Source organism: Pholcus phalangioides, unplaced genomic scaffold, assembly GCF_987345545.1.
Source record: "Pholcus phalangioides strain wild (caught in Gottingen) unplaced genomic scaffold, Ppha-v1.0 ptg000022l_1, whole genome shotgun sequence".
NCBI lineage: Eukaryota > Metazoa > Arthropoda > Arachnida > Araneae > Pholcidae > Pholcus > Pholcus phalangioides.
The window spans coordinates 15746813-15818901 of NW_028301615.1; the positions used below are offsets into that span (position 1 = coordinate 15746813).

At 36.5% G+C, this 72089-nt stretch overlaps 1 protein-coding gene across 1 annotated transcript; it reads right to left on the reverse strand.

The window, feature by feature from the left end:
- Window positions 1–15100: 15100 nt before the first annotated feature.
- Window positions 15101–58132, reverse strand: LOC149069524 (glycogen debranching enzyme-like). The gene is made up of 28 exons (XM_089249254.1): window positions 57934–58132; window positions 53444–53586; window positions 48558–48771; window positions 46185–46524; window positions 45110–45328; window positions 44411–44519; window positions 42307–42436; window positions 40079–40285; window positions 39392–39716; window positions 38134–38257; window positions 36582–36745; window positions 35463–35564; window positions 34459–34608; window positions 32633–32783; window positions 31988–32216; window positions 31273–31535; window positions 30152–30285; window positions 29889–30022; window positions 27000–27178; window positions 26722–26824; window positions 25806–26031; window positions 25251–25362; window positions 22095–22230; window positions 21678–21790; window positions 20491–20708; window positions 19870–19967; window positions 18246–18333; window positions 15101–16137 (listed from the first exon to the last, which is right to left on the reverse strand). The coding sequence occupies exons 2-28, from the start codon at window positions 53565–53567 to the stop codon at window positions 15865–15867; spliced, it is 4665 nt and encodes a 1554-aa protein (XP_089105380.1). The 5' UTR covers window positions 53568–53586; window positions 57934–58132; the 3' UTR covers window positions 15101–15864.
- Window positions 58133–72089: the final 13957 nt, after the last annotated feature.

Here is a 72089-nt window from a genome sequence, read left to right on the forward strand (position 1 = left end):
GGTCACAGAGATAATCCGCTGTGCAAACAATTAGGGACACCCTGTATTACGAATGATACCACTATGGAAAAAAAAACCTATTCATGGTGAAACATAGATAAATTTTTTCTGTTCTTTTCTATATGTGAGAACATGTGTATTGCGTTTGACACAAAAAAAATGTATTATTGCTATTTCAGGTTATGAAACCGACGCATTTTTTTATTAGATCTTAAATTTAACTCATTTTTGATTTCATAGCCCAAACGCTTCCAGAAAATAAATGAATTTTTTTGTGTAATTCACTCACGTCCCAGATTTCAAATTCAATTTTCACTTGAAACATACATTTTACGAGCTACGGTCAAACGACCAGTCGATGTGAAAAACGCGCATGAGTAAACATTACACGCGTTTGTCATTCATTAACGCTAAGAACCAGAATAATGTTTGAAAAGTACTCTTGTATAGAAAAATGTATACCGAGAAACTTATACTTTATTTTATTCTATTCTCAAACTCACACACTGAGAATTTCTCAGTCCAGTGATACGTGTCCGCTATTAAACTCCATTCGAGGACCTCCCATCGCGTGACCTGGAACAGAAATGGCGAACATTATAGGAGCTTGAGTGATTTCTTCGGTTCGTGGTCCACCCAAAGAGAAAACAAAAAAAAAAAAAAAAGAGAAAGGAACGACCAGTTTCTGTTGGACATTTTCGTAAATAGGGCTAATTAAGTAAGGCCATTATTTTCAATTACTGTCCTCGGTATCTTGCGTGAAAGCTATTAGTGCCAATTACGCTTTTACGATTCACCACAGCTTTACTGCTTTCTTTGTATCTGATTTTTTTTTTTTTTTTCCTTCCCTTATTTCTGTTATCTTCCCTACTTATCGAAAATACTGTCCATTTCCCGTCGCGACTTATGTTCATTCGGTTATTGTTGATCACCGGATTTAAACCGCCCTGTAAAAAAAAGGAACAGAGACAAACACGTGGAACCGTGATTTCTGAACATTTTTCCCCCCTTCAACCTCCGTTAAAAGGGGGAATAAGAAATAAGAATCACTTTTTAAATCAACCGCGGTTTTTGCTTCCCGATCGACGATTTTTCGCTGGTTTTAGAAATAACTGGCTACTTTGCTCACCTTCAGTATAATTTTCGGAGAGAAATGGCGATTTTTCTCGTATTTTGGGATCACAATTTTCAATAATAATAATAATAATAACGTGATCCTCACGCATTCCCAAGGGATCAGCACGATCCGTCCAGGGAATTTGTTAGTGTTAGTAAACATCCATGCCCGAACCCAGACCTGCACAGTGAGAAGCTAGTTCCCTAACCACTCGACTGCCAGGCGGCTTTTGAGCACAAGAATCATCGGTGACCAACGTCTGAGTAGAATCAGTTTATTTATAACCACCCTGTATTTGTTACGGTCAATGCCCGACACCTCATCGTAATTTAAATCTTGTGTGGTATTCATTTTCGTCTTATTCCTATTATATGGGAAGTTCAAAATAGGGTTTAGATTCTGTTCCCTCCAATTCGGAAAATATTTTCAACGAAAAAATTTCATTTCTCTAAAATAGTCGATGAATGTTTCCGATAATTTTGATACGCGTGATTCCTGTGAAAACTCAGGTGAGCATTTTTATTCCTTTTTTTTCTACGGGCTATTCCTAAAGTAAGTACTTCCACTAATGCTACAGCTAATGGAACTCTTTTTAGGAACTTTCCCCATCAACCTCATAAAGTGAATAGAATGACCAACGAAACGAGAGTTTATGGGACAAGATACGAAAAGTCACACAGTAAAAAGCCATAATAACGTGCAAATGTTCACACCATTTCTGCGTTGTATGAACCTCTCTTTACTGTACGCCATATACAAATACTGAGTATATCTATGTCTTGGAGCAAGGATTTCCAACGCATTGCCCGCGGGCCACATGCGGACCGCGAAACGTTTTGCAGTGTCGCTCCGACGGCTCAAACGCGAGCCAATCTCCCCGTTAAAAAGTATCGCCAAGAAGAGCAACAGGCCGACAACAGTACAATTATTCAATCATTACGCTTTACTCATAGTTCGAAAAATTGATGGCAGATTGCAGCACTACACATAACAAGCATTAAACAGAAACAAACTTCGCGTTAGGTTCACAACACGTACGTACACATTCCGGCATGCACCAATTCGTTAAACATTCCGGTAGAGGAAAGGGGCCATTCAAGCAATACGTCAGCAGATTTTTAGCCATTTCTTACCCCCCCCCCACCGCCCCCGTCAGCAAAAGTCAGCAAGACACTGACCCCCCTTCCTCCCGTCAGCAAAATTTCATCAGCAGCTTAGAATATTTCATATCTTCAAAAGGGGTGGTTGATGACGTAAGCAACCTTCAAACACCCCTTTCCCCCCGTCATCAAAAGTCAGCAAATCTGAAGCCCCCCCCCCCCTCCTTGATGCTAACGTAATACTTGAATGACCCCAAAGTGTACGAGATGCATATACTATTAGTAGTAGCAGTAGCCCACTATTGCTACTACGGCTCACACAGTTCAGAACTTACAGAAATGTTGAAAACATTTATTCTCCAGAATTGGTAGAAGAAATAATTTCACGATTACTTTTCGAAGAAAAATTCATAATTATACAGGGTGTTCTGTAAATGGTCCGACAAACTGAGAGGGTTTTTAGTAGGCATCAAGAGGAACAAAAACTGCAATGGAACATGGTGTCACAAACCACGTCCACAGGGTGAAAATCGCGAAAAACGCATGCAGCGAGGCATGTGGTTCATGCATGATGTTGCCCCCTGCACATTTTTCCCGCGAGGTGCGTAATCACCACGATGTTACATACCCAATGAGGTGGATTGGACGCGAGGGACCCGTTGATTGTCCATCACGTTCGCCGGATCTCAATCCATATGACTTTTTCCTATGGGGGTCACCTGAAATCACTCGTTTATGCAACGCCTGTGAACGTATCGGAAGATCTCATAACGTGGACTGTCGTCGCTGACATCAAAAAGCATACCTGGTATCTTCGAGTTCGTCCCGGAATCGTTTTTACGTCGTTGTAGACTGTGCAATGACGTCAACTTCCAACAACTCTTGTAATAATTAATCAAATAAATATTTTTGTAGTTATCATATCGTACTTTTTTATGTTCCAGCGTGACGTCGAAACCCGCATGCGTTTTTCGCGATTTTCACCCTCTCAACGTGGTTTGCGACACCATGTTCCATTGCAATTTTTGTTCCTCTTGGTGTCCCTTTGAGTTTGTCTCGGTCCATTAACAGAACACCCTGTATAGTTACTTTCAGAAAACATTTCATAATTACAGTAAAACCTCGATATAACGATATTCTGCGGACCAAGGAGAAATATCATTGAAGAGGGATTATATCGAGACGGAACATTGTAACACACACACATCACGTGCCATGAAATGTATTCTGCTTTTGGCACCTTTTCCAAATCAGCGTTGTCAGTATCACCAAAAGCATTTTAGTGGGATCGCAAATTATGTCTCCTAAGCATTTATTTTTTTCCTGTTCATAAATAGTTTATCCCGTTGTGCCCACCTCTGATTGAATTGCCCTTACATAAGGAGTCTGACCACCACTGTCTGACACTGCTGTACTGAACTATGCTATGTTTGAACAGAGGATTAATTTTCACATGATTATATAGACTGAACGCACTATATTTTTAGCTCGTGGTTTAAGTTTATTAATTACTGGTTTAAGTTCGGCATTAATTGAAGGAGTGCTATAAATTAGATTTCCGTTGCTAATTGGTGCGAAGTACCGTCTTTTTCGTAATGGTTTCTCTAAGTACCAGAAACGTTGATCAGTCGATGGCGAGATGGTTGCTTAAAAATAACCATTTGAGTCATTTGAAATAATCCCTTTCTATTTAGCTATCGATGTGATTAATGGAATTATTGCGGATGTGTCTGGTCTTGGCTCTAGCCAATGATTACGATTTTTTTTTTTTTTTTCGAGTGCAAGGTGGGCCCCACACCACGCGTGATCAAGTATTTCAGGGGAATCGTAAGTGAATACACCAAACGTTTGCTTCGCTTTTAATGTCTCATCCACGCACAAACTACACTGCTCAAAACAAGTGAAGAAAACCGTGCGAGACAGCCACGTATTGGCATACAATGGATAGTACACGCGTATCAATGCGCAATACAGAAAAAAGACGTAAAAAAATTTGGAATTAAGCTTTAATTCTTTGAAAATATGGAAAAAACATGAAAAGATGATTTAGGGCAACAATTTGGTTACATGTAAACGATAAAAAAAAGTACTGTTTAGACATGATACATGAGTTTTAATAGGGCGTGTGGTCTCCTCGAACAGCTAAGACTGCTGCGCACCTGTTTGCCATGGATGCGATGAGGTTATCGATCAGACTTTGGGGAATACTGTTCCACTCCTCAAGAAGTGCAATCTGTAAGTCTCGGACAGTAACAGGCGGCCTTGGTCGCGCAGCAATGCGTCATCGATTGGATTCAGGTCAGGAGAGCACCCTGGCCATTCCATACGCTGTATTGTTTCAGCTTCAAGCATGTTCTCCACCAGACGAGCTCTATGCGGTCGGGCATTATCATCCTGAAAAACAAAGGAATCTCCAATGGCTCCAGCGTAAGGGATGACATGAGGTCGCAGTATCTCGTCTGCATACCTTCGGGCCGTCAAAGTGCCATTCCGAATGATATGTAGGTCCGTACGTCCGCCTATGCTGATTCCACCTCATACCATCCAACCAGCTCGTCTGTATTGTGACCTTTCACGAACGAATGCGGGGTTATTTCGAGTGCCCCTGTCCCTCCATACCAGAACACGTCGAATGTCACACTCCAGACTGAATCGGGACTCGTCTGTAAACAGCACTTGGCTCCAATCATGTTGCTCCCAATCTCGATGTTCAGCAGCCCATCTTCTTCGGGCCGCACGGTGGCGTGGGGTCAACGGAATGCAGACCATTGGCCTACGTGCATAGAACCCTCCCTCATGAAGCCGATTACGTACTGTTTGGCTGGACACCCTTCGTCCTGTTGCCAAGAGCAACCGTCTTTGCAGCTGCGTAGCATTCTTTGTTCTGTTTCGACGGGCTGTTAACCGTATATGCCGGTCATCAGTTGCTGTAGTGGTGCGTGGCCGACCTTGCCCTGGTCGACGTCTAACATTTCCTGTTTCTTGGAATCGATTCCACAGCCTTGCAACAAACAACACTTCTGGCGACTCCAACAGCGTCCGCGACACTACGTTGTGTTTGCCCGGATTCCAGTCTGCCTATAACACGCCATGCCATGGATTCCGGTAAATCACGTTGTTGAGACATCCTCAAGTCACCTTGTCTCAAAAAAAAAAATACTGCGCAATCGAATTTCACAGTTACGGCAGTAAAACAGACGTTTCTGCAACATCCCGATTTCTGCCCTTATCTCCTTTTTCTGGTTTTTGACGTCATGAACTTTGATTTGCATATGAAGTTTTCTTCTTCCGTTTCCTGCTAGGCTTTAAATTATGGATGATTCGTTTTATGTTACTTATCGGTATACATCTTTGCGTAATTTTGTTAAAACCATGTGCTCCCCTAATTGTTTTGAGCAGTGTAGTTTCGGTCACAACTTTCCATGAGTATTAATTTCTTTGCTTGTCCCGTAAATCGTCGCAGCTTGTTTTCTCGTCCACATCATACACGAGCATAAACGATACAGAGGTGAAAGACGGGATGGCGATCCGAATTCACGAAAAATTGTATTATTAGCATAGGAGGCAAGGCAAAAGTTGACAAAATCCCTCTCGATTACTATGCACATCCTCTGTGAGCCCCATACCTCCTCGTTCGAAGAGCATGTATCCGCTTATGTACGAGAGATCAGCAAATCACTCGAGAACAACGCAAGCTGAGGGGACACAAAATAGTTTAGCTGACGAAACCCCTCCCCATTAATGAGACAGGTTGGGGGTCTGTAGAGGTGTAGGACAACTTATCAATATTTGGAAGGGGGATGTTAGTTCAAGTTTCCCACAAAGTATGGAAATGTTTTCTCGTTTTCGGCATTCTCAATAAAGATGCCATTAAGAATACTTCATATTTTTATAAAGGATGGTTGATGACGTAAACATCATTCAAACCTCCCTTGTCATCAAAAGTCAGTAAATCCGAACTGACGTAATAATTAAATGGCCCCTAGTAACCGTACTTATTACATTTATCGGCACGTAACATCTATACAACTCGCGTCTTTCAGTCGATTTTGATTTGATGGGCGATACGTAAACATCAAAAATCCATCGTGATTCATTCGAATCGAATCTCTGTTCAAGAATCCCTCGAGGTGACCCTGCATTTCAGTTCTTGGTAAACATCTAATTCCTTCAACAACAACAAATATTTAATATAATATAAATAGTTAAATATTCTATGGCTTGATATTGCTTCTCTTTTTGTTTACTCGTTTCCAATCCAGACACATCTTCTATTAGACCTATTACCGGGACGCGAGCGTTCCTTTCATCTCCATTCCGAATGCCTGATAGAGTAAGTTACTCTGCTCGTCCTTGGAGGGTAATAATCGTAAGAAAAAAAAATGCGAGTGCATTTGCACATTGCATTTAATGTCACTCCGATATCTGCGAAAATGTTTTTCTGTAATTTTTGTATTAGTTCTGTTAGAAGAACATGCCATACTCCTTAAATATATTTCATGTTTCTCATAATATTTCGATTTTGTGGTTGCCTGTGTGTGTACAAGTATGTTTCTTCAGATAATTTACTGGACGGGATTTGTGCCTTGTATGTGCTTGTTGGGATGTACGGGAAATTCACCGCCAACACACACAATTAATCGCCACGCAATTTGCTGATAGGAAAATTCACCGCCAAGCAATTCACTGATAGTAAAATTCACCACTAGGAAAAGTTTTCACTGGAAAAATTCACCGACAACTGTTCGTCACCAGTGAGTAAGGGACCGAGTAAATGAGCATGTGGGTAAATACCTAAGCGTGTGAGTGACCAAATGAATTGGTGAATGAGCTAGCGAACAAGCTAATGAGTGAGTAACTTTATGAGTGACTGGGTGAATGAGTAGCCACATGGATGAACAAGTGGATAACCTCATGAATACCCGAGTGAGAGGATGAGTAACGATATGAGTGATCTACCAAGTAAGCGACCGTATGAGTGATCAAGTGAATGGCAAACACCGGTCAGCTGGAGTTGGTTTTCTGCGCTTCCCAACTTTCAGTTGCGAATGCGAGCCGATCTCCCCATCAAAATATCACGCCACAGACAGAAACAGACCTAAAACGGTAAAAAATACTGAGTCATTACGCTCACTCATAGGTGGCAGCAGTGAAATTTCAAACACGACACTAGATACGCACTCAGACTGTTAGGTACTCACACACATAAACTTCCGGCACAACTCAATCGGTAATAAATTACCCATGTCGATAGACCGGAATTGTGCTCGGTTTCAAAGAAAGAAAGGTCAAGTGAATGAGTGAGTCAGCGATTAAGCAAACGTAGGAGTGAATTGGTGAGTAGCCGAGAGAGTGAGCTATTGAGCGAGTGTCCGTATGAGTGTGACACTCTTTTTTCTTTTTTTTTAAATAATAATTTTCAATGTTACGGAAGATCGATACTTTGAAGTTGGCTTCTTTGCGTAATGAACGTTATTGAAGTGAAAAAGGTTTTACAAGCGTGATCAAATTATAATTTTTTTAACATGGTGCCAAAAAGTGCTAATACAGATACTGATGTGCTAATACCTCGAGAGAGAGAGAGAACTCGTTTATTTTAAGCTCATACCTCATCTACAAAAAGTCTTTGGTTTGTTATTCAGATGCAGCGAAAGTTGCAAACATTTCCACGAGCGCTCGAATAAAATGTTCGGTAAATACGAGCAAAGTATTTGGAGTGAATTGTGGGTTAAAAGACTTGTGCTCCCGTTAATATATGATGATACGATGTTGTATATTGTACCAGCAACACCATCTATAGCAGAAGACCTCCACGAGAAGCTCGTGACGTCACTGAAGAATGTCATCTCACCTATAGCCATTGGATACAGCAAGCCGACACATGCGCTATCTTTACCCTTTTTTGTAATATGTAAAATAGCTATAGGTGAGATAACCTTCAGTGATGTCACGAGCTTCACGCAGGGGCCCTACTGCTATAGGTGATGTCGGTAAAGTGTTGGTACGTGTACATCTATACGGATACTGACCAAGGAATGCTGACGGCTATGGCCCGGACTGCACAAAACCGTTTTTCCCCGATATAAGCTTGCCATATTAAAATGACTACTGTATGCAGAGTGCATAGGTAACAGCTCGTACGGTATTTTACTGGCGAAAACTATTTCCAATTACAAAAAATATCCAAATAACGTGTTGACCTCAGATAAGACATTCACATTGCGAGGGGTTTGTTTTGTATATAGTTATCGAAATACAAAATAAATTAACTTTTTATATACGGACACCCTATGCTCAAAAACCCAATTAGAAAGTTGATGCTCCGTCTCTTCTGATGCCAACAAAAGAAATTCTTCGTTTTTAAGCTGAAATGGTTTACCCGTATTTTAAATGCTGTTTTTTTACCAACTTACCCCTCATTTTTTAATTCAAATATCTCTACGAATATTGAGCTTAGAAACGAGGAATTTGTTTTTTTTTTTTCTTTTTTTGTTGGTCTCACACACAAGGGGAGATAGGGCAAAAACTTCCTAATTGTGTTTTTGAGCACAGGGTGCCCGTATAAAAAGTTATTTCCTTTATATTTCCCTCTGGTGTCGCAGGGAATTTTTCTCTAATAGGGTTGTTAATAAATGGAATAGCTTACCCCCGGAGGTAGTAAATTGTAACACAATTGACACGTTTAAAAAGAAATACGATAAACATGTTGGGGTAAATCGAGAAGCTATCCATTCTTAGAATAAGACAACCATAAGTATTCTTTATGGGCGTTGTATAATATTTTATCATGTGTATATATTGTTTGTAATTTGTGTTAATTGCATTTTTAATTGGGTTGCTGTATTTTTGAAATATGTGACAGCCATGTTTTTATGGGCATCTTTTTGTCAACCGCCTCGTTGGGCATTTTGTCTGTTGTGACGTTGTATTTGTATATTTCAATAACTATTATGCCTCTCGCAATGTGAATAACTTATCTGAGGTCTAGACGTAATTTGATACTTTTTCTAATTGGAAATATGCCTCTAGGATCAACGGTTCGCCAGTGAAATGCCGTATGTATTGTTACTTAGGCACACTGTATGTTACACTTGAACACAGCAACTATTTCCATTTGATTCTGGATCTTCATGATTCTTGTAAATCTCCAATAATTTTTATAGATTTTGTTTAACTACCACTACTTAAATTGTACATGTAAGTCGTACACATTTCCCTGATGAATTTCTAACGAATTGGTACATGTGGAATGTGTGGTTTTTATTGTATGTATGGCCTTAACGTATTTATGTTGTCATACTTATTCTTGTGTCGCGTTACACTACTATTACTACTTACCAACTCCGGTCGTATCTTCATATAGCAATTTTGCTATCGAACGAGTTGAACTGGAAATGAAGGCGCCAACTATTGGCGGTCGCCTCAGGCTCGTAAGGGAAAAGAATTTGTTGTTTGTAATCTCCCCTAGGATCGAACCTGCTGACCTGACGGCAACCTTCATGGTAGTGTACAATCATTTTACCCCTGCGCCACTCGATCACTTGTCGTGCTGCACTAGTGCTGTCATCTGGCTTACATATTTTGTAGTGAAATAGAGCAGATACCAGCGTGTTTTGAAGGAGGTCTACCTGTTCTCTCAGGAGAGATTTTTTTCAAATGGCAGACCAGCTCGCGCATTCTCAACTCAAAATTGGAAAACCGCAGAAAACTAACTTCAGCCGACCACCAAAGGTGCTCTAACTGGATCTGAACCCGAATCCTCACAATGAGAGTCCAGCGCGAAATCCACATAACCACAAAGCGGTGAATTCATTTGACTGAATTTGTATGAACTACCAAGAAATAATAGCATTCATTAGATTTCATTGGTCTCCCCATCACAAGATCATTTGAACATTCATCTTTTTTACGTGTTTTCTTTTTCATAGATAGATGGCAGCAGCAAGTGTGCTCATAAAATAATCTCATGTAGAAGAAAAAAGGTTCCCGATCGATGGCACAACCATAAAGAATCATAGATTACCATGAGCAAAATGCATTGATTTGTGCAAGAGCTTAAATTTTGTGTGGAATTAAATTTTAAATCACTTTATCACAGACACGAAAAAAGGGTTGCCAGACGTCCCGCATTTCAAATAAATGTCAGTGTCCCGATAAACTTTTTCCATGAAACAAACAAACATTAAAATTATTTTCAAAACTCATTAAAATTTAATGTACGCAACATTCGAAATCATTGGTGATAGTGATACATAGTGATTGGTGGTCCGCTGATCCGAGACCAAGGAATAAATGATCGGACCACCGAGAAAAAAAATTGTAGTGGTCCGCGAGAGCAGTAGTTGAAAATCCTTTGCTATCTAAAAATTTGAAAACTTCATTAATAAATCACAAAACCGAAAATGGAACCCATGCTACTATGTATTATTTAGAAAACAAACGAAAAAGTATAAACTAGAGCCCTTTCTAAGCCACAGATGGCAGCGAATTGATGATTCAGGATATTTTTTTACCATTTGTGTTAGCCGTTCGAAATTGAATGTCTACAAAAACTATCGAATCACTTGTTGAATTTGCAGCCACAGGTCTGATGGAAGGTTCAATATAACATTGCTGATACAAGCTACCATCCATGAAAAGAAATTACCTTAAAATCTTCATTTTTGGTAAAGACGTGCCAATGTTTAAGCTCGATGTTAGTAACACTTATACATCGGATGTTTATGGACCATTTTGTACCGGTCAAACATTGGCATGTTTTTTACCAAAAATGAAAAAGATTTTAAGGACAATTTTCATCATCAATCTCACTTTTTTACAGTAATATTTTCCAATCTGTGAATAGATGGAAGAAAATTTTCCAGGCTGCCTTTTTTTCACCCTTTGTAAGCCTCTGTTATCTCCTTGAGGGCAGGACCACGACCTCCTATATAACATATAGGAGGTCGTGGCAAGGACTTGCCATAAAATCCTCGCATTACGCAGATAAGGTTCCAATGTTTGAACGTTAAATTAATAATCGGGAACTCATCAAAATTAAACGACGGAAGGCCATTCCCCCCCCCCCACTCCATAATTTAGTTAACTCAAATTGAAACCGTACATATTCAATAGTGACTAACGAAACATCTTAAACCCTAAAGTGTGAAGGGGGTGGGGAACCTCAAAAATGCGCGCTTTCTTTTCACGAGAAAGATTTCCAGAAGACTTGAAGGCCCACAAGAGAATTACCAGCCACGAAAACCGAGAAAGGAGGACGCAACTTAGTGTGTGATAACGTCACTTCCCGATTTCTACATTAGATGGTGCCACAAAACTGACCGGAAAAAATCGAAAAAGAATTTTTGACTTAAGTGGACGGGGAGTAAGATGATGACAGTCAAATAGTAGCTATATACAATGGAATTAAAACATATCTCGACGCCTTTGACAGTGCTAGACGTAAGTTGGAGAGGAAGTAAAAAACAATGACCCATCTTCGCTTATAACAAACTGTTCCTACCATTGGCGGAGATGCGTGGGGGGCCCAGCGTCGAAGGTGGAGTCGACTGATCTAATGTATATATGAGCTGACATCATCATCATGCGCGGGCCCCCCCCCCCCCAGACTTCCAAGTCAATCTCCGCCTATGGTTCCCACCGTCTTGTCTGTTTTATTATTTTGCCTGAAAAACTATGAAGTTTTCTCTCTTTCTTTACCCTCAGGTTTTTTTCATTCCAGGAGAATTACTTTCCCCCCCCCCCTTTTTTGCCAGAGGAAATTTATAATTCACCACAGGAATCAGCATTGTGTGTAGTTTGCATCCTATTTTCTTTATTTCTGAATGGAAGGCGGTAACACCCCATCCCTTCAGTAAGTGGTATCGGTTATTGGTGATCAAACAATGGTAATTTTAAAATGAATGTCGAGGTTTTCTTCCAGAGCTGTTTTTTTTAGACTACGTTTTATTTTTTTGCAAAAGAGTGCATAAAAAATAGTCTAAAAACACAGCTGTGGAAGAAAACCTCGACATTCATTTTAAAATTACCAAGCACCGTAGAGAAATTGACTGTTTTTATTGAAATTAAACATGTGTAAAGATAATGAAATGATACGCAGATAAGGAAATGATTAAAAATTCAAAGACGTAGGACCCATCAATTGCTACCAATTTCGCATTGAATGTTCAAATCAGTAATTGGTGAACCCCCATCCTGGCGGTGATGCATGCTTAAATACGTCAATGTAAGGAGTGATAGATTCCCAATTTCATCTTGCGGTACATTCTGCCAGGCATTCAATTGTTCAATCAATCAATCAATCAATGGTTTAGTTTTAGCAGGGTTTTTGGCTACAGCAAGGCCCTCTCCCTGCGGCTGGTAGAGATTTTCTACCATCAATTGTTGCTCCAGATCTGCGACATTTTGGGGTGCCCCGAATCTGGCGGCCTACCATGTCGCATACATGTTCGATTGGCGAAAGGTCCGATGACCTTGATCGCCAAGGAAGAGTATCAACAGCCAGGGCCGCAACTAGGGGGGAAGCAGGCGGGCCTCGGGCGCAAGACCCAAGGGGGCGCCAATTTCATTCTGAAACCTCACCAACATTACAAGGGGACGTCAAAATGCGCGCTTGCCCCGGGTGACCAAGCATCAAGTTGTGGCCCTGTCAACAGCAAGGAGGTAGTCCAGAGATATGCGTATGGGCCCCAGGATGACGTGCCATGAAGGATAATGCAGCTGACCGCAGAATGTCATCAACATATCGTTGAGCTGTTAAAGCTGTATGCAGGATGACCTGCTATAGTAAGAGATAGCAACCCACACCAGGGGTAATGGCTGTATGCCTCTCAAAAACAAAGGCTGATTGAGACCGCTGGCAACGGCCCCTCCACACACGGGTCCGATGGTCCTGTGTGGTCCACGGTTTCCAAGACTGAAGCGGGATTCATTGCTGAACACTATGCGATGCCAGTCTGCTGGCAGCCATGATGATCGGCTGCGACACCATTCTAGACGACTGTGTCAATGTTGTGGAGTTAAAGGCAGACATCTTAAAGGCCGTTGTGAGCGTAACCCCCGCCTCAGCCAAACGCCGTGAGATGGTGGAAGGTACCACGGGTGGTATAGAAGTCTGTAGCACGTTGGATAGCGGAAAATGATGCTATTGGGGCAGTTCAGGCCTGTCGCACAATCATCCGGTCTTGCCTCGCATTCGTGCACCTTGGCCTTCCAGAGCCCTCATTTTGCTGACGAGTTCCTCGCAGCAACCATTGCTGCCAGCACCTACGCACAACCGTGTCCGTACGGTGCAGGTGGCGGCCTATTACTCGGTATGACCAGCAAGCTTCATGCATCCCGACTATGCGACCACGTTCGAAGTCGCCCATTTGGTTATAAGGTCTTCGACAACGTCGTAATGGCATCATTTGGTTGTGTCTTCAGGGAACTGCAACGCCGACAACGAGAAAGCATGAACAGTCTGCGATTACCTGTTTTATACAATGCTAGTTGCGCAGTAGAAACGCTCGTTATGACCGAAGTTAACATTCATTGGCCTTGAAATTTTAATCACTTGCATACTTGGCATAAAGAAATTTGCATGCGAAATTTCGAGATGATTGGGTGATTTTTTAGGGGTGCTTCGTTTTTCTTTTTTGCAAAAGAGTATTATACTGGAGCAAGCAGGCTTGGTTAGAATAGCATATCCCTGCTCGAAGGCAACTTGGGTTATTGTATTCAGGGGAATTTAGATGGCAGTTGGTCATAGCGTTTAAACATATGGGGGGAAACCGCACTCATTTCAATGAAGAGATATGATTCAGAATGCAAATTTTTCCCCCCAGATAGAAAGAAAACACGACAAATTTTCTAAAACGTAAAATGCTTAGCATCCTTCTAAGAGAGGGTGTCTCATAACCCTATCCTACATACTTGTAAAACCAAGGCTATAAGTTATTAGAATCTTTCTTAACCTCAAGATAAAAGATTTTCAATTTTGCAATAAATTCTTATGCCTTTTTGCATGAGAAGGGGTGCCCCCAACATAAAATATGTGTGCAGGTGATCATATATATATGCATTGACATCATTGTGTCACCCCCCCCCCCCCACCTTGATGCATGCAGTAGAGCTTCCATAACTTTTTTTTGTTATTCTGAATACAGTCAGACCTGTTATCACAAACTCTCTCAATACTAATTTAATATTTTTCATGTTGGACATAACCTAATTGCTATTTTGTTAGTTGGTACGAAATATTCAGTGTTTTTGTCCTTTGTCTCAATAGGAGTTTGGCTAATATAAATTTCTGACTGCACATTTCAGGACACCAAAGTTTGACCATTTCAGAAATTTAAATGTGTTCATACATCTGAGATAAACAGCTTGTCCAAGAAATCCTACTGCCAAAAACGGGGGGGGGGGGTGACAGTACAGATCAAGGCAAATAGGACATAATTCTTGCAGTGATCACAACAATTCAAGTATTTATGTATTTTGGAAAGCACATGCATTACCCCCATTTCAGAAGTTGGAAAATATATGACAATTTTGCTCACATCTTGAGGAGCGACAAGAATTTTTTCTGCTTCCTAGTCACAGGCTGTTACAAAGGGAAAAAATATTTTATTTTTTGAAATAGTAATAGTGTATGAGAGGGGAATATTTGTTGGCATCCAGAAGTTTAAATATTTCATGTTCTAAACATAAGTCATTTGTATAATTCTGGGTTCTATTACAAAAATTGTTCATCTTGTGCTATCACCATTTTACTTTAGAGACAATAAATGTCTGGGACACCATGATTAAAATTATGGATGTTTTGTAAACATCTAAACAAAGCCGTGACCCATTAAAATCAGTCTAAAGTAAAAGACTACTGCACATCAATAAAAAAAATATGAACAATTCCATAAAATTTTTATTAAAACAATGATCACTCATACATGGTACAACATGGGTGCACAACTTTTTCAGTCTGTAAACCTAATATGAGTATTACTATCTTTTATGAGCCAGAAACTGGTGTATATACACAGTGACCATATGAACCATATTTGAGAGGACATTTCTGTTATTTTTGGCAGCCTGACTTTTCAGTAATGTGTCAAGTTTAATTCCAAATTTTTGAAGAAACTAAACTTGAATTTTTATTTTTTAGCAAAATTGAGGATTATATTTTATATTGCAACTTTCTCGCAGCAGCTCTTTATTTCCAAACATTTGTTGTGTTTTTTTCAGCATTTTTAGAAAATTTTTGGCTCTAATAGGCAATTTTATTAACTTTTGACAATTTTTTTTCTGTAATTGGCAACTTAATTTAGACAATTTTTTGGATGTAAATGACACTTTTTGACAATTTTTCTCTATAAATGGCACCACTTGAGAATTTTTTGGCAATATCGATTATGGATCCCGATTTTTTGTATTTTTATGGTCATCTTAGGGGATAATTTTGTTGTCATGTGACTTGATACTTCTCTGGATTGGTTAGGCTGAAGGTTGGGCACCCCGGCAATACAATATCATGTTCATAATAAAAATATCAATAGTTGTATCATACGAATGTGCACAACCATAACAACATACCATATATATAAGCAAGCTCCAGGATAACAAGAAATTAAAAGCAACAAGTCATCTTGTTAATAACACAAAAATTAGGCTTCATGACATAGACAGTTGTTCAATGTCCCATAAAACCTCCAACAGAGTTGCATGACTCCAAGCTTGGATCGCACAGCTGTGTGAACAATACGCACCATCTTTGTTTGTCAGTTCAGGCAATCCTTTCCATTTTGAAGACTGAATTACCTGGAAATGATTGGACATGATATATTTTGCATATTGTACTACTGTTTGTAGCTCTTCTAAACCTCCAATAACCCGAGCAAAATGCAGCTTGGCTCTCAAAAAGTATCCCACTGGCCACAACCATTCCTTTAGAAAAAGATATAAAATCGGGTCAAAACCAATGACTACAAATAAGAGTGAATATGCAAAAGTAAAAAAAACACCAGATGACAGACAGAACAGAATTTATTATTTGACTTCAATCAAAATTAATGAATTAAAGTCTTAAAAAGTGTAAAATTTTGAAGAAAAAAAATAGGGTACGCCGTGTAATAGACACGGCCACAACTTTTGACATGAATACCTTCTTTGTACCTTGAATTACATGACAGGTACTGACATAATTAAATTGGTATCATTGGATTGGCCTCAAGAATATCCATCATACACCACCATTCTCTTTTATTTGAATTGCGAATCTTCCAACATATAGCATAAAAAAATTTTGTTAGGAAAGTAGGCCATGGGTGTGGTGCCCAGAGCAAAAGAGGCATTAAAACCAGAGTGGCATCATTGGATTTGTGTTAACGGGATTCATTCACAGACATCAAAACGCTGGTATATTCTGAATACTTCCTAAGATACGAGGGTTTAAATTAGTGTTATCCATCCCATTTTTATTTCATTATGCAACTTTTTACAAATGTACTTTACATCGTCAGATGATTATGATTTAGTCACATGAAAAAAGAATTGAAAATTCAGATAAAATACACTAAAAATGAATTTCTCAGGCTAAAGGGTCATCATTAGATACATAATTTTCAGATTATCGAAATAGATGTGATAAATGTGAAATCAGACAGTTTTAAAAAAAATTTAAATAACATCACCCTCACGCATTCCCAGAGAATCAGTATGATCTGTCCAGGGAATCTGTTAGTGTTAGTAGACATCCATGCCCAAACTGCGATTCGAACCCAGACCTGCACAGTGAGAGGTTGGCTCCCTGTCTACTCGACTGCCAGGCAACAGTCAGGTGGTTTTTGACTAATAAATGTGACATTTGATTTTTATTACATTTACATGTAATCTTGATAATTTAAATATAAAAACTGATCTTAATTTTTCTAAGTACTTGCACCATACTATTATGTGCTAACCAATATTCCCTTGCATAAGCTAAACCATCCTGTTGTACAAGATTATTTCACAAAATAACAGGCGATCTTCCTCCTGCAGACAATCTTAGACATATTTATATATACCACTTTGGGGAGTTTCAGAAAGACAGGCAATTAACGACAGCTGAAAAATAAGCCAATAGTTTTTGTGGCTGACGAAACATCGGATTGCGGGGGGGGGGGCGTATTTCAGTTCTTTAGAAAACTAATAATTCTGAACCAGAGTGATGTTTTCTGGCCAAAGGTATAGTTTTTTAGAAGTAACTCATATTCTCCCGTTTGCTCCCAAGCTATAATTGACACCTTGAAGGAAAGAACACTAGTGAGGGGGGGAGGGGGGATCAGGGTCTGTGAGATACATGACTATGATGGCGCCGCTGTGGTGGTCGAGTGGTCATAGTGACGGACTCGCGATGCGAGGATCCGGGTTCGAACCCCACAGTGGTGGTCGGCTGAAGTTGGTTTTCTGTGGTTCCCAACTTCAAGGCGCAAATGCGAGCCGATCTCCCCGTTAAAAAGTCCCGCCACAGAGAGCAACAGTCCTACAACGATAAATCATTCAATCATAACACTTCACTCATAGTTAGAAAAGCTAGTGGCAGATGGCAGCACTACACATACCAAGCATTACAGAGAAACAACAAAAATTTCACGTCAGGTTTCACTACACGTACACGCACATTCCCGCATGTACCGATTCTTTGGGGGGTTCCGCGGGGGGGGGGGGGTGCATGTGTGGTGTAGTAGTAGTAGTAGGTAGGGCCTCCAAAAAATGGCTCGGGGATCCATGATGTTCTTAAGTCAGCCACCTCGTTGGGCAATTTGCCTGTTGTGGCGTTGTATTTGTATATGCTTTAACTTATTAAAAAATCTACTGTATTGTATTTCATAAAAACTTTCCCCTTTGATCAATGGTTGTTTGGAAAAGTTGAACTGTATAAGTTTGATTTTTTTTTTCCATTTAATACAAATAATATAACATATTAGTTTGCATTTGAAAGCCTTCTATGTGTTCAAAACAACATTTAAAAAAATATCAAAAAATATCATGAAATAACCAGAGTAACTTACTGGTCCTTGGTGATAATTAAACCCTCTAGCTGTATTATAGTTGCAAGAGTCATCATCATTATTATAATCCCCATTGTAGGCCCAATCACTAGAAAAGAAAAATACAAACAATTTGAAATATGTTTTCATTATAGTCTGTATAACTGAAAATAATAGCACATCGCAAAAAATTACAATTCGTAAAACCTGAAAACATATAATTGATAAACAAATAAAACTTTTCATAAAATAATCTGTGAAAAATATTAACATTAGATAAATTTGTTTTGTGGGGGAAGGAGAATTAATCATTTTGAATCCAATCAATGTAAAGGTAAAAGGGAAGAAGGCGAAAGATTTACCAAATAATTTTATGTCTCCATAAATAAAATGAGAAAAATTGATATATGAGTAAATTGGCTAACTTGGATAAGTCGTGTTGACAGATTTCAATCATAAAGTCATGTTTTTCCTTTCATCAATTTCAGCCTATATGTCAAATCACTAAAACACTGTGGATGATTGGCCATGGTCAAAATAACATCAACACTTGGGCAAACCTTTTTCAAAAAGTTTTAATAAAAATGGGAGACTTTTTTTTGAAAGATTTCTTAGTAAAATACTTAAATGAGATGGTTAAAGAATAAATCAATATACCGGCAATAAAAGTATTCAGCGAATTAAAATAAATTTGAATTTAAAAAGTTAAAACTTTACAACAAAAACTACAACATTAGCCTTATTTCTATAATTAATTGAATCCATGAGTAATTTCACAAGCCAAAGCCAAATCTGATTTGATTTTAATGAGTCTTTGGTCAACAAATAATATAATGAATATAGTAGGCTCGATAATCCAAGGAAGATAAGACTGAGGCCACCTCAAATTATCGAAAAACTTGAATTATCCAAGAATTAATGAAAAATGCTTCAAATGTTAGTTTTACTTTAAAAAAAGATAAGCAAATGCAGTGTGTGTGTACTATCATACTTACTATATTTTTATTCATGAATAAGATGCAGATGCCAATCATGTGTTTCAAAAAATGAAGAATGTGAAAAAGTGCGCGAAGATGAGAGAGTGATTCAGAAGAGTTAGAAATGGGATTGATGGTAAACGATGCTGAGACAGATAGATTTTAATTGCCTTTCCAATGATTTTACATACGCAATTTGGGGACAATGTTACTGTTCACCATTAGGAAGAAAACAGTCAAATTCTTGCTCCTCTTTCTCAGCGACCTCCCGAAGATTAAAATGATCTATGTCCATTCAAGGGAGTCTGATAATTTATTACACCAGTTACCAATTATAGGGCTGGGGGCTGCCTAGTCCCTTTCAAACTGAAATTACTGTACAATATGTATATAATGTGTCGCATTTGTGGAAAAAAAATAAAGTTGGGTTCTTGGAGAGAAAAACAGAAAGGGTCTGAAGAAGGAAATTCAAAAATTTTCAGCACCTTCAGATTATCCGGAAACTCAAACTTTCGAAATTAGCTTTTCGAGACTACTCTATGCACAAATTTTAGCATTGAGTAAAAAAAGCAACGTGAGGCTTTGAATAAGAGAACTTTTATAGAAATAACAGCATTTAGTACTTCAGAGAAAAAAATTATCAAGAGGGAAATTAGATTAATTTGTACCTAGGATCTAGAGTTTTCATTCCCAATGGACCTAAAAGATGTTTCTCGGCCATGGTTAAAGCTTCCCAAGCTTGTGCTGGAGTGAATAGTTGTGCAGCCTGTAATTACACATAAAAATTATTAATTATTTTAAAGAAGATTCTTGGTTTCTGCCCCTTCCCCAAATTATAAATACACAATTACTAGATTATTATACACAATTATGAGAAGATCCAAAAAGCAGAAAATATCAAAAATTGTGCAATGTACATTGCAAAACATTGCAAATTGTTCTTGATGTGACAGGAACAATTTTATTAAAAAAAGAACTGTGTTTCCTCGATAGTTACAAAAAGTGTATAAACCTTGGAAAAGATATACAAATGATACTGAAAATATCTATGAATTAAATATGTGAGAAGAATGTTTCATTGCAGAACATTTCAAGTCAGCTAAGGGCCTGTTACATTTTGCTTCGGGAAAGAGGATGACTGGTACTAAAAATCTATATCTGTGCTATTTAAATGAACAAAAACAGCCATTCATCATAACTAAATGCATCTCACCGATTTATCTGGGAATAGCATAATATACACAACTATCAATCAATGTTTGAAATAAAATCTTTAATCAAGAACTCACCACCACCATCGTTATGCAGAAATTGGGACGAAGCTGAAAATCCGCCCATGGAGTTGATGCCCTGAAAGTATCTTTATAAATCCCTCTCCTATTTATGAGCGGACTGTCATCAGTTTTGGGCATCTGACTGACCCAAAATTTCCTTTCAAAATTCTCTTGAATGAGGGCAGCCCAGTCTTGGAATGTCCAGATAACTGATTTTCTATTTCCTAAATCATCTGACACAAAAACATGAAAGCACATAGTGGAACTGATGAGCTTGAATGATATTTCATATAAAAAATAGTTATCAATTGAGCAACAATTGATAATGAATCAAAATTTTGAAATAAATATCAGTAATTATTAATGAAAAATACCAAAATACTTATGAGTTTCAAATCTTTTCAAAACCTGTACAAAACGGAACATAAATACACTAAAATAATATTGTTTTATAAAGGTGCAAATAAGAGCACTAACCAGTGAACAGACTATATTTTGATTTCGTTTAAGACAGGTTACCATTTCATACAGTATCTGTCTTAGACAGGTTTCACTGTACTTCGTTGATATTAACTATTTGGAGTGGTTTGGAACCGTGGAACCATGGACAGGATTAATTCCCAAAAATAGCACAGTGCTGGTGGACTAAAGTTGGTTTATTGTGTTCTCAACTTGGAGGCATAAATGCAAGTTATCTTCTCTATGGAAAAACAGTTTCACCACGGTCAGCAGAAACACAACATTCTGAAAATGTATTTCTTTCAGCATCATATTCACTCACTGAATTGTATAAATTAAATACAGTAGTAACTTAAATTACTACTTCAATTCATTCCTGTAAGTTACTTGGATCATGGAAGTGAAGTGAACTTTCCAATTGAAGGCAATGGAAATCTATTAGATCAGCAAAGTATAGTGTGTACTATGTACAACAAAAACTTTGCTTGAAAAACTATCACAATGCATTCCAAAAATTGTTATCAGCTTCGGTTTCGACTTTTATTCGAAGCATCAAAACTGTTTTTTGCCAAATTTGTAAGCTCGTATCTCATATTCCAAGTAAGTCTAATGTATGCTAAAAGGTTTACTAGTGCTTTTAACAAATATTTTTGCTCTGAATTTGGATTGCACTGAAGTTGAGACACTTGTAACTCAAGGCGTCATTATTGTTACATTTTTTAAGGTCAAAGAGAAAAACATACCAGTTAATAACCGTTCCACCATATAATATGGGTATTGACCTTTATTGAACATTTCCGTTAGCCACACTAATGCAGACATACACAAGCCAACAATTTCTATTGCTGATCCATCCCTAAGATGAAAAAGAGAAAAACAAAACTCATTAATCCACAACTTCAGAACAAAGCTTTCTTTTGAAGAGGATGAAAATACAATAGATTAGCTGCTATACTAAAATATGTAATTAAATGTGAATAGGAATTTCACAGATTAAGGAAAATATAAAACATGTTGGTTTTTGACTGTTTGATGAAACTAAATATAATTTAACTATGTATGTCAATATTCAAACAAAACATTTCACTAAAATTTGATCAAACCAATAGTACTGAAAATCAATTCTTTCATCATTAATGCTGTATGATATATCGCATTACCTGGGTGTAGCCGGGCGCCCCTTGTTCATAGCTTTCTCTGAGCTTCCCATTTTGTCCATCCATGTCCCACAGTTGTCTGCATTTCCTCCAAACACAAAGCCAGTCTCTAAATCTACTCCAATTTCATTGTTAAAGCCTGTAAACCATTTATTTATGAAGAAATTCAACAAGGAACGAAATAATTACTTTTATGTCAAATACTGCAAAAACTATAATATATACACTATCTACCAATAAGTATTTGGACACCTATGAAAATGACGATATCTGCGGTCCTGAGATACGTCACGCCCTCCGCCGGTATATATCGTGTAGGAAACAACATCTGCATTAGTCGAATGCAAGATGTCGCGCAGTTCGGAGCTCTCTGATTTCGAGAAAGGTATAATTAGCGGGTATCACAAAAATGACAGATCCTTAAGGGGCATATCTAGCGAGCTGAAGTACCCAAAATCGACAGTGGCCTATGTGATTAAGAAGTGGAAGGTGAGCTGTGATTGTCGGAATTTGCCCCGAGTCGGCAGACCAACGAAACTGGGAGATAGAGACCGACGGGTGCTGTCCAGAGAAATTCGGAAGAACCGCACCCAACCGATGGCCCTCATCCACGAGGAGTTTCAACAGGCATCCGGGAGTATTGTTTCAATGAATACCATCCGTAAGGAAGCGCATCTGATTGGTTTTCATGGTCGTGCTGCTGCCCATAAGCCTTTGATCACAAAGTCCAACTGCGTTGATCGGTTAATGTGGTGCAAAGCACATCGAAATTGGACCGTCGATCAGTGGAAACGGGTTCTTTGGAGCGACGAATCAAGGTTCACCCTCTACCGTTCAGATGGCAGGGTCTGGGTCTGGCGTCTGCCTGGAGAACGTCTCCTGCCAGAATGCATTGTGCCAACAGTCAAGTTCGGCGGATGTGGAATTATGGTCTGGGGGTGTTTCTCCTGGTATGGACTGGGACCCTTGGTCCCCATTCATGGTAAGCTCAACGCTGATGCCTACTGCACTATTTTGGATGGCAATGTGCTTCCTACGTTGTGGCAGTTTTACGGGGTGGACCCCTGTTACTTCCAGGATGACAATGCCAACTGTCATACTGCGAGGTTAACCAAGGCTTGGTATGGTGCCAATGGGGTTCATCGAATGGACTGGCCTGCCCAGAGCCCAGACCTGAACCCTATCGAGAACCTCTGGGACGAGTTGGATCACCGAATTAAGGGGTGCCCTACCTGTCCAAAATCGGTGAAGGAACTGACATGTCTTTTCCAAGCCGAGTGGAAGAAAATACCACTAGCCGTCACACAAGGACTTGTGGAAAGTATGCCCCGGAGGGTTCACGCTGTAATTGCCTCTCGTGGAGGCTCTACCAACTATTGATTTTGAATAAAGTTAGTTTTTCTTTTCTATCACAGGTGTCAAAATACTTATTGGTAGATAGTGTGTGTGTGTATATATATATATATATATATCAATTTCCCTACATTTATCACTTCTTCTTCTACAGATACTTCACCAAACACACTGGCCATATCGCTATATTGCAATTCACTGCCATTAATGAGATGGATTGGAAATGAAGGCATTGTCTATCGGTGGTCACCTAAAGTTTGTTAGGGAAAATATCTTAATCTATATCTAGATTAGTTCAAACTTTAGACTAGTTCAAACTCCCTTGAGTTGGAACCTGGGACTGTGACAAAAACCTTCACAGTGGTAGAGAGCATCTTACCACCATGCCACTAAAGCTCACTTCTACAGATAGATAGTGTTATTATAGATAGTTATTATATTATAGATAGATTATGCATAATTCCTGACTGAAGTTAATAAATATGATAAATATGGAAGAAATCATGTTTCTCCGGTACGTGATGGGTGTGTACACAAATATTTTACCATAAAAACTGAATTAAATGAAAATATGTCTTATAAGAATAGAAATGTATAAATTAGTATCAGCATTGCAATGTGTTAGCTGTTTCTTTACATTTATAAATATTTTGAAACAATCAACATCACCAATTGAATCCATCATCCTAGACTGAATATTTAAGCAAAATTTCTGGTAAATTTTAGTAATTAATTAACAATTTATGACATTTACCAACATAAGCTGAGAATTGTACATAATAACTGGTGAAATCTGATAAATTTGCAAAATTTATTGAACTTACCGAAATGGTTGGCAATTGTGCAATTACTGCTGATTATGCATAATAACCATATTTATCCTATTTACCATAACATATACAGTAGAACCTTAATAACTTGACACCCAAGAACATCAATAAACATGTAGACTTAGGATGTCAAGTAAGTGAGGCTTCATTTGATGTGACCCTCACAATGTTTTAATATCATTTATATATGTATACACAAATATATATATATATTTTATGTTATTTGGGAATAAGCAATGCAATTGTCAAAAATTGGGAAAATTTTCCTATTTCTCAGTCAAAAATTTTGATCTAACTCACTCAACCACATCTTCCTCAAAAATTTCAGATATTATTCACACCTATTTGTGGCACTGCAGTTTTGAAATAAAGGTCTTATTCATTCATTTTTAGATAAACATCAGCTCCTTTTTATAACTTATATGCACCAATCATTGACAATCCTTGCCCCCCCCCCCCATTATGACAACTGGAAACCTAAATACCACAAAACACAAATATTCTAATCATGCTGGCTGTTAGTTGAACACTTGTTTTGGAAAATAAGTGCATGTTATTGCCAATTACTGCTTTGATTGCATTGTAGTTGCCAAGTGTTTATAACTCTTTATTTGCAAGTTCAGAATATGATAATTGAAAAACTTTAAAGCATTTTATGTCTGACTTGACAAAACCTGACATGGACGAAATGGATCAAATGGACACGATACCTTTGATATCTGGCATAAGTTTCCAGACCTTAGGAATTTTGACCCAATGATTTTTTATGACAAAATCTAATGGAAGGTAATGAAACTAAAATTGTGTAAGCACGAGCTGCAGAAATCTTTAAATTATATGTACATTTGTACTCAGAAAAAAGTGAATGAATAGTAAATGTTACTGCGTATAGGTCAATGATTGACTCAGTAATTAGTTTATTGAAGTGTTTGAATTGAAATAAAAATGACAAACTTGATTGATTTTAAGCTTTTACCATTATCACTCATTTGCTCATCAATTTGATAACCAGCATTTCGCTCACGAAACTTCATTCCGTTAAAATGCTTCTGAATCGCTTCTTGCACTATTTCATATAGCGGCTGATCCTAAAACACAAAAGAACCTTTTAAAGACTAAAACTGATGTTCTAAATTTCTACAAAAAAAAATTTAAATCTTTTGAAGAATACACTGAACATGACCTGAAATTACCACCTTTACATTCTTTCTTTCTTTTTTTCAAAGTAACTCGGAACTGAATACTGATGTTGTGTAGTCATCCGTACAGAAAAATTGCCTTTTCAAGTTTGTAAAATTAGGGAGAAAAACTCTGCCTATTTCTGCCACTATTGTGAAATCCTTTCTTCCTTGATCTCAGTATGTTAGTTTAGGTCATGTGAGTAACATATTTAAAGTTTCCAGACAAATAAAAATTAACTTAAATAATTTGATTGTCTTATTGTTTTAAGATACACCAAAATAAAATGCCCATTACAATGTTTAAAAACTACCAAAATAATCAGCTTTATGCAAATTCCATCCATACTAACATGTTTTCCAGTTTCTTGTGCTCTTGAATCATCAGTAGGAAAAAGCCTGTTCACTCTATCATGAAGTATCTCGTATCCATTGGAAACCATTTTTGTGTAATCTTGTATGCTCTGCAACCACCACCATACAGCGTCACGACAATTGTACCGTGCGTTAACACCTTGATCAAGTAAATTTGGTATAAGACCATGCCTAAGGCATCCTGCATAGGCTAAAATAATATACCTATAAAATGTAAAAAATGTTCTGATTCAGTGAAAGAATAAAATATTTATACATGAGGAATGGCACTCAAAAGTAGAACAGCAGAAATCACAGACAGACTGAAGCAATAGAGAAAACTAGTGGCAAAGCTTCAATGTATTGAACATTGAAGGGCCGGGCACACCCCACTTCACATCTCAGGTAGATATCAAAGCTTTACTGAAGGATGTATCTGGAAGTTTTATTAAAACAGCAGAAAGAACATAACTGCCTCTGATAAAGGCAACAAAGCCTTAATAGAAATCACAGAAGTTTTTAACAGAATTTTCATGTATTTCTCTACATTGAAAATTATTTCTATGTAGCAAATTATCTATATAATGGATTTTTCAATGGAAAGAAGTGACTTGGTTATAAGCAGGTGACTAATTATTCTTTGATGGAAAATTCCCAATCACAAGCTTTTTGTCATTAATTATATTTTGCCCAAATTTTTATTTACAAATGTAATTAGTTTACAAGGAGTAGTTCTTCCCTAAAGGGACAAAGTAACTGTAGTAGTTTTCTGTTGCAGAAGGAATAAATAATTTCATTCTTAAAAAGCCATACTCCCCTTGCTGCACAAATTAATTGAAGATGAATGAATTTTGAATGAATTTAGGATGTTGATTATGGATTCAGACAATTTCAGATGAATTTAGGTAAAATTACCTTGCTTCTTGAGTTCTGCCGGTAATTAGAAGTAAGCCCTTGAGAGAAATGAATGTGTCCCGGCCCCAGTTTCTCATATATCCAGTACAAAAATGAGGAAGACCTAAAATAAATGAGCCCGAAAACGAATGTGAAACAGTATAATTATAATATCTGCCTGAAAAATTAAAGATTTTTCTTTGGCTGCCTAATGATTTTATCAGCAGTTTTTTTTCTTGGCAAGACATCAAAAATATTTAAATGTCTACAATGGAAAAAAAACATGCTAAAATCCAAACCTGCAGATAAAGTGGAACAGCACTGATATATTTTTCCATCGCTGGAATGAGTAGTTGGTGGAATCGGAGCAGCAAGAGATGGAGAAAGTTCTGGAAGTGGAGAACTCTTCACATAACCACAAAGTACCACAGAACCTAATGCCAATGCTTTAACGAAAGTGGAGCCCTCATTAACAAAGCTGAAAATATAAAATATAGTATTACGGTTAAAAAAAACTCAAATCAAGCTTGAAACATGAAATCATTCTTTGAGATAAAGTGTGCTTATATGAATATAATGTCACACCACAGTGTGTGAAATAAGGAAGGCAGGGTCGTGTCTCCAATGGTGTAGATGGGTAGCATGCTTGCCCAGAATGCAAGAGGAGCTGGGTTTAAGTCCTGGGTAAGACCAGATGACTTTTCTTCCCGAGTTCACCTTGACATAAAATCTGGAAAATGTTTCCTTGATGCATCATTACTATTAAGCTTTTTGTTTATGCAGTATTCAGGGCTCCTACTCAAAAAATTAGAAAGAATATCACGGGGTGAGGGTAACCCCTTAGACAACATAATCATACAAAGTACAAAAGTCTGGATAACCATAATCAACATAATCATAGCATAATAAAAATCCCTGAATTTTTTTTTTAATTTTACAATTAATTTATTTTTTTCATAGCATTATTTCAGTATCCTGTAAGATTGACTAAGCCAAAGCAAAATGACAAAAATGACTTCATAACAAAAAAAAATTTGGGCCAAAATAGGATATTAGCAACCACAGATAATTCTTTTCTGTCTCTCCTCACAATATATATTACATTAGTTTTTTGAAGTCTTCCACAGTCCAGTCTGTCAACTTTCTTTGACAATGCACATAGCAAATTATGAAGACATGTAAGTTTTTTAAAGAATGATGCTTTTTCGAGACCATTTCCAAAAACACAGTGCAAAAAGTGTAAATTATAAGGTCCTATATAAATAAGTCAAAGTGGGCCAGATGGTTTTACTGCATTGCCCATCACTTTTTAAAAGGATTTGTTGAAATTTTTTTGTGTCCAATGCCAGTGTAATCATTCCCGACAAATGGAGAACTTTCATTTCTAGCTCTTTGTTGAGCATTGCAAATATTGTTTTTGCCTCTGCATGCCCTAAAAATACAGAAGAAAATTAAATGCTACAAACAATGCAATCGACTATATATGTATTATGAAATGCTAATTGCAATCGACAACATTTGTATTATTTGGCATTATATCAATGATTCCCTCCTCAATTAAAATCAATTATATGAATTCTGTTGACAGGTTTTGGTAGGACAAGTAGGACAAAAACTAAAAAGTATGACAAAAGGAGGAAATTCTATCAAAAAATAGGAAAAGTAGGAGCCCTGAGTATTTCGAACATTGAAAAAGTCTCTTGGTGCATGTGCAGAGAGCTGGCAGCCCTACAACATGATACTGGCATAATGTGAAATTCAAGCATTTCAATCTTTACTTCAGAAAATGGAACACAGATGGCAGCACAAACATGAAACAAGCACAACTCTACAACATAAATACATTAGGGCCATACATACACTTAGAACACACATTCTGGCATGTGCCGATGCATTAGAAATTCCGTAGAGAAATGTATACGACATGCATGCACAGTTAAGTAACAGTAGTATTTCAAACATATAATACTATACCATGGATCCTGCTTATACATTTCTCTTGAAACCATACAATATAAGCATGAGATATATAAAGTGAGAAACTTCTCAAATGGGAAATGTTTCAATATGGAAAAAAATAAAAGAAATAGGGACTCACAAGAAGTAAAATAAAACTTGAAGAGGAAAATCTCTTGAGCGAGGACTCAAACCGGAGCCACTGTATAAACTTTTTGCTGGAGTAGTATTTATCAAAACAAATGTCTCAATCTTGATTACTTTCAGGGGGGAAAAATATTACTACTTCTACTACTTGACCATATATGCAATTCATAGACATTCCTCTGGAAAATTCCTAATGTAATGAATTGGTACATGTCGGAATGTGTGTTAACGTATTCATTTTATCAGAGTTGTACTTTCTTTCCAATTCAAATTTTTTGCTCAGAATAAATGCATTTTATGGTGGTACTAACCTCGCAAATTCAAAATCGATGCCAACATCACAACATCATAATTTGGTGACACCTGATGTTAATGCTACCTCTCTATATATATATAACGATAAAACCCCTCCACACACTATTTTATCTTGGCCAGCAGAGTATTCTTACATTGAGATTTCATTAATAATTTCATCTAATGCTTGAATTATAAAAAAAATCACAGATTTCGTATATCCTCTTTGGTAAGCCAGATATGTGAGATGGCTACCAATTACAGGCTGAAAATTGGTGTACCCTCAATACAGACAAGGGATAGAATCCCCTCCCTCCTTCAATATTTTTGGTTCCAGATTCAGAGCAAATGTGTGAACAAAGATGAAAATTTTACACTCACATTTTTTATTTAACTATTTTTAACAGATGTTAGTGTTGCTAATCAGAAATTCATATGTACAAAAAAAAAATAATTCAATACACACACACACTAACTTAAAATTCCACTTAAAATTCTGTGGAAGAGGGGAGGGGGGTGTTTGGTCAGAACATATCTTCAAAAAATTGCTTTTTGATCTATAAATAAGTCTTCCTAATTATAACTAGTTAGAAGTGCAGTAAATGCACAAATACATGCGTATGGCTAAACAACATGTGAACGTATGATATTTTCATTTGTATTTGTGTGTATGCATAATTTTTTATTTTTAAATGACAATGGAAATGCTTATATCTCAAAAATGTGATTTTGGAGTTGTTCTGACCAAACACCACAGAATTATGCTCACATATTTTGTAATGCTTACATACTCTGACATTTTTCTCCACACAAATGTCAATATCCTGCTGTAAGCTCCAGTAATAATACAATCAAAGTAGCATGGCACTAGATATCGAGGAATTTGACTCAAATTGTGAAACACAGTTTTAAACCACTGACCAAGCTAAGAAGAGAAAGTGAATGAAGAAAGAAAAAAATTTTAAAATATATGAAACAGAAAATAGGGGAAATTCTTTTTTAAAAATCATTAAAATAGTGAAAAAAAATAAAAAGGAACAAAAAAAATGATTACTTCATTGGTAGAAGGATGCACCATCAATCGATCAGCAATATATTGAGCCAACCAATCACCTTGGCGAAGATTTTTGCAGATTGGATGGCCAAGGTCATCACTCACGTGAACATTCATCAACTCTGTCATAATTCCTATTGCACAAAATTATAGTAAAATTGCATATAAACAGAGAAAGTAAATTTTTTTCATGCTAAAATATACATTATACTGAAGGATTTACAGCTGATGGTAGCAAAAAAGTGTCATTAAATTTTGAAAATATTAAATAATGGCAGTTTCTGAAATTTTTAGCATAATCTCTTATGATATCAGCTATTAATTGCATCTATACAGTGACTAAATTGGCATCATACTTCATTTATTCATTGAAACAAATGCAGTGAAGCTCTGATTCCAGAACCTTTTAGTTTTATGACCAATCCTATTTGATCTTAGGATTCTGATGACCCTAAAAATGCTCTTAAATTCTTCAAAAGTTAGAAAAACTAAAAATTTCTTCAATTTTTTTTTTAATTTTAAAAACAAATTTAGAAAATGTATTAACTAAGTACAAGTTGAAATTTTAATTTTTTAACTAAAAAAATAATATTCAACTCTAAAGTTACAAAAACACACTAAATTATAGTTTTAAAGATGTAGTGTCAAGAAAAATAAAATTCTACAAAACAAAAAAAGTTGTTGCACAAGTAAAGATAAAAAGGATATGGTTTGCCACAAGACTTAACCTCTTTACATACAGGGGCGAGATATTTATTTTTTTCCCCTTGCTACAGTTTGAGGAGTAATATGTCCCTTTACAAATGATATTTTTCCAAGTCTTGTTTGCAAATATTGTCTCACAATTTAACGATAATTCCTCTACAATGATATTTTTTCTTGGTATGCAAGGTGTCATTTAATTGAGATATAGGGAAAACGTGGCTGAGAGAGGAAGAAAGAATGGAAAACCTGCTCCAATTCCCCATCCCCCATATTTCTTACATGTTAACAGCAATACCAGTTTGAGATTTTTTGTTTGTACCTCAACTTTAGATCATCCGAATTTGTTGCCAAAAGCATGTACATAAAGAGGTTAAAGAAAGGAACATTAACACCTGCCTTATTAAGACATTGAATACCTTGAAGACCACAGTATACGAATGGCCCATGATGAGGAACATCATATGCACCACCTCCATGTCCATCATCTTTTTCTTCTTGATCACATCGAAATAACAACTTGTTAAAATCTGATAGATCTAACCTGGACAAAATAGTATCAAAATTTTGTTCTTCCAGTAATGGTATCTGACCACTGTCTATTTGCATAGGGTAACCAAAGTGAAGTACACATTCCCTGATTTTCTGAATAGCATTTCTTGCGGTGGCATCCAATGAAACTCTGAAAAAAAATTATTTAATGTTCTATGATTTTTCCATGATCAATGCAATAATTTGCTTCAATAAATAAATCAGGTTAAATAAATTTAAATTTTAGATTTTATTTTTAAATTCAAACTAAATTAAAATCTGTGTATAATGATACTGTAGGGACCTAGAAAAAATATTGTTACAAACAGGTGATCATTGAAGACAATTTGAGAATTTGGGATATTTCCTATTGAGTGGGAATTCCGCACAGATCGAAGAAAATATTGTTATAGGCAGGTTTATTGTTATAGACAATATCACGGTATATCATGTGTTGTGAGTTTAAGAAACAATGATCAAAATAGTCAACTATTTGTTTGTCCAGTTTGAAATTTTGATGACTAAACAAGAGTTTTATTTTTAGATCTAAAAAATTCATTTAATTCAAAAATTTCAAAACATACTGAAAATCTGATAATTCACCTAAAAACTATGACAGATCCTCGAGGAAACTGCACAAAATTTAACACGTGAGTTCCATCCGCACGAACATCAGTAACTTCTACAACATCACTTTCATCCAAACTTACATGCTCTCTGATTATGAGCTTGAAACATTCAAGACCATTGATGACGCTTTCGTGTTTGGAATGATGGTTTATTGATCCAACAGATTCAAGTCTTCCTTCCAAAATTATTTCATCGATGATACCTTAAACGGGAAAATACAATAGAGTACTGGAAAACATGAAAAAGGTTAATAAAATTACTAAAAAAGAACAGTTTTCAGGACTGCAGAATATTTTCAAATACAGTCAAATCCTGTTTTAACGAATACCGTTATAGCGAAATTCTTGTTTTAACAAACACTTTTCTAATCTTCCAGATAAGTTTACATAAGAACAATGCAAAAAGCTGGAATTCCTTTATAATGAAATCTCATTTTAACGAAGGGATTTCTCCAGCCTCTCAGAGTTCGTTATAACAGGATTCGACTGTATGTGGAGAAGTTTGCGGGATTTTTTTTAACTTAAACTATAAGAAAAACAAGTACTCTCAACAAAAATAAGCAGGAAGGTACAAGTTTGAAACCATAGCATGGTTGCCTCAATAAATATCTTAGACTACCTGGAATCTCCACAGGTGGGACATGTCCAGTTTCAGAAGGATTTTCTGGATCATGAAATGAGGTTCGTGCAACCATTATAACAGATTGATGAGTGAGGGGGCAATGTCGAGTAATAGCTATTGTATCAACATCTTTCTGGTCCACAAACACCTGCAACAGATTCAATCATAACAAAAACTCATATTAATACTCACATAATATACAAGTTCAGTAGGACTACAGATTGAAGAAAAAAATCCTTGGTAATAAAAATAATCATGAATTTTATCAACCTCATACATTAGATCCTACTTATAACGCTCAAACTTAGGTTTTCTCACTTATAGTATCTCATTTTCACATCCAAAAAAACTAACTAATACTCTCTCTCTCTCTCTCTCATCAAGAGAGATATTCAGTTCCCCCCCCCCCCTCATATTTTTTCATAATGGTTATTTGCAAATCATTATAAGTGGGATTCACTGTACATCAACTTTAATTTGTTTAAAAAAAATTTTTGTGCAACAAGAATCTCGTCACCCAAATCTAACTTTCTTATAAAATGATGAAGATCCCATAAATTTGTGTGTTGTGTGCGTGGACTTCATACACCAAACCATTAAAATGTGCATAAGCATCAATTAGCAAGGCACAATGCATTCTACGCACAGTATACGTAATATTGCTCACTATGCAGAACAAAAGTAGTTTTATTTAGATACATATAAAATACACAAAATTACAGTTTGATAATTGTTAACAGCTTCCACTTGTGTGAATTAAAATTTCTCACATGTTTCATGATCATTAGCTGAATAGCAAATTGGTAAGCTTGCAAGTATGAGCTTTTTTTATCAAATATTTTTCTTATTTGAAACTTTAATGTCAAGAAAAACATCAGATTACTATTGCACTGAACTTTTACTGTTTCACTTTATTTTATGCAATAGAAAATGTATTACACCTAAAACCCTAATATTGGTATTTTGAGAACTCTACTACATGTCCAAAAACAAATGTCTGAGACATGTGATTATAATAAAACAAACTAAAAAACATCTATAATAATATCAATACTTTCGCATTAAATTTTCTTTGTTAGTTCTTAGTTTATCAAAAAAAATCTGCATACATCATTGATTTCAATCACTAATAGTTGGTTATAAAATCACAGAAATTTGAAATTCATGTCTTGAAAACTGAAGAGGGTAATAACTACCACTTCCAAGGTTTAAAATAACAAATTTTTATTTCTTTAACACGTTTGTTTACTTATACAGGTGTTTCTTTTCACATGTCTAATTAGTCTACAAAATAATCCTGTAAAGTGAGTTGAATGATGGGAGAAAGGGTTTTCTTAAGAAGGGTTTAAAAAAGAAAATACTCAGCAACAAAGATTTTATTTAATGTACTGTTTTACAAACTGTAATATTTTACACTGGCTTTTCAAATTTACGTTGTAGTGAAATTGGGGATATTTGTATTGTATAATCATGTTTTATATTAATCAATAGCAGAATCTAATAAGTAATGTGGAAGAAGAAAATTGGAAATTTTGCCCTCCAAATGAATCAATCACAATCTAAATGAATCTAATGTTTGGTCCAAAACACATTACAAAAAAAAACTCAGTTTATGAAAATGCAAGAATGCAGTAAAAAAAATAATAATAATGAATAAAGCTGGGAAAAATCAGGAAAATATCTTCTACAAGGAAAACGCATTATAAGAAAGTTCAGATCTTATAATAAAAGTTCAGGAATATAAATGAAATATGAAAAAAAATCAGTAGTTCTCAAAATATTTTGGACAGCTAACTTAAAAGAAGAAAATGACAAAAATCTACCTGTGTGTAAGTGCCAGAACCAAGTTCACGATGCAAATTGTTCAGCGCATATTTACCAGATATGATTCCAGAGTTGCTGTTAACAAACTCTTCATTTGCCTCGCCATCTGTCCATGTAGAATAGAGACGATTCTCATCAACCACATGAATCTTTTAAAAAATACAAGCAAATCAAACCAACTAAAAAATGTTTGGGAAAAAAACGTAATCCACAACTAATGGCCTCAATTGATCGAAATCTACCTCATCTTACAGAAATGAATTTGATACAAAGGATGATCAATGAACAGATATTATATAACTGTCACAATGGAAATTTTAATTTGTAATGCTAAAAATTAATCACCTGTGCATAGAAACATTTTTTATAAATTTCAATATTCAAACAAATTGATGTATATAAACTGTATAATCAGTAAATATGAAAGATTTTGAAAAAAGTTTTATTTTTCATCATAACAATTTTTTTTTCTGCCTGGCTTCTAATATGTCTGGGATATCAGGAAATATGAAATTATTATATTAAGAAGCAAATTATTGCAAACTACATACAAACTATTCTGAAATATTTTAAGGCAATTGGTTACCCAGACCTGGAGCATTCCTTAAAAAAGCAGCACAATTATGTGTAATTTTGCTATCAATTAGCACATAGCTGGATCAAAACCAAAATGAAAGCAATGTGTCCTACAACGATCATGTCAAAAACATAACCACTTAGCCATATGTTGAACAATCAATAAAAAAATTTTACAACAGAGTGAAGAAAGAAGTTTCACTAACTCCTTATAAGTAATCAAATCATGAAACATTTTCTCCAGTTCTTGCTCTCAAAACTGCTGTCTCACTGATGCTGATTAAGAACCGCTGCTCCAACGCATGACAATTTATTTGCAGTGGTTTATTTTCCAAACCATTACAGCTAGCCAATATATTCAAAAAATGTATAGCTATGATTGATAACTAATGAAACAAAGTGGAAATTAAAAATTTAAAAAACTCACTTGATGTGGTACGAGTTCATCATAACCTCTAGTGCTACCAGTGGCACAACAAGCCATTGTAACAACAGCTGCTGTTGGAAACAGGTCATATACTGAACGAATCTGAAAAACAAAAAAATTTGTTTTCATAATTACAATCACACTTAACTCTGTATGGCTTCGCACATCTCGGTGAGGGAAGAGGTATCATTTCATTTCATCCCAATAAAGTCTGCTGCTGTACCAGACTGTCTACTTTTTTACCTTTAATAATTAAAGTATAATTCAGTATAAATAATTAAACTGAAAACTTTTAATGTAAAATAATTATTTTACACTAAAAATTTTCAATATCTTAAGTGACCTTTGAAAATTTCATCTATTTTTAAACTTTTTAAATGACCAATAAGAAATTTAGCTGATGTTCACAATTTTAACCTAATTAAAAGCATACAGTCAATGCTCGTTATAATGACCTCATGTTATAGCAACCATTCTATTACAACTACCATTAGGATAGATTCCACATGCTTTCATGTAAAAAATATCCTATACATTTACCTTTCTATATAATGACCTCCCAATATAACATCCATCATCGACAGAATGATGTGGGGTTAGCATATGCATTATAACAAGCCTCTACTGTATTAGCAAAATTGAATGTAGAAAATAGTCAAATGCAGAGAAAGTAGATTCTTGGTTTCTACTCTTCTATAAATAATTTGTATATTCTAAGAAATTTTAGCAGGAATGGCATGATTTAATAACTTTATATCAGACAAAAAATATCTTAATAGATCATAATTAATTTCATTTGGTTTAATATTGAACTGAATGAACATAGTCTCCCCAAAGCTGAATATGCCAAAATCAGCACCATACGTTGCAGAACAAACAGTGCTACTGTGTAGAGCAATCTGGAAGAATTTTAAGAAAAGTCTAATGAAGAAACACTATTATGGGAATTTTTAGTCAGAATATTTTCCAGTCAGCCGAAGGTTTGTGGCAGAACAATGCAAAAGATTCTGCTTTGGGGATATAGTCTTACAAAGTTTGGTGATTGACCACTTAGTATATAATAGAGAGTAAAACAAACTTTAAAGATGTTTCAGAGAAAATTTTGAATAAAGTGCTTACTTTCACAGGACACTGATTATCATGGGTTACATCCATAAAAATTGCATGTGCAATACTAGGAGTAAGAGGTCTTACAACTGGATGAAAGAATGCTCCTACAGGTGTCCCTCCATATCGATACACAAGACGACCTTCCTCATGAGCATCTGGAGCACTCATGGCCTCTGAAATATATATATATATATATATATATATATATAATTACAGTAAAAGTCTGTTATAATAACAGTTCATAGTCACAAGGAAAATTTGCATGTTATAAGACCTCCCATTATAAGGGAATTTCTAATTTTTGTCAGGTTATGAAATTGTATAAAATTGCTGTTTTACCTGCATTAAAATGGCTTTTAGATTATTTCCCTTTAATATTAATGAATGAACAGAAAAACTCTAATCATGAAATTGATTTTTGGTCTCACAGATGTTGATTCTTAGTTTTACATAGAATTTATTATAAAAGTGACCAGTTGACCAAGGTAACCAACTGAACAATTGAAATTCTCAATTATCATATCACTGCTTAATTTTATGGCTTCATGAACTTGTCAACATTTCACCACTAATCAAAGTTTTTTATCACAATTTTTTCAGTCTTCCCGGAAACAACTTAAAACTTTCATTCCCTGATCTCTTAGTCACTGGGAGAAAGTCAAATAAAATCCTCATGCATCCCATAAGTATAGTGAAGGAGCCCAGAAATAGGAAAAGGGGTTAAAAGTTAAAAAATTTGATTTTTCTGTGTACATTCTTTGTTAAAAGCTCTCACAATAATTTTTACGAGAAGCATATGCTATATATGATAAATCATGCTCAATTCTTAAAGGAGTGTGAGATATTGGCATGTTTGAGAATTTTTTTAACATAAGAAATTTTTATTAATTTTGAACTTGCTATAATTGAACATTTTTTGTATCTTTAACACACCAGCTATTTGACAATCACTTGCAAATGACTCATAGTGGGACTCTCATTATAAGCCGCATTCAATACAATGGACTGTAGACGTGTGAAATAGATCATTTTAATTGTACCACACAAGACACAAGAGAGAATCAAACCAAGGCCTATAATTTATAGCATATTTTGAACAATACTGTTCTAAAACAAATTTTTATTCAAAAATCTCGTTGGGACATAAACCACTCTGTTTGGGGTTTCTGGCAGTGTCTGCTACACCTATGTGTCAAAAATATGACAAAAATAGAGTGGGTATCAAACTTGTGACACCTTTGAACATCCTTCAGTAATGTAACAGACAGTGTTATCAAACCCCAGCTACTCCACTTCTTTATCAGAAATGGGGATTTTAAGAGAGTTTGTAGTCATAACATTAAGCACAAGTTTTGTTATCATAATTTATGGTTGAATTCTGCAAATAATGATACATATGATCTATTGTTGTGTTTTTAAATGATATGTAAAGTTCATGTGTCATTTCAAAACTTGATTCATTATAACATGTTTACACATAATATATATTTTACTCATTTTTTAACCATTTAAAATTATATAAAAATGTTGTTATACTTCATAAAATTTGTAAAATGGTTACCTCTTATAAGCGAGCAGATTCCCAAACGATTGACAAATATATTATCAACTGCTTCGCTTGATGTGAAGAGTTCAGCAATCACATAAATATCTGGTCTCACTTCACGAGCTTTGTCAATAAAATACTAAAAACACGTGTAAATAAAACAAAATTAATTTACACCAAAATAAATATCGCAATAAAGTTCATTTACAAGTCTAATTTGCTCACATCGGAACGGATTTTGGCTTTTAGGGTGCAAAAAACTGCAAGTCTCTTGTTCTTTCTTTTGTTTCAAACTGGAGTCTATCACCGTCTATGGGCGATTTACTACCTAGTGAGTTGTATGGGAAGTGTAACTGTGTGTATACCTAACAGTCTGAGTGTGTATTTAGTGTTGTGTTTGATTTTTCAGTGCTGCCATCTATATTGCAGAAGAGAATTGAGTGATTTGTTATGATTGAATTACATCTGTAGTGTTTGTAGGTCTGTTGCTCTCTGTGGCGAGACTTTTTAAAGGGGAAATCGGCTCATGTTCACACCTTGAAGTTGGGAACCACAGAAAACTAACTTCAGCCGACCCCCCCACTGTCTTGCGCTCAGCCAAAGTGCAAGTTTTGTGCAGAGCCAAATCATGTTAACATGAAGAATTACACTGAAGACATAATTCCAGTTATTTTGTTAAATTTGCAAAAAAATTGGCATCACCCATGTATGTACAGTCAAACCTCGTTAATGAGTCACTCTTGGGAGAGCAAAAATATGACTTAGTAAGCGGAGTGACTCGTTAAACGGAGTAAGCCATAGCTTGCCAATTCCTGCCTGAGGACAATTGGGACTTCCAAAAAGTGACCAGATAAGCGGAGTGACATGTTAACTGGATGACGCACTAACAAGGTTTGACTGTATTTAAAGAAACTAGCTTTTCCAATTTTAGATTATAATCTTAAGGAAAAACTGTCAAATGGGATACACAAATTAATACACAAGCTGCAGAACTACTCACTTGAATAAATGTTTAATAAAATATACAAATTATTTTGAAAGTGAATTTCAATGTATGTTTACATTCATTTTTTTTTTCAAAAGTAAAAATGGAAATAAATTCAAAATTCATATTACCATACATTTTTCAACTGCATATAATTATTATTTCATTTATGTTCATATCAGTGCAATAAATTAAAAGTAAATATAGATCTCATACGCGAATCTAAAATTGCTGACAAAAACAACTAATATGTGTGGGTTTTAAAAAATATTTCTGATTTAGTATTACCTCAGCAACATGAATAGGAGTACTATGACAGTTATCCAGTCTCAATCCATGGAAAATACTGGCCATCTGTTGTACATATTCGCTTATATGGTCCCATAAGAAAGGGCAATCACTGGGACTTTTCCCGTATCTCAGCTTCACACTGTCCCCCCAAGCGATAAGCTCTCGGCGGAGATAAACATTTGAATCTGGCTCAGCAAAGTTTTTCAGTGCATCACCACCCATTACCCAACCATTGTGAGCCATTATGTAACAACAGTCATCAGAGTACATCAACTTTTCATCTGACTTTAAATCTGTATCTGGTCCATAGTAATAGAAATATCTGGAAAGAAAAGAAAAACAAATGTGGATCAATTCAAGGAAAAACATTCATGTGGAAAGAAAAGTTTAATGAATAACACAGAACTTAAAACTTGATTATTTTGTCTAGGTAGTGATTTTAATCAAATTTGCTATGATTTGAGAAGTATAATTCATTTCTTGCATGAAAAAAAATCATTTTTTTTAACATACATATATTGTAGAATTTAGTTATTTTTTGTTTACACTCGAAAATTCAAGACTTTTATCACAGAATATCTTAGTAATATGATGTGTCTCTTCATTTTATAAGATGAAATATTAATATAATGCTATTTAATGCAAACCACACATAAAATACCAAATGAGAATAAAATGTATTACTGTTGAATTAGAGGTTGAGATTCAGATACAACATTGATTCGAGGTCCTTCTGAATTCACACGTTCATAATGAATCCCTCGAATTACATTCTCCATGGCAACATTCAGATGGTTCTCAGTTTCAACTTTAACAGACCGATTCATCTCTTCCAATTTCAGTCGAAATGAAATGCAGCATTTATCAACCTCTTGATCATCTGTTGAATTGCTGTAAAAAAATTATTGAATCATCAATTTGATAGAATCAAAATTCAGATTTGAAGTAAGTGAAAATCAGTTTAGAGCTGAACGTACTGCAGATGTCTCGTATCTCACTAGTGAAAATGTGTTACATGTCTCTATTAACCCCTTAATTGAGCAAAAAGTTACATCTTTTTCAGTCATAATAAAGGAAAAATTAGTTTAAAACATACAGTGAAACCTTGATATAACGATACTCTGCCGATCAGGATAAAATATTGTAGTAAGGGGTTTATCATTATATTGTGAGGTAACATCATCATCAGGCACTGTCAAATTTGTGCTGTTGTTGGCATCTCTCCTGGATTGGCATTGATAGTACCTTCATAAAATTCATTTATAAGTATTTATTTCCAGCAAAAAATTCTAATTTACTAACTAATGAATAAAATTAAGTTATTTACCGCATCCTGTAAAGTAGTTTACTTCATAAGGATTTTGTGCACCAACTTAATTAACACTTTCAGAGGGGAGAGAGTGCAAAATACTGATGTTATTACACTCAAAAGAACAAAAGCTGGTAAGCATTTTAAAAATATTGTACCGATTTCAAAATATCCTCAATACAACGTTGAGAGGGATTTATCATAGTAAAAGATATCTGCAATGGGAGCAGTTTAGCATCAGACTATAGGCAATTCCAAACAAGATTTGAAAAATATTGTAGCAGAGGAATTTACCAACATATAGAGCATCACTGTAGAGAGGTCTCATTTATTTAGGAATTGCTATCTCTCTGCAAATTACATTACAGAATTTTTTCTAAGTAAAATAATGTAATGGAAATAAAGAATATTTCATAAAAAGATGCAATTCGTAAATTGGAGGTTCATAAAATCAAGTTTGAACTGAACCAAGATGTTTTTTGTACACCATAGCACAAACATATTTAGGTCAATGATAATAAATCCACGTCCAGTATTCCTTGACCATTGATGAGGTTAATTTTAAGAATCTTACAAGTTTTGTGTCGAGCAACCAACCAATTGGAACAATTCATCATTGGGAGACGTTGTTTCATTTAGTAGTGGTCAAAAAAACTAGCAGAATGCTTGGTTTCATTCTTAAGAGGGTGTCTTTGCAATCTCCCCTTCCACTTTTCCTAGGCTGGGTCTTAGTGCATCCTAGACTGGAGTATGCCATAAGGTTTTGGAGACCATACTTGCAGAGGGACAAGGGAGATAGACGTGATTGAGGGGGTGCAGAGAAGAGCTGCACATGCTCTTGTTGGTACACAAGGTTTGAGCTATGAAGAGAGATTATATTTCTTAAATATGTTTACATTGGAAGAATGCGAGACATGATAAAAGTGTTTAAAATTTTCAGCAGGATGGATAGGATGGACTATAAAATACAAATATTACAAGGGGACCCCAGTATCAATTGGGAAGGGACAACCCTCAGGTTGTGGTGTCAAATAGAATTTTTCTCTAATAGGGTTGTGCGTAAATGGAATAGCTCAGCCGGGGGACGGGGGGTGAATTCTATCACAATTAATACGTTTGAAAAAAATACAATAAACATATTGGGGTAAATCAAGAAGTCATCCAGCTTAGATAGCACAACCATAAATATTTTTATGGGCGGCATATTATACATATATATTTCATACCATAATGTTAGTGGCAACCAAGGAAATAATGTCCTATACTGGTTTTTATCCTGTATATATAGTTTTATAATTACACTTTTAATCGCATTGCTGTGGTTTAGAAACATTTGACATCCATAAATATGGGAATATTTTTTTTCGGCCACCTCGTTGGGCATTTTGCCTGTTGCGGTCACGTATTTGTATTTAATATCCTCAGCTGTGAACTGAACTTGTTTGTTTGTACATCTTTTAGTTTATTTTGACAACAACACTTATTTTGGTGAAAGGTGTGAAAACGTGAAAAACCCTGAAACATGTCAGATGTTGCTCATTTTTGCAACCATTAGCCTAAAATAAAATTACGCATGAATTTTTCATCCACCAATCTTACCTACCAGCTATTTGCATACAAGTGTAATGCTGAATCCAAATTAACATAGTTTTTCAGTCTCCTGTAAAGAGGATCTTGGATGATTTTCAAATCTTCTGCTGCTCGTGTAGAAGAGCATGGAGACTTTTTTCCATCTAGGAAATGAAAAATTAAAATTATTTTTTTTAATATAAATATTTAAATCAGAATTTCGCAAGATTTATTCGGGGAACTAAAATCTCCTTTGATCATTTTTGTCCGACTATAATCATTTGATGCAAACAAGGGTTAAATAAACTGGGACCTATATAACTTTTCTTCCATGCCTCTCATTAAAAAGTGTGCTGACTGCTCTGTGTTAGGACCTTTTTTTTTGGGGGGGGGGGTAGCTTAAATGGTTATCAAGCCATCTATTTTCCTCAAATGAAAATATTACTGTTGATAAAGGAAGGATTCATTTCTTTTAATAAGAAAACTTTCATACAGTACACAACAAAGTTTCCTAACACAGTTTAGAGATTTTGCTATTGTTTGAAACCTGAAAAATATTACTCACTAAGAAAATTTACTGTAATTTTCTGCCCATATATCATCAATTATGCAAATATTACACCATTTCAAGAAAAAAATATGGCATGAATAATTTTTTTTTGTTTCAGCATTATTCCACAATCTAATATATAATCTGATATCAATATATAAATCTAAGCAAGGTAAAACCTATATAAGCAGAGAGAAAAAATAATTATATTTTTGTTCAACCTGATCACTGGTTGTCATATGCACATCATATAGAAGTTAACTTCCATCTAATAAGTGCATATGTACATATTAGATAGTGCATATAAATTCCACTAACAAGTATGGTTCAAAATAATCAGTGAATATAAACTGAAGAGCCAAAAAAACTGGTACGGGCATGCGTATGCAAATAAAGAGATATGGAACCAATCAGAGTACGATGCTGCGGTCAGCAACGCCTATATAATAACACAAGTTATAACACAACAAGTGTCTGGCATAGTTGTTAGATCGGTTACTGCTGCTACAATGGCAGGTTATCGAGATTTAAGTGAGTTTGAACGTGGTGTTATAGTCGGCGCACGAGAGATGGGACATAGCATCTCCGAAGTAGCGATGAAATTTGGATTTTCACGTACGACCATTTCATGAGTGTACCGTGAATATCGGGAATCCGGTAAAAAATTAAATCTATGACATCGCTGCAGCCGGAAAAAGATCATGCAAGAACAGGACCAACGACGACTGACGAGAATCATTAAACGTGACAGACGTGCAACCCTTCCGCAAATTGCTGCAGATTTCAATGCTGAGCCATCAACAAGTGTCAGCGTGCGAACCATTCAACGAAACATCATCGATATGGGCTTTCGGAACCGAAGGCCCACTCGTGTACCCTTGATGACTGCACGACACAAAGCTTTATGCCTCGCCTGGGCCAGACAACACCGACATTGGACTGTTGAGGACTGGAAACATGTTGCCTGGTCTGACGAGTCTCGGTTCCAATTGCTTCGAGCTGATGGACGTGGACGGGTATAGAGACAACCTCATGAATCCATGGACCCTACATGTCAACAGGGGACTGTTCAAGCTGGTGGAGGCTCTGTGATGGTATGGGGCATGTGCAGTTGGCGTGATATGGGATCCCTGATACGTCTAGATACGACTCTGACAGGTACATAAGCATCCTGTCTGATCACCTGCACCCATTCATGTCCATTGTGCATTCCGACGGACTTGGACAATTTCAGCAGGACAATGCGACACCCCACACGTCCAGAATTGCTACAAAGTAGCTCCAGGAACACTCTTCTGACTTTAGACACTTCTGCTGGCCACCTAAATCCCCAGATATGAACATTATTGAACATATCTGGGATGCCTTGCAACGTGCGGTTCAGAAGAGATCTCCACCCCCTCTTACTCCTACAGATTTATGGACAGCCCTGCAGGATTCATGGTGTCAATTACCTCCAGCACTACTTCAGACATTAGTCGAGTCCATGCCACGTCGTGTTGCGGCACTTCTCGCGGGTGCGCTACACGATATTAGGCAGGTGTACCAGTTTTTTTGGCTCTTCAGTGTATATATAAGTAGTTATTACCTTTAAGTTCTCTGCGAAACTGTTCAACTAGCTCATCAATATCCACCATGAAAAATTCACACATCTTTATCTGGCATAGAAAGATACCATACAATGCGCTTCTTATAGCCTGCATGAAGAGAAATGAAAATTTTCAATTGTCACATACAAACCAGAACTTATAATTCATGTACAATATATTCAAATGATCAAATTGTTACTTGTGTTTTCAAACTTCATAATTTTTTTAAGGAAATATATATATAAAATAACTAATATTCCAGATTCAATTGGTATCTATGAAGATTCTCAAATGTAAAACTTGAGTACTTTATTACTGAACACAGGAATTTTTTAATTTGTTTTTCTTACTTACAATTAATTGATTCATATAAAAATCCAGGGATTTATCAATTAAGTTCTGAAATCATTTTCACATTATATATTCTAATATCTATCAAGCACTTCTTGTAATTAATGAATTTCTGACTTGAATATAAAACCATGTCATTAAACGAAACATTAAAAGAAATGTTATAATCATTTGTATAAAACTTATCGCAGTAACACACATCAGCATTACTACTAATTATATTCTTTTCTAAGACTGTGTATCAGTTTCCTATGTTGAAGGGCACACTGTCATGTTCATTGAATAAAAATATGTGAATAAATCTAATTAGAAAAGCCAAAATCAAACAATTTCATACTCAGCCTCACCACCAAGTGCTTGTCCTCACAAACTGCAGCAGGTATTCCACTAATACTCCATTTCCCCTCAGCGACCTCAACTCCGAAATGATGTAAAGCTCGATCCAGTAAATAAGCTGGTCTTAAATGTGGAGAGTTCACCAAATTATAAGAACATTCTGGATGTGCATGTATCCATTCACTTTCGTTTGCAGTGTGGTTAAGAACTACATCAGTAATTGTGAGAACCTGTAATACACAACGACTTTTGTCAAATAATATCAGTCAAAAGTAACATATTTGTTAATACAGTCAAACTGGATTAATACAAAGCTCAAAGGGACAGGAAGAAATGTTTTGAATTATCCAATTCATCAATACGATACCTATACTTTCATTAGAAAATCAAAAACTTAATAATTTAAAAACGGTAGTGAATACTATGAATGTACTATGCCAGTTTTCTCATTATTGCAACTAGTGCTTGTATAAAATATTAACATAAATGATCACAAAAACTTCATATACTCTCGCCTATCCGGCCTAGTTGAAAATAAATGCATAATGATTCTGTGATTCCAAGCTGGGCAAAAACTGGTTTTGAGATGTGGCTACACAAACTCGACCATTAAAATCTCTCATGCTGTGCTAGCCACAACTCAAAATCGAACCATTTTCTGCATGGGTTAGAGCGTAAGTGGGAGGGACATTACATCTCCCCAGAAAAGGGCTAAAAGGAGGGAGAAGCAATCATCTTCAATGTTGTTATAACAGTGACTGTACATCAATTTACCGAATTTTTTACTCGGAGAATCTGGGAGAAAAGTTTGTCAGAGCATGGCAAATGGCCAAAATGGTCAAAACACTGTCGGGCAACAAAGGTTTGTGGGTCTCAACAATGATTTTTCATACATTTAACTTTGGTCACCATGGTTCTCAAACAATGTATTTCAGACCAGGTTTATCATCACTTTATAATGGTTTCTCACTTCTTCAATGAAGAAAACCCAGGCAGCACCGGGTGTTATAGCTAGTTATATATATAGTGAATATATATAAGTTACTTGTAGAAATACTCAGAATAAAAGTAAAAAAAAAGACTTACATTCCAATCTCTCCTCATCTTTTCAACAAGAGCTGTAACCTCCTCCATTCTGCAAGTTCTGAAAGCAGTGTTGAACATTGGATTCAAAACCAGCTGGTTCTTCAGAGCATATGAGGAGAGAGAACCTCCAAGCTCTTGTATGGGTGTAATGTGAATCATGTTGTATCCAGTTTCCACAGCTACACGCAATCTCTGCTCCCATTGAGGTAATGGTCCCAAGCACTTTGCCAAGTAAGTTTGGCAGAGTATGCAGTCGAGCTCCAGAACGTCATCCTTCGGTCCATATGTTAGGGTTGGCTCAACTAAGATGAATCCACAACCGATCGGCTCCTTGGGATGGCTAAGTGAAAGAGAATACATGAATGAATGTTTGAACTAAGAAATTTTTTCACACCTTGAAATTTGAATTGGCTTTCAGTAATTTTGAAATAACCAAATTTCCTTCTAGAAATAGCAAACATGATTGTTTGCACATTCACCCACTTAATATATTGCCACGCTATATTGCTTTCTGCTTCTATTTTTATTAATATTACTATCTCACTCTAATACTATTTTCAAATATACTTTTTCATATATACAGTGAAAATTTTATCTAACCGATAACAATAATCTCCCATATAATGATATTAATTTCTAAATCATATTAATTTCAACCCAATGCACTGTGTTAAATGATCTATAACAATAAATACATAAAACGTTTAATTCCTAGAAAAGAAAGATTTACAATACAGTAAAACCTAACAACAACCACTAACAGGACCAAGCGAATGTGGCCATTGTTGGGAGGTTACCATTATTAACCCTCTGGCTGCTCATCCCGCGATTTCCACGGGCAACTCAAATGTAGCAAAATCTGCTCCCACGATTTCCGCGGGCATGTGTTTTTCTTCCTTTATTGAGAAGCGCATCCCGTTTTTTCCCTGTTTAACCACTGAAATAAATTATATACAGTATTAGACCTTTCATTTACGTTTTGGCCAACAGATGTCGTTAGTTGTCCACTAAATTGCGGCATTTGAAGGCACGTGGTATTACCGCTCAAACTTCACTTTTTGAGTGAAAAAAATTACACAATTTTTGAAGCAATTTCGGTCCACAAATTGAGCAGTCAGAGGGTTAAGAGGTTCATTATTTCTGAAGCATGTGTAAAAATTTTTAGTTGCTTGCAAAATTATAACAACCCATGCTATAATTGATTAGAATAAGCTATTTTGTACCGCATAACAGTTACTTTACATTGAAGATGCATGAATTTTTCATGAAGAACTTTATTTGTGATTTTCTGTTGCTAATTTCATTCAAAAATTTCATGAAAAAAAATTGTAGCTGCTCTGTAATCCTTGTATCCTGGGACATGCATTCTCAAGATCAGCTTATCCTCCAATGCAATCAGCTGTTTTGCTTCTATTTAGGGCAGTAATTTCAATTACTTCTTACCCAGGTGCCCTTGGTCAAACAGCATGGAAACAATGACTCTCCGGTCTATGACATAGCCTCAGTTGCCCTAATTTCTGCTTCGTTATTTCTAAAACACATCTAGCACACCCATTAGCATCTACTTGAGTAACTCCTGTGGTCTGAAAAGCAACTGATGTAAGAAAGAATCCATAATTATTTTTACGTTTGAAGGATTCAATGAAGGGGGGAAAACTCAAAGCAAATTTTGAGGGTTATTTTTCTTAGTGATAAAATTTTTATTTCATTTTAATTTTCAAAAGTGGCTATTATCCAGAAACCGTTGTTCGGAGGTTAACCTTAATGTTAATCCAATAGGATGCGCTTTGTTCCAAGAAAATGTGGCCTTGCTGCAACATTGGGGAGAGCTATAATGGGGTTCGACTATAATCATCCACATTACATCGTTCATATGACCTCAGGTCCATGTCAGGAATGACATTTCTCTGTATGGTATTCAGCTAGCAGAATGATAGCACAATTGTTCAAGTCAGGCAATAAAGTAGGAAAAAAAAAAACCCCATTATGTTGGTGTGCACATCAGGATTTTTTTTTCTGAGTTTGGAATAGAAATACATATTTTCAAAATTGATGGGTAAAATAAAAAAATCAAGATTTATAAATAATGTATAGATCTAAGTAGAAAAAATCTGCCTCCACATATCCTAAAAATATCATAATTGAAGAATAAAATTTTCACATGCGGACTATACAGTGATATTTCTAAGGAAAAATTCACACCTACACTACAGATTATGCACCACCACAGACTATTTGCACAGGCATATTAAAGTAATTCATGAAAATTCGAATTAACCAAGTTTTCCACTGTACTTTATTAAACAATCTAAAAAAAGTGAGGAAATGAAATTATGGAACATACAATAATACGATTATAGTCTCAAACAGTACCTGTCAAGCTCAAAAAAATAATGAAAACTGCCAGCGGTTTCATAAGTGATCTGGCAATACAGCGCTGTATCATCGTTGCTGTTGGTGCCCTCAGATTCCCATACCAGCTGCCTGTAAGAGGACCGAACAAATGATCCATGGGCTGGATAATTTGTGAAGAAGGAAACCTGCTGTCCAAAGAGAGATGTTCCAAGCTTGAATCGTACAGTGCAACCTATATTATTGAACAAAAACCAAAACAACATTTAATTTGTTATATGACAATGCTTACCTGAAAAATCTCTTCTATTCTAAAATCTTAAATTATAAGTTTTTTTTCAAAACAGCATACATGACAAAAAAAATGTGGGGGAATCAATAGTGTGTATGTGTGTAGAGGATGGTTATCCTTTACACACACATACTTGTAAAGTTTGAAGTGCTGCAGGATGGCCACTGGTCTTAAGGTGAATAAGAATTAACTCAAAACTGCACAGATGTGATGATACAAAGAAAATATTAAGGCATCAGGATCCACACAAGTCACAGTAAAACAGTGGTTCTCAAAGGAAATAAACCTTTTTTGGATATTATGCAGAGGTAATCGTAGAAAGGAAAATCATCTGGTCTCAGCCAGGAATTGAACTCAGTCCTCTTGTAAACCGGGTAAGTACGCTACTATATACACCACTGGAGACTCAACCCTGCCTTCATTTCATGCACTGCTGTATGCTGCGCTGAAATGTTTGTGTACATGCATGCAGCTTCAGCAAATGGTTCCCACAGATAGGATGGTAGAGGGAATGAGATGGCTTTTTTCTCAGCCCAATACATCAAGGAATATGTATATGACAGCACACTTGCCCAGTTTGCATGAGGACCTGGCTTTGATTCAAGGCGGTGAGACCATATGACTTTTCTTTCCAAGTTCACCTTAACATAAAATCCAGAAAAGGTCTATTTCTTTGATGTATTGGGCTAATGTAGCATTATTCTAGCATTGTCTACGGAATGACATCAATCTGATCTCCGCAGAATGGCCCAGTCTCAGAATGTATGTTTACTTTCATTCCATTTACAATTGGTCGTGACCTGCAATCACGTCTGATAGGTTTTGTTGTTATACACGCTGTTTCAAAAAGAATCATCCGATTAAAAAAAATCATAACTACTCAGCTTTTAATCTGTTTTGATCGATGGTATATGGAAAGAGGGAAATCTTGAGTTTCACGCATTTGCCGACAGGTAGAGCTAACGCTCTTCCTTCTGCCGTCGCTTCAGTGTTTGTAGAGATTGCGACTGCACAACAGAAATCATTTTGTGTTCTAAGCTTCGTGAAGTGTGAGTTCGTAACAACTGTTCATCATGCTTTTTATCAACAATACCCTGGTGTTGAACTTCATACCCCTCAGAACATTAGGCAATGGTATAAACAATTCCGAGACTCTGGTTGTCTATGTAAAGAGAAATCCCCTGGCCATCCCCGCATGTCAGACGAAAATATGGAGCGAATCCGCCAATTTCGCACGTAGTCCACACAAATCCACTCGCAGTGGATGCAAACATGCTTGCAAAAGTTTGGGACGAATTTAACTACCATATAGACATGTGCCATGCATCCCAAGGTAGACATATTGAGCACCTTTAATTTGGTTTGTAAAAACTGATTAGCCATGTAATATAAAATTAATCTTGAGTGTTTATGTTCAATATTTTTTGTAATATATCCATTTCAAATCTAGTGATTCTTTTTGAAACACCCTGTATTTCTAAAATAATGAATTAATTGTACAATACCTAGGTACATCGGTGGTTGGCTGCTGACTTGCACCAGAAAAATTTATTTTGTTGAAATTTTTTCATATAATTATCTTGACTGCCATGATCGGAGAACTATATTTTGTTGCTGTTCCAAAATATTGTTTTATTTTTTAAACTATGTTGTATATGTAAATGATGCCGTTGTGATGTCAGACAGAGTTTTTGTCGAGAGATGAAGTGTTTCCGTCAGATGGTTGGTCTGAGAAAAAGACTGGTCTGTAATCTTCTCTTGTTCTCTCTAATCACTTGCATTTCCCCATCATTTCTTGACTTCCGTCATTGATTCACCTCATGGTTAACTAACACACACAGCTTTACTTTTTTAGTAATTAAAGGATATAAGTTAATTGATTAACCCTCCTGCTTCCGGATGTAAATATTTTTAATAAAATTCTAAATGTCTTGCACATTGTGACTAATGAATAGCTGCTACTCCAATATGTATCTTGAATGATAAATTACTGAAATGTTTTTTTGATGATTTGTTGATTGTTTGCTGATTGAGATGACCAGGTTCCTCCTCCTCTGGCGATTTCGGTTTTGCTGGTACATGTCATAACGTTCGTCAATTACTTCGTAATCTACTATTGGATAGTGACAACTTTTGATAGGACTTGATCTTCAGAATATATTTCTACAATTCATCATCTCAAAATGTATGGTTCCTCATCGTGTTCGCAACCACAACACAAAACATCTTGATTGGCAAGAGGAAAGGTGATATTTCACGGAGTATGGACTTTTAGTTTTGCAGTAGGATCTATCCATTTTAACTGTTTCGAAATATTGAGCTAACTTTGATTGGAAAAAAGTGTTAATCGAAAATCTATTTTTAATGAAGCTGAAAATTTAATTGTAATTCCGATTTGAGAAACGTATTGTCTTAAACTTATTTGAAAAATTGCAATAAAGTATTTGAGGTGAAATATTTGTTTTCCTTTTTCCTTGTTATCTGCTTTAACTGGATATTTCGAACTGGACATAAAATCCTGCGGTAGATTACACTGAGAAGTGTCAAACTTTTTCAGTGGTTCTCAAACATATGTCATTTGAGGCTCCGTTGCTCTGGTCAACATCAATCTATATCTCCCCATGCTTACATGCCTCCCAGTTGCAAAGAGAGACTCATGTGCTGCCCCTACAAACGACTCTGGTGGGAGGCTGACCGGGCTTTAGCCTAGACCCTAGAATTAACCTAACTTTTTTTAGGACAAAGCCGCACACTACTATTTACTGAAAAAAATGTTTGTGACCACACACACTGTGCTTTTGGAGAAACTGCATAGTTTTTTTTTTAAAGAGGAGATTGTTCTGCTTTTTGGCCCAAAATTATTCTGCCATTCTTACTTATGCCAAATAACTCAATCCAAAAAACAGCATTGATCAGTGAGCCATAACATTGCTTATACTATTCTTGTAAATATAATGTATAAAACAAAAAAGGTGAGTTTTATTAATAAATCCATTTCCAAGTAGTTTTTGGGGCTCCAGAATTTTTTATTTATTTGACCATTCTGGGAAAAATTAATATTTTAGGTCACCACAATGTGCACTTACCCCTTGTGATGGATTGCATTGTTTCTGGTATTATGGTAACAGGCCTTGACTGTTTCCTCAAGTTTCTCAACAATTTCATCATCGCGCTCAAAAGAGTGATGCCATGTGAATTTTTACCATTGGAAATATTTTCAAAATTTGGTGTCAGACTAAAGCTCAAGATGCCGATCAGGTGCACTGCACCTCATGCACCCTTACTTAAGCTGACCCCGTTACGAAGTAGCAGTTATAACAAAGTTATTTACATCTTAGTGAACCTGCCATATACAAAAATAATACAAAAAATCACTTATAACGAATGAACATATAACAATGATTTTGTTCAAAATGGATTGAGTCCCATAATATCAAAAATGCCCTTTCAGAAACAAAAGTCAGAATGTAAGTGCTCAAGGGCTTACGTAACGAGGAGCACAGGATGTCCATTCCCCCCCCCCCCCAGCAAACAAAAATTTAAAAAAAATTAATATATCGATAGCAAATACCGTTTAAATGATATTTTAACTAATTTCTGTGCTTATTTAAATGCTTTTCAAAGAGTGATAACTCAAAATTTCTCAGAAAGAAAATTTTTGTACCCCCAGGTGTGTTTTGTCAGCACTATCAATAGCTAGATGATGATCTTCCCAAAGCTGGTTATGTTCATTCCCACAACCACTCTGAATAAAAAGAAATCAGCAAAACCAGTTTCATTCATATCAGTGTTTCCTGTCTTTGTGAACCATAGGAACACCCCCTATGGGGCTGACAGGGCTCCAGCGGGGCGGCCCAGATGATTGCTTTTTTTTTTTGGCATTTTAAGTAGAGGCTCGTGAAAAATCTTGTCTGTGACCTGATAAAGATACCTTGTCAAAGATACCAGAATAGGGGCCATGCTGCATAAAGTGGATGCCACACCTTACGATCATTGGAATGTCTAACAGTTCGACGGACCACTTACAGCAGTGATTCTTGAAACTTTTGACATCCTCTGCCTCAGTCAATGTTTATCTGTGGCTCCCCACAACAGTCTCTAGTAAACAACCACTTCAAATCACTGAACAGGTACATATTGATAGCTTTCCTCAACATAGGTTGTGGGATGCCTCTCCCCCAGAAACTGCAATGCAGTCTTCTAGAACCACTGCCTTACAGTGTATGGGTCTAATATTTTACTCAAGTTTATGCGAATATCTGTAATATTTACAACATACGAGAATATATTTTTCATGTTAATTATAATTAAACTTTCAAGTCTGTCTGGGTGCCACCTCTAGTGTGCACACCATAGGTTGATAAACACTGCTTGAAATGGATTCTACTCATTAAACTCGAATATTTATCGTGAATCTGTTATAACAAATACCAGGTATTGCAAATGTTTTTCACATTCCCGTGCAATTTCATTATATCCTGTATATCCTGGCTCGACTGTACAACCTAACTGACCATACAGTAATTGTTAAATAACACAATACTTCAGAATAAAGTAAATAGAGTATTAGATGTAACGACAACACAAACTTTTTGCGGTAATAAAAATGTATTACCTTTTTTAATCCTGAAGAGAACACTCTCCAAATTTTCATCCAAATTCAAATGATGAACTCTAATATCCGGATGAGCAATCGTGCTGTTTCTCGAATTCATTTCATCAAGGCGAGATGTAACCATATAACAGTGTGAAGATACTCTGAAAATGTAGATGTATCAAAGATGTAGAACAACATGAGTCATTAGAACATTCTTTGTGCTAATTTGTGCACACATTATGCAAATAAAATGCTAAAATCCATCGAGACTTAGAGAGTGTGCAAACATGTAAACTACCATACGAGAGATCTATAGAGTATGCAAGCATGTGAGTGACCAAAAGTGTTCACTAAGCAACTTTTCTGGTTGCTCATTTACCTCCTCCCTCCCTCTTCTGTGCACTAACATGCATGCACACTATTTTTGTCACTCAAATGCTTGCATACTCTCTAGATCTCTCATTTTGTAGTTCATATGTTTACACTCTCTACAAGTCCCTCACTGATCTGGCTCATCTTTTGGTTACTCACATTCTTACAAACTCTCTAGGCATGTCACCCCCCCCCCCTCCCACCAGCATCTAAGGCGGAGTCAACTGTGACTGATCTAATGTACAGTCAAGTTCAGTTATAACATAGCCTACCCTGTCAGCAATTCAAGAACTGCTATAACTGATGTATATGTTACAAGCAAAGTATTGAAATTAGCTTAAGTAGCAATAGTATATACGTATAAAATTCTTTATTGGGAACACAGAATGAGCTTATGCAGCACATAATTGGAAGTAATATTGCATGCATATAGTTTTCGATTGACATGTGAAAATTTTTAAAAACTTATTAGAAAACATGGCATACATCATCGTGTGCATACATTTTTGGAAATGGCAATAATTTTTTAAGATTATGGGGATATAACAGTTTTTATTTGAAAAAACATTCTACAATTTACATATTAAGAAAAAAAACCAGCCAATGTTCATAAATTTTACATGTCACAAATCAATACTTTTGAATTGGCATTAGGCTTTTGAACAAGAAGTGGTTTGATGATTTAAAACAAGTGTTTCTTTATCACTGCCATGTACTAGGTGATCAAAAAAGTAACAAGTGAAAATTCAATAATTTGAGAAGCATAACACAGAAAGGCCGGGTTTTATTTAATAACAAAAATTTTCAATGTCAAAATAGTTACATTTACTGTCAATAACGGGTCATTCAAGTATTACATCAGCATCAAGGAAGAGGGAGGGGGTTTCGGATTTGCTGACTTTTGATGACAAGGGGGGAGGGGGGTTTGGAGGTTGCTTATGTCATCAACCACCCCTTTTTGAAGATATGAAATATTCTAAGCTGCTGACGAAATTTCACTGACGGGGGAAGGGGGGTCAGTGTTTTGCTGACAAGGGAGGGATCAAAAATGGCTGAAAATCTGCTTACGTAATACTTGAATGGCCCCTAAGTGGCAGCAAAGCCAAATGAATATTCATAGCATCATCTGTTAGCATCTTAGCCACAAATGTAATTATTTTGGCAATATAATTTCTGGTTATTGAAAAAATTTGTGCCTTCTTGTGAGAAAACATCATAACACTCGCATTAAAAAAATTATATGCTATATCCACGGTTGATGTCATATCCAGGGCTATATGTGTACAAGACTGTATACGTGTTTATATGAAGTGTCATCATCGCAGGGTTGACACGGTATTTACACCATTGATGATTTTTACCATCTTGGTAAAAGCATATTTTTCCCGCCCAAGGAAAAAACCCATGGTTTTTACCACCATTAGAGACATTTTTTTTATATAACTCCAGAAACAGTGATTTATCCCCCCTTTTTTTTCATTTTTTCCAAAAAATTCATAATTTTTTTGATACAATATTGTGTGATAGTGATAGGAACCGAGAGACACCCAGGCTCTGTCACACTCAGTGTTATAAGCACATTGTCCCTGGGGACTCGGGTGCCTCCGGGGAAACCTAACCATTTATTGATCTTGAGAAAGATATATTACATACATGGGCAGGTGCCATGACGCACCTCGCCAGTAAACAAGTATAAAATTTATCATCATAATAATCGTCATAATCGGGAATAGTTCTTGATAAAATTTGATCTGCTTCTCTTCAGGGATTTTCATTGGATCAGTAACTATCACATCAATGAAAGCTGTCAATTTGCTGCTGGGCTGATCTAATCGCTGCACCGTGTAGTTTGATTTGGTTCAAAGACATTCGTCAGTAATTGCTGCCTGTATCCAGCTTTTCGATAAGCCAGCGTGGATCAAACTATTCTCGACTTTTTTTTTTCAAACCGAGCACAACTCAGGTCTATTGCCATAGGCAATTTACTACCTAGTGAGTTGTGCCGCAATTATGTGTGTACCTAACAGTCTGAGTGTGTATCTAGTGTTGCGTATGATTTTTCAGTTCTGCCATCTATATCTCAGAAGTGAAGTGAGTGATGTGTAGTGACTGAATATTTGTACTGTTTGTAGGCCTGTTGCTCTCTGTGGCGAGACTTTTTAATGGGGAGATCGGCTCGCATTTGCACCTCGAAGTTGGGAACCACAGAAAACCAACTTCAGCCGACCACCACTGTAGCGACGGTGGGGCTCGAACCCGGATCCCCGCGATGCGAGTCCGTCACTATGACCACTCGACCACCACAGCCGCAACTATTCTCGACTACTCAGGCTCCTCATCTATGTACGAGATCGCTGTCTGGGTGTAGTTGACATTGTAGTCTAGTGGATGTCCTAACTGGCATAGGTGGCTCTCTATCTGGTTCTGGCTCCGAGACTGTAGTTCTGATATCCTCAGGGTGCTGCTCTAGAAAGCAACCAGTTTACGTATTTTACTTTTCGAATCTTCCCGCTTCAGGATGCATTCAAGCCAAGGTATTCACAAATGTTCAGCTGGCTGTCTAAAGTGGAAAGCCGTTGTCTTGGGGCATAGAGTTGCGTAGTGAAGAGGCGTGCCTATGGCCGAACATGAGCATTTATCACTGGGGATTGATTTGAACCTATGAAGGTTAGCCAGAAATGGACCATGGCCTGTTACGAACATTATCATCTCATGTGACACAATATTGTGTGAACACAGAGAACACTGAATTATTATATTCTCACTAGCATGCATGTTAAATTATAATGTGCTTCATTTGTTATAAAGCAGAGCTTGACCCTAGGTGCCAGGTCGACATGATGACTAGAAAATAGGAATGGGCACCTAAAATTTTCACTATATAATTGTTCAATTGAAGTTTACGACACAAATTGGACGACACAAAATTTTCTGATTTCATGACAGTGGGTCGTGAAGCAAAAAATGAGATATTCATAAAAGTGAAAAAAAAACAGTATTTGGGACCATTTCTCTTGAGCAAAAAATTATGCTTGGCTCAAGCAATTTCGCTAGTGCATAATTTTTTTTTCTGATTTGGCAAGCCTTGCCATAGAGAATCTTACATTCTCATCATATGCTGATGGATTTAAAAAAGAAAATTTTACATGCCACAAATTCTAGTCAAAATATCTGTTTATAAATAGCAGAGGCAGTAGAGATGTAAAATTCTCGAGAATAATCTTTCGGAGAATAATCTTTCAGAGAATAATCTCATCAAGGAGAATATTCAAGAATATTCTCTGGAAGGACTACTTTCATAAATTACTGGGGAATATTCTTATAGAAAATAATAAGAATTATTCTGAAGTTATTAAGAATAGTCTTTCCAGAAAATATTTATATTATATTTTTATTATATCTATCAATAATGCTTATGTTTATCATTTTGGCCTACAAAATCGGTGGAAAGGTAGTTTTTTAAACTAAATTTGTTTTCCTGCATTACACCAGAGGGAAGCTTTCAGTGTTCTAGGTGGGCGGTGTCCCCACTGTGCGACCACCTGTTGTTCGCTGGATTTTGATGAAAACAAAAGAATAGTTGCAAAATACATTTATATGAGTCCATGGCCCCCACAAGGGGTGGGCTGGCAGGGTTGGAGCCTGGGGCCCTGGACGATTTTTATTATTTTTTCGCGCTATAAATCCATCATAAAGGGGCCCGTGAAAGTCTGATCGGGGGCCCCGCAAAAGATTCCAGCCTATAGGGTCCCTACTCCAGGATGTGGGGGCCATGTACGAGTCCTATGTACCGAGTATATGAAGTTAGTTTGGCCAAAAAAGAATTTGTTTATATAGTGGCCCTCAAAGGGTCAACGCATATGGGCCCCGGAAACCTCAAAAGAGAGGGGCCCTACGAAAATGAGAAACAGTTGAAATTCTCGACGATTTTCTAGGTAGGGCCTGAGAAAAATCAAGTTGGCCCGGGGGCCTACGATGCTCTTGTAAGACGGTTCTGCCCCTTCAACCACACCAGTGAAAAATTACGCTTCCGACGATCGTTTAATCAACGTGAAACTAATCTTCTCACTAAAGACAGGAAATTAAAATGTCACAGAGACAAAAACTTTGTAATAAAAATTATAAGTTGTACTCACCCACGAGAATGGCCAGCTTTAGTTAGTTGCACGTGAAAAACGGATGATTGACGAGCTTCGAATCACTCATCCACAGCATGTTTCCATATCTTTTTCGCGCCCTTTCACTGGAAATTTTTTTCACCTTCGGTCACGTCTTCTTTCCTCCTCATCCTTCCTCTCTTCATCCTTTTCAAGAGCTCATTCCTAGCAGCAAGGTCAACCAAACAGTTACAGTTTGCTGATGAAGAGATAAGGCACGTTTTCAAGCAAGTTTCACTATTGGCCCTGGCGGTTGAAGCCCTGTGAAATACTGAAGTTGAAGTTTCACAATTTCATCGTCTGGCTGCGCTGAGGATCGTTCATATATCAACTGACCATACATTATCGAAACAAAAACAGGACATCAATAATTGCTGTGGAGGAAAGAAAAATGCAAATAGAGGCGGATTTATGGTTTTTTGTCATCCTTTACCTATTCTATTCTTATTTTATTTGCAACTCATTAGGCTGAAGCCCACTTAGCCCTATCCTCGTGACTATGACTGTCTGTAAGTCGCTCTTTTTGTCACTCATCACCCTTTCTGAGTCTTTCTTTTCATCTGTCGCTCACTAGTTCATTCTTTTTTATGTCTCACTGACCTGGTCACTCACGCTTCAAGTCACTCACACAGTTGTGGCCACTCACCTACTTTTACACAGTTTCAGTCACTCATGTACTTACACGCTATATATATTGTGCACTCACATACATACTTCCCTATTGTTTTGGCCATTCACACACCCTCTAGGTCACTCTTTTGGTCGCTCACTAACCTGTTTCTTTCACTGATATGGTCCCCACTATTAGTTGCATACCCTCTGTTTTGGCAGGGCCGTCTTGAGGGCATCATGGAAGCCCGGGCCAAGTGATTTTTCTGAGGCCCTACCTGGAAAATTCTCGAAAAAATTTAACTACTTCTCGTGTTTCTGAGGCCCCTCTTCTGTTGTGGCATCCCGGGCCGTGCTCGGGTGGGCCCATGCGTTAAGACGGCACTGTGTTTTGGTTATTCCCATGCTCAGACAACGTCTAGTTTATTCTTTCTTGCGGTTATTCACATGCTCTCTAAGTCACTTAGATGTTTTCATATTCTCTAAGTCACTCGTTTGGTCACTCACTTGCTTTCACACACTGTGCACTTTTTAACATCCTGCGCATACAAGTCTTACCTGGCCCGGAGGCCCATGTTGCTGTTAAGACGGCCTTACACCTAAACTGTATTGGGGAAAGTATTTGATAAATTTTGGCTAAAACATTTCATTCTAACAGCAGTAGAGGGTGGGGGGGGCTTCGTATTTTTTGTCGTAACACATCGGTAGACATTATGCTTCATTGCAGGGATTCTCACCCTCTGTTTCATGGCTCCGTATGTATTTCCCATGGGCTTCGCGGCAACTCTGGGATCATGAAATAAATCAGAAATTTTGATAAAAGAGACAAAAAGAGGCCTTATGGGGCTGTCATGAAAATTATAGATTAGAAAGGGCTCCCGCAGGGGTGGCTTAAGCGAGGGTGCAAGGGGTGCGGTACACCCGGGTGGCAGCTTAAGCGTTAGTTAGATACCATAGTTTTTAAAATATTTCCAATAGTAAAAACTCAAATGAAATCACGCTTTTGAGTCATATTTTGATGACGAAGATGTTGAGAGAACACTTGAGGGAACGGATAGGGCCTGGAACCGTAATACCAGAAACAAGAATGTACTCTTTCACAAGGGGGATAAGTGTGCATTTTTGTACCTTCAACCCTCTTCCTCCTAACCAGAACACGGCCCTTCAACCCCGCAATTTTCTGGGACGGTTTGATCATTTGAGTCGCACCACGGTCATTTTCTGCATCCGAAGGCAATTACCCCAGGACTTACAATTTATTACCGATTCCGAACGGCAGCGTTTGACATTCTGAATTTTTTTATATACCCACGGAGGATGTTGGTGCTCTTACTCCTCAGTGTGAGACTCCCTGCGGTAGCAATCTTTTTCTGCGTGGTCATATTATTGCCGTTTCTGTTGTACCTTCGCGTCAGGAAAGTTTCTGACAAGGACAAATCGAGTACCGAACTCGCGACATCTCTAAACATCCAGTGGTACTTTAGGTGAGTATCTTAGTGACCTGGGTTACCATTCCCTTTCTGGAACGGCATATAACTTATATAGCGTGTGTTATATAAGAGATATTTACATATGTAAATAAACATTTCCAATTGCACTTTATAGTACTGCATTTTTTATTGCTATCAAATGATGTTAAAAGCAGCGAAGATGAGGGGTTTTTGGTACATTTACTCTAAAACCAACAGCTTTCAAGATCTTCAGTTTTGAAAAATACGAGTTTTTTTTAAGAATAATTGCTTTTTTAATGTGTGTCATACTTATAGAAAGTTATATATATGTGATCTCCAATTTTTTCATTAACCCAGATAATCATGTTTGTGTCGTTGTAATAAATGTTGATTCCGAAGCTGTGGCTCTGTGTGGTGACTCCGCAAATGCTTATTATAACTTATTTATGATCCTTATGGTTGAATTTTGAAAAATCACGTCTCTCTCTCTCTTACTGAAGTTTTATATTATAAAATAAAACACTATTGATTAAATTTCATATTTATAGCTTCAGCGGTTTAGGCTCAGCGATGATGAATCGATTTAAGACGTGCTATTTTATATGTATATATTTATTAGAGACTTCAAAGGGCAGCTGTACTTTCTAGCGATTTTCATGATGATGTTTCCTTGGAGAGATTATGGCTATGATCAAAGGCGTAGCGGGGGGGGGGGGACTTGAAGGTCTGCCCCTTTTCCGAAATGTAAGAAAACAATTCAAAAAAGAAAAAAGATGTCTAAATATATTTTTCTATCACTTTGCCCCCCTCCCCCCCGTAAATGCAAGTGGTCTCCCTACGAGTGAAATTTCTGGCTACGCGCCTGTCTATGATAGTGTGTAGTATACGGAAGATTGGTTTTCAAGTGTGAATTTGGCTCTTTTCGATATGATGTCTTTGATAATTTTTGCGAGATTAAGGTCTGTGAAGATATGTCCATGGAAGCTATCAAAAAATCTTTGAATTCTGGTTCATAGCAATGAATGAATGAAAGACAGAACTCTGCCACCGGACTTATCCCGTAGCCGAGATCTCTTCCAGCCCATCTTTATGATAAAGACTGAAGCATTTATTATGAAACCAAAAAAAAAAAAAAAAAAAACACACGCACACACACACACACACATTTTTCATGTTCAAGCATGATGCCTCTTCTCCTCTGTGTACCTGTGACTTTACACAAGTACAAACTGTGGAGAATATTATTTTCTTCTGCTCTAATTTGGACTCAAACAGTTACGAACTTTGCAAACATGTCATTACTAAAGGCGATTAGTGGCCGCCAGAACTAAGAACTCTCATTTCAGATGAATATTTTTCTATATTTCAATGGTTTTATTGACAGCATATCGTACCTGTGTACATGTGACCAACTTTTTCTCCCTCAATATATGTATTTTAATTTTTTCTTGTATCTACTTAAATGTTGTTTTCTTTTTTGAGGAAAAATAAATTATTATTTTTTCTTTCGCATCTCCTTTTTATTTATTTATTTTTGTTTTCTTCTGTTAATTTTTTTTTCTTCTGAAATGTTTGATTTCTTTTGTTTCTTTTTTTTGTATATTAATTTATTATTCATTTTTGCTTCATTTTTTTAATTTGTTTCTTAATTTTTCTCTCCTTCACCTCTTTATTCTTTTTCTGTATCTTCTTCTCTGCTTTCTTTTTCTTTGTTTTATCTTTCTTAAATTTTGTTTTATTTTATTTTTTTAATTTTTCGTACCATAGAATTTTAGATGGTACTTTTCTCACGCTTCAACTGCTTGTTCGCACATGCAATTTTTATTATATATATATATATATATATATATATATTTTTTTTTTTTTTCAATTTTTATCGTTTGTAAATATATTTTTATTAATGTCTCATATGTTATATAATCAATGTAATACAACACACAAACACACATACATATATATATATATCTATATATATAAAATTGATTTTCTGTGTGTGTGTATGTTCTCTATACAAATCTACAATTTTAGATCGATCGTCGCCAAATTTTGCATATATACCAAATGGGACCCGACTTGAACGATAGGCTGCTTTAAAATTTCGTCAGCCCAGGGCAAATGCCCCAAATGAGCAAAAAACTGTCCGGCAACAATGGTTTTTGGGCCTCAACAATCACTTTCCGAACGTTTACTTTGGTTACCGTGGTTCAATAGCAATGCGTTTCAGACGTGTATACGCCTTTACAACGGTTTGTCACTTCTTTAATCCTGTTAGTATATGTATAATAGATTATGCCTTTATAATGGTTTGCCACATTTTCAATATACTCTCAGTAATGAGGCTTTTTGAATAGACGTCATAATCATCACCATCATCGGTTTGAGGCTCAGGAAAAGGGTGATCCTCATAGAAATCAGTGCTAAAATTGTCGATTTTACTGTAGAAATGCGGAAATTAGTGGGATTTTCCGCCCCATCAATAATTTTAAAAATTGTATTGAATTCTCGATTTTTGAAATATTCAGTTCGCTTAGAGATATACGAAGCCCAGGAGATTAAATATGAAGTAATTAGCCAAACCTATACTTTTGAGTTGGATATTCGAGCAATATCATTGATTTCATTTATATCTTCTCAAGTATGAAAATTAATGTCTCCATACTGTCTCTTTTGATATTTATTTGCATAAATTCATGTGGGTTAGGATATTTTAAAATTAGTTATGAGCCCGTGAAAAGTGCATCGAAAAAATTCCACAGCTTTAACTAAGGATTTTTGGAAGCTGGAACAGACAGATGGATAACTTGAAGTTCGGGGGGGGGGTTCGAAATACCTAGCACCCCTTAAAAAAAGGAAAAAAAAAATATATTCATTTCTACGTTTCTGTGTAAATCTAGATTTGTTTATTTCATGAATCGTGCAGGTCGCCATATTGGTTAACTTGGACACGGTTTGTATGTCCCTCAAGAAAAATAGAGGGAGATATCACGTGATCCAAAAAAGGCTCATTGAAGAAAACCCGGGCAGCGCCGGGTATTATAGCTAGTATATATATATATATATATAATTAGAAGAAAATGAAAAAAATACAATAAAATAAGTGTAACACAATGAGGAGGTCGTTCTCAAGGGGAAACCCCACATTGACCCAAGAAACAAAAATGTTTCTGATGATGGTAAGCCAAAGAAAGGCATAGCCATTACCATCAGTTCCCCCGACATTTTTGCGAAAAGCTTTGGAAGTCAAAAAAGCAAAAATGAGAAAATGGAAAAATTGAAAAAACTAGAAAGAGACGAAAAGTACATTAGTAGCACAATTTTAAAATGGATTCCTCCACAAAAGGCCCCTCTTCGCTTGAGGCCCCCGGGCCCATGCCTTAAGACAGCACTGCTTAGAGTGTGTGTGCGCAAGCATATGAGCGACCGAAACAGTGTGCAAGCATGTGAGTGACCTAAAGATTGACCATGAGACCGAAAGAGCAGGTTGATCAATCATCGAAGAGTTACCTAGAACGTGTGCAAGCATGTGAGTGATTAAAAGGGTATGCGATTGTGTTAATGGCCCAAAGAGTGTACCGGAAAATGTACAGTACGATCAAATCAGTAAGCGACCAAAAGTTGGTCTTAGAGAGTGTCTAAGGTAGCGGTTCTCAACCTTTTCTGGGAGCCCTTTTCAGTGTATAATTTCTATGGCGGAGCCCTGTTAAACTCGAGGAGCCCTTTTAAGTATATTATTTATATGGTGGTACCCTTTAGGCCTCTTCGTTTTTTGTTTGTTTATCAAATTTAGTGATTTATTTTATTATCCTCGAGTGGCCGAGTGCTCCGCGGAGCACCGGTTGAGAGCCGCTGGTCTAAGCATAAGAGAGAAACCGAAAGAAGTATGTCACATAGGTCACTCTAGGTCACATAGGAGTGACCTAGAGAGCGAGGAACCACGTCAGTAATTGACCAAAGGAGTGACCGGCATGGCAGGGATAAAAAAAAAAATTATTCAAGCATGGGAGAGACCGAAAGAGTGTCCCGGAGGCAGATGATTATTTTCGGAGGAAGAGGGGGGAAAAAGCAGACTGTAGGAGGAAAATTTGAAAAATGAGTGCTGATGAAAATTAGACTAGAATTGGAGAATGGTGGCAAAATTCGTGTATGTACCCCACAGGCAGCAAAACCATAAGTACGTCTCTCTGTATTATTATGAGACACAGACTTCTAACAAATAACCAGAATAAAGCTCATTCCTCTTTGAGCGGGGTGGGGGGGGGGCGTGTATGCGTGATCACCCTTTAGCTGGAGGGGGGGGGGGGGTACAAGGAACTTCTTCGAGAGAAATTTCTTGTTACCAAACTTCAAAAAAGCATTTTTGAAGAAAAATTTCATAAACTCGTAAATGGGAAAGAGGTTTAAAAGAATAGTATACAGAAGACTAGCTCGTAAACGTCAGATTCGTAAAATCGAACGTCAAATGTATATTATATCAGCAGGCCATCATCCCATCAAAACAGATTGAAATAGCTTATGAAGGGCATTTCTTTCGATATTTTAATTTCTTTTACAAAAATATTTTTTCAAAAAATTAACTTTTTTTATGGGTTTGGGAGCTTGTAACCCCCCCCCCCCCGCCTCTGTGGACACCAGTGTCTTTGAGTGCCCTTTTTTACCCCATACAATGTTATATTCACAATGGAGTCTAACACGGACCGCAATCTTAGCCTGAAATCTGTAGTGTTGTTTCACGGCAATGTTACTATTGACGCAAAAAAGCCCGCATCAAGCCTATAACGTGTATGAACTTAATTTTCTTTTTTAGTTTCCTTCGTACGGTATCAATCGTATAAGAATCATTTTTCTAATACTGTAGACTTTTGACTATCCGGCTTGCGAGTTTCCGAGCTCCGTTCTATTTAAAATTAATTAGAAAATTCTCCGCAGTAAAAATCACTAATAATTTATTTTGCCAAGGCGTTTCAAATGTAATCAATTACAGTCAAATCCCGTTTTAACGAATACCGTTGTAGTGAAATTCTCATTTTAACGAACACTTTTTAATTCTCCAGATAAGTTTACCTAGGAACAATGAATAAAAATGGAATTCCTTTATAATGAAATTTCGTTGTAACGAAATGATTTCTCCGGTCTCTAGGAGTTCGTTATAACGGGATTCGACTGTATCAATGAAATGAGTTTAAATAATTTTTGTAAGAACTAAGCCTATACGTTTTACGTTAATAATCTGTTAATTTTTACCCTTTTCATGACGTAATAAAAATCACAAACACCCCCCCCCCCCCACAAAATGCCATATCTTTTTTAATGAAGTAGGCTTTCTTCTGATCTTCAGCAGTAAGGAATATAGGGAAAAATGGCCCATTGAGAAACCAACTTTACAAAATATCTGGGCTTGTCAATGCTAAAATAACGGGCTTTTAAAAAGTCCAGTGACTTTTGTCGATCAGTTGCGTCTATTTTTTCGGTGCTGCCATCTACGCATCAAATTGTGGGTGAAGTGTGATTAATGATTGAATATTTGTACCGTTGCAGACCTGTTGCTTTCTGCGGCAAGACTTTTTGACGATGATTCGTATTTGTGCCTTCGAACCCGTATCCTCGCGATGTGATCACCCACAGCGGCTGTCTGACATCCACAGTAACACTTCATTGTTTTGCCTTATAGGAACTCCTGAATAGAAGGTGGGGCAATGAATGTCACTTGGTTGTCGTGAAGCAATTTACATTACAAAATTTTGAAATAGATGAATGATACGCAATATAAGTTTCAAAAATATGAATATAAAATTTTTTCACGGGATTGGGGCTCCACATCCCCGAAAACACCCATAAACAGGCAACCCTAATTCTTATATAGGACTTGTTTTAATCTAAAAAATAAAACCACGTATCATGCATTTTTACAGTAGCGATCGAAACCGGTAATTCTAGGAGAGATTGAAACTCCTTTGGTATTCTCTGGTCTAAGAGCCTTGCAGAAAAATCACTTGGCTCGGGGCCCATGATGGTCTTGAGACGGCTCTGTGAATGGCGTATCTGAGTTCTTTACGTAATTTTTCTAATCGGAAGTATGCCTCTAGGATAAACGGTTCGCCAGTAAAATTAATTAATCACCCTGTAATCTAGGGACATCACGTCATTGATGTACCCATGTACATGATGTACACGGGGGGGGGGGGGGAGCCACGCCCCCACCCCCGTATCTCCGCCCATGGTAATGAACTGATGAATATTGTCGGACCCCGATATAATGATACAATACATATATGAATTATCATGTATAGTATATCATGTAGTATGATTTTTCATGTTTACTAACGTAGCGATGTTTGGGTATTATGCAAAATCTTTAAAAGTGATAGCATTTTCAGTAATTATTAAATTTACCAACAAGGTTGTGTTCAATGAATGAAGGAGAGATTAATTTAGAAAATTTACCAACGATGCTTGGGTACTATGCATAATCACCAGTAAAAAGTGATTAATTTAGGTAAATTTATCAAATTTACAAAAATGCTCGGCAATTATGCAGGATACTGGATTTATAACATATTGTCGCGTCGCCGCCGGGTCTCGTCGAACCTGTCACCAGATTCGTCCCGTCGCGCGGATCCTTCCCAGGTTCTTCGCCGGGCACTTGAAGATAGGCAAAACCTCACAGGAACGAGGATTTGAGAACAAATAAACGTCTCCATCTACACAAACTAGAAGTACTGCTAAAACTACAGCAGCCTTCAAAACGTACGTCTTTCCATCTCGAATTCCACTGCCCGAATCCCCAGAATCTCGTTCTTCCATTCTAACAATCGCATGCCAGGCGAACCTTGCATGAGCTCACCAAGACATTTCCAAATGTCTAACTTCGTAACACTGTTTAATGTTTATATATGTACTGACATCATCATGACCCCAACCCAGACCTCTCAGTTTATTTCCGCCTTCAACATAGTTTAAAAAGTCACAAAAAAAGTCAAATAACTAATAAGACAGTTGAGAATGGTAATCACAAAATGAGACATATCAACACTCGAGGAAAATTATAAAAATGTTTTTTTTACTTCGATTCTGAAAAAGCATTACGTACTGTCCTAATGAATTTTATATATTAATAACCGTCTTTTACAAGCGCATTTTTAATATTCTTCCAGTTAATATTTCACAATTTAAATTCATAGGCATCTAAAACGTCATCATCTAGTGAGCACTTCTTGGCTATACAAATTTATTACATCCAAGGCTTAACATAAATTATAGAGAACAATCTTACAGAATGTTCAACGCTAAACCTCAATAAATAACACAATAGCCTTCGACTGAAACACATGATAAAAAAAAATCATATTCACATGGTGATCATCAGGGAAGGTAATTGATTTCGAAACTATACTACAATTAACATAAAAGGGGAACTAGTGTTATATATGATCACTAACTTTAAAGACATAACTTTATGTAAATACATATTCAGAGCATTCTTTTATACAGGGTGTCCACAAATGATCGGCCACAAACTGACTTTTAGAGGGTGGGGGGGGGGGGGTGGACACATACTGGTGGATTGGAAAGAAAAAGATGCAGGAACATCCAGAGAAATTTTTATCACCTTGAATGCTGCTCCTTGTGTATATACCTTTGATATTAGAGATGTGATGTAACACTTGTCGTTTTGGGTTGTCTCCAGGCCTGTAACTAAGCTGAGGCAACTGAAACACTGCCCCAGGGTCCCCACAAAAGTTAACCTATTTTGCATAATAATCCTTTCAGGGGGCCCAAGGAAAAGCCTGCCCTGAGCCCTCCCAAGAAAACACACTACAGCCCTGGTTGTTGTATGATCCTCACTTGAACCGGGATGTGACGACTGTTTGCCATAATGATCAGGCTTGATGTTGCAAAAGAAACAAAGCCGGAAGTGAAAGAAAGCATGAGAAGCTCATCTCACTTTGACTATCTGAAGCAGGTCTGATCTACTTAGATATATGCAGTGGAAGGGTTCCCTAATGTAGTACTTCTGAGTCTTATTTTTTATCATTTTCATTTGTAGCCCTGAAAGTTTAGTAGTTATTTTAGGCATACAGCTGAATGAATGAATGAACATCAGAACTTTGCCACTGGAAACCACTTAGGCATATAGCTGGCTCGATTATGTCAAACAGCCAGGTTGCTCTGATCAATTTGAAAGTGTGATTCGTCTGCAAACTGATTGCTATAAGACACATTGGAAAATTGGCTTATGAAGCAGTTGAATTCTCCCTCCCTCTCAAATGTGAATTTCATCCACAAACAATAAGATCACAATGAAATCTTGTTTGTAGCTGGTCTATAATCAGTTGCAGACACCCTGTACTCGACAAGACTCACAAAAAACACAGGATAAAAGATATAAACATAATATGCAAGAATTAATTATAGAGCCTATTCAAAGATGATTCCTCAATAAAAAGAATCAAGATTTGTCTAAAAAGTTCCAGGACCCTCTTCCAAGAAATGGAAGAAAATTATATATATATATATATATCAATTAAAGCATTCGGCCAAACACACACAACAGTCTATATCATTTTTTTTTTGTCACTTCAGAGGAGACACAATTAAAGTCATCCCTGAATGATTAAGGAAACATATTTTTTGTCTGGATTGCAGCTGTGTAAAGTGGCATTGCAACATGTGTTGGTTTCTGCAGGATTTGCGTGAGAACCGTGAAACAGAAGATACATAGAATACTGTTGTCAAAAACCAGATTTCGCAAAAAATTTAACAGACTGTTATTTGGACGGACACTTTAATTGTACAACCTGCATGAGGACCAATAACTATCTAGCTAAGAAAAAACAAACTATTGTATGCATCCTCAAGCTTGGTAGTCCAGCAAGAACAATAATATAGAATGTGTTTCTTGAGCATTTGAAATTTTGAGCATTATCCATGATCGGACAACAGGACAAAATATTTAAGGTATCCGACTACCTTCCTTATTTTATTTTAGCAGTATACTCAGCTAGTGATGATGTAGGTTATGAACCAAAATTTAAAGGATTGTATGGTATGCTCATAAGTTACACCCAAATCTCTTGATGTAGATGTGAATTTTTCTGAAATTTTATTCTATATATCATGTATAAAACACTAATTAGACAAATGCATGTGATACACCTTAGATTTTAGTTCATAATCTTAACAACATATGACAATATCATTAAATTTTTGTAATGATACAATTAACAGATTTTTAAAAATCATGTTTCAAACTCTAGTAAAATGTCAAAAATAGCATTCTTCATAAAATGTGTTTACAATTCACAGATTACTTGTATCTAAAAACACAACACCAAAGTGGACATAACTTCGGTTCTAAGCGTCATATAAGTAAAACAAGGCCTGTTTTGAAATCACAAGAAATGGGGCTTTCATAAAAAAATACTTAAAAACAAAATCAAAATTTTCTTCCATAATGATGTTTTAAAAGTAGTCGGATACCTTGAGTTCTTTTTAGGTTAGGAAAGATTCTGACCTAAGCTCGATAAGCATTAAAAACAGAGTTCATGGGAATGCAACTGTCTTACTTGTTTCCTTGTACTTTTAAATGATATTCTCAGTTTTGCAACAAAAGTGCAGAAGACTACCATGTCTTCCCACCAATTGACACATTGTACAGATTTGATGAAGATAGAGTATAATATTGGATGCCATGTCATGTCACAATTGAACGTCTCATACCTAGTTGACTATCTGGTGGCTACCCCCCAAAGCAGAATATGCCGAAGTCTGCGGTGTACATCGCAGAACAATCAGTGCTATTACAGAACAGTCTGGAAGAGTTTTAAGAAAAATGTAGAAAACACTATTATGGGAACTGTAGAACATTTCCCGTCAGTCGAGGGCTCATTGCAGAACAATGCAAAACATTCTGCTTTGGGGATGGCTACTATTTTCTGATGCAGAAGAGACTAAAAAATGCATAATAGTAGAATTTGGACATATAGTAGAACCTCACAATGATGGACACCCATAGGACTGAAAATTTTGTCCACTATCCCGGAGTGTCTGTTAATGGATAGTAAAATTTGTATAAACTCCCTATTTCAGTATAAAGAAGCGGACCAATGCATTTAGGCAGACACACTGTAGTTAGAAAAATTGATGGCAGCACTACACATAACAAGCATTAGAGTAACAAACTTCATGTTAGGTTTACAACATTTACCAATTTGTTTGAAATTCCACATAGGAATTTGGACGAGATGCATGTGTGATTTAGTAGTAGTAGATGCACCAATCCTGAACATTATCAGCTATGCAATGAAATGGTACAGCAATGAGATACATGCATCGATTCAGGTATTGCAATGAGCAGCACCCTGGATTTTACTGAACTTTAGCATATAGTTTTCAAAGCTAATAGGACTTCGTACATGTTATGTATGACATACTGCAAATGTGATGTGCAAACATTGTCATATGTTTTCTGTGTGTGCATTCGCTCAACAGAAAAACTTGTATGTGCCTCCTACACAAAATTAGCTTCAGTTATCGAAAATTTCTACCCGGCTCCATGTGCAAAGTGCTTTCCGATACTGACTATTATTTCCTATTTTATTTTTATTCTTTTCATATTATTATTATTATATTTATATTCATTATTACTTTTCCAGTGTAACTGTTCACGTTGTTCTAAATAAAATTTAGAAAAATGCATTGAGGCCCATCCTCATAATTTAAGAAAGTGTTTGTTAATTGGAAGTGTCTGCTCTGATAGGAAGTGTCCATAATAGGAGGTTCCATTATAAGCCTATATCATTTCAAATGGCTATAGGACCTGTTTCAACAACTGCCACGATTATCTGGCTCAATGGTTGGGACTAAGACTAATAAACTCGTATTGTCTTTGTAACATTTTTTGAACCCAGAATACTAGTGAGTTAAATATATAGCAGCTGGAGATCATGCTTGAGAACATCAAGTAAATTTTTTCATCATTTATTTCTTAGTAGGCCTACATGCAGTAACCTTCCTTTGTATCACCAATAATCGAAGAAAAAGAATGATGTATGTAACTAAAGACTTCATCAAAGTTCTAAATCTAGCTAAATGTTTACAGTGGTAATAAAGGTTACAAAATAATCAAATTTATACTATACAGTCAACACTTGTGATAACAACCCTCCCCACCTACTTATCCTTCATCCTTCTGTCGAAAACAAACATTATTCTGGATGTCCCTACACAAAAAGAAAACATAAGAGATATATATATATATATGGCATTATACATAAACATTTGGGACTTATTATATTGAACTGAATTGATATAATGGAATAGTTGCTATAATGCATGGTGAATAAATAATGAGTGTAGAAAATGGCTTAACAAATAAAAAATATATATATAATGTTACGAAGAATAGAACTTGAAAAGGCTTGGTTAATGCATGCAAAATTTGCGTGCCATGCGATGGTGATGACCTCAGCGAAGAACCCTGGAAAGATCTGACAGACGGGACGAATCTGGTGACAAGAGGTTCGTCGAGTGATCGTCACTTAACTCCTGAGACTGTAGCTGCCTCACAACAGGTTCTACAGACCTGTATTTCCTTTCTACCTTGAGACAACGACGGCAGTTCCATGGGCATGATTTCCTCGATATGGCAACGACATCTCTCCGCGATGCTGGATCCTTCTCTTACGGCTACCCGCCTTCTCAAGAGAACCATTCCGATCCCGCCATCGTCCATGCTCCCGTTGAGGATTCCTGCTTCTGGAACAGCCATCACTTTCCGCTGAAGGACTTCATCATGACAACCTTCAAGTAGGAGGACGTTCTGTTCTTTCATCATAGGCAACTGGTCACTCCGAATGTCCAAAGAAAAGCCCATGCTTCTTCAGGAAGTTCAGTCTGAGGATGCCCGTGTCCTGGATGTCGGCTGCAAAGACGGCATGATGATAGTTTCATCCCCTAGGTGCTCGCCCCGGCTCTCCCATTCCTCTCCAGCGATACCCAACCCAATGGGGTAAAGGGCTTATATCCCTCAAGGGACAGAGCCTGGGTGTTGTCTGGACTTCAGGGGCATGATGATAG

Bases quoted from the DNA above. Each gene is read 5' to 3' on its own strand.
- LOC149069524 (XM_089249254.1), bottom strand. From the start codon at position 53,567: ATGGTTACATCTCGCCTTGATGAAATGAATTCGAGAAACAGCACGATT. The intron at 44,520-45,109 runs GTGAGGCTGAGT...CTCTTCATGCAG, and splicing joins GTGAGGACAAGCACTTGGTG to GCTATAAGAAGCGCATTGTA. The intron at 32,217-32,632 runs GTAGTCTAAGAT...TTCCCGTTTAAG, and splicing joins CCCACCTGTGGAGATTCCAG to GTATCATCGATGAAATAATT.